Source organism: Pteropus medius, unplaced genomic scaffold, assembly GCF_902729225.1.
Source record: "Pteropus medius unplaced genomic scaffold, Ma_sr-lr_union100, whole genome shotgun sequence".
NCBI classification, from domain to species: Eukaryota; Metazoa; Chordata; class Mammalia; order Chiroptera; family Pteropodidae; genus Pteropus; species Pteropus medius.
The window spans coordinates 4,666,944-4,739,032 of record NW_024349799.1 but is presented as its reverse complement, the minus strand read 5'-3'; the positions used below and the strand labels follow the sequence as shown (position 1 = coordinate 4,739,032).

General features: G+C 35.7%; 2 protein-coding genes, 1 long non-coding RNA gene, 3 other non-coding genes and 2 pseudogenes across 11 annotated transcripts in view; 6 read left to right on the top strand and 2 right to left on the bottom strand.

Annotated features, from left to right (window-relative positions):
• Window positions 1-5,546, bottom strand: part of PPM1E (protein phosphatase, Mg2+/Mn2+ dependent 1E) — a 123,619-nt gene extending 118,073 nt beyond the window's left edge. Inside the window, exon 1 of the mRNA XM_039885766.1 lies at window positions 4,920-5,546. Within this exon, the coding sequence (XP_039741700.1) occupies window positions 4,920-5,374 (455 nt within the window). The 5' untranslated portion in view covers window positions 5,375-5,546. The remainder of the gene's footprint in view (window positions 1-4,919) is intronic.
• Window positions 3,908-14,808, top strand: LOC120620818 (uncharacterized). Its single transcript, XR_005657988.1, has 2 exons — window positions 3,908-4,663; window positions 12,770-14,808. It is a non-coding gene; the product is annotated as an uncharacterized LOC120620818 (long non-coding RNA).
• A 10,887-nt stretch (window positions 14,809-25,695) lies between these two features.
• On the bottom strand, window positions 25,696-53,276 carry RAD51C (RAD51 paralog C). 6 transcript variants are annotated; one of them, XM_039885776.1, is made up of 10 exons: window positions 53,077-53,276; window positions 51,087-51,345; window positions 50,314-50,480; window positions 48,850-48,983; window positions 40,226-40,357; window positions 33,755-33,883; window positions 33,314-33,380; window positions 32,922-32,982; window positions 28,190-28,253; window positions 25,696-27,224 (listed from the first exon to the last, which is right to left on the bottom strand). In XM_039885776.1, the coding sequence occupies exons 1-10, from the start codon at window positions 53,192-53,194 to the stop codon at window positions 27,108-27,110; spliced, it is 1,248 nt and encodes a 415-aa protein (XP_039741710.1). In that variant the 5' UTR covers window positions 53,195-53,276; the 3' UTR covers window positions 25,696-27,107. The 6 variants fall into 6 exon arrangements, with proteins under 6 accessions (XP_039741710.1, XP_039741711.1, XP_039741714.1 ...); XM_039885777.1 differs by having other exon boundaries at window positions 28,190-28,250; XM_039885780.1 differs by lacking the exon at window positions 32,922-32,982 and having other exon boundaries at window positions 28,190-28,250.
• Window positions 53,277-58,897: 5,621 nt separating this feature from the next.
• On the top strand, window positions 58,898-59,061 carry LOC120621346 (U1 spliceosomal RNA). Its single transcript, XR_005658120.1, has one exon. It is a non-coding gene; the product is annotated as a U1 spliceosomal RNA (small nuclear RNA).
• An 832-nt stretch (window positions 59,062-59,893) lies between these two features.
• Window positions 59,894-60,058, top strand: LOC120621352 (U1 spliceosomal RNA). The gene has a single exon (XR_005658125.1). It is a non-coding gene; the product is annotated as a U1 spliceosomal RNA (small nuclear RNA).
• A 248-nt stretch (window positions 60,059-60,306) lies between these two features.
• LOC120621138 (60S ribosomal protein L10-like) lies at window positions 60,307-62,355 on the top strand (annotated as a pseudogene).
• A 3,691-nt stretch (window positions 62,356-66,046) lies between these two features.
• On the top strand, window positions 66,047-66,209 carry LOC120621351 (U1 spliceosomal RNA). The gene has a single exon (XR_005658124.1). It is a non-coding gene; the product is annotated as a U1 spliceosomal RNA (small nuclear RNA).
• Window positions 66,210-69,358: 3,149 nt separating this feature from the next.
• The window catches only part of LOC120621137 (probable ribosome biogenesis protein RLP24), a 3,563-nt pseudogene continuing 832 nt past the window's right edge, over window positions 69,359-72,089 (top strand).

The window sequence follows — 72,089 nt, the reverse complement described above, 5'->3', positions numbered from 1 at the left end:
TAGATATAAGGCAGACAAGATTATAAAGCCTTGTGTGGATTTTATCTGGAGGGCAATGGAGAGATAAGTGATGAAGGTATAATAAAGAATTTGGCCTTGCTTAAAGAGAGATCTGGCCTTTGTCCCTGGCTCCTGAGAGGTAACCTCTAAACCTCTGGAATTTCTGGAGTAATGGGAGTGTCTTTGTTATTGTTGGGGGGGCCCCTTGACCATGTAGTACCTCACCTAGGGAGTTATGGGGAGACTGAAAACTAAGTTCAATCATGTGGGCAACCAATTAGTAAGTTATAATAGAAACTGAAGGTCAAGAGACATGTTTGGGCTGGCAGTACTCCATGTATATTGCTACACATCGATCCTAGGAGCGTAAAACATCTCTTGAGGACAATGGAAGCTTCTTATTTGAAACCCTCATAGATTTCGTCCCACGTATCTTTTCCTTTGGCTGGTTCTAATTTGTATCTTTCTCCCTATAATGAACCATATCCATTAGTATAACTGCTTTCAGGGAGTTCTGTGGGTCTTTCTAGTGAATTATGAAATCTGTGGGTGGTTTTGAGAAAAAATTTATAAATGGTGCCAGAAGAATGGTCTTATATAGACTCTTCCTTCTAACTTTGCAGTTAGACCCTAACTGGTTGCAGCTGAAGTTAGAAGTCTTGGGCAGACTTAATAGTCTGCAGGACTGTACCTTTAACCTTGCAGTCTGGCTAACTCCAGGTAAAGAGTAAAAATGTTTAAGAAGTGGGTGACGATTAGACAATGTACATAATCTAGATTCCAGAAGAATCACTTTGGCTACACTTGGGAGAGTATATTGCAGAAAAGTGAAACTAGCAAGAGATGACAATGACAGTGGGAATGGAGAGGGGCATATTTATAAGATATTTACAATGCAAAATTGACTGAATGTGACCAGTGAGAGGTGAAATCATGGATGGACCCACCAGAAAATCAGGTTTTAGTTTTGTTTGCGGGGAGATAGAGGGAGTTGGAGGATTGAATTCAATTTGGACAGTTTAATTTGTGAAATGTTTTAGACATCTCAGTAGAGCTGTTCCATTAGCAGTCAAAGCATGTACGGAGATAGAATCTGGAGCCTTAGAATAACTACAATTACCAAAGCCCTGGGATAGACTGATGTCACTACAGACGAGTCAACCAGACTTGAAAAGGCCAAGGACCAAAAACCTCAGAGAATAAGGGGAAGCCTGAGAGGTAGGAAAGAATCTGAAAAGTACGGTTAACAATAAATAGCTGGCATTAATTTTCTTCTTTTTGCTAATGTGAATTTTTTCCACTTCTAAAAGTGAACATTTATTACTTTTTAATAAGAAAAAAAGATGTAGTTTTAAATGAGTATTATAGCATCCATGTATTTTTCCATTTATATATATGAGACAAAGTTTAATGGTTTTCTGACCTTTCTCAAAGTCATTAATGATTCACATAATTCACAATTCAATTCAATGAATTATTAGTGTCTATAATCAACGATTTTCTTTTCCAAGCCATTTTTTAAAAGTACCCACCTTCATTACTACCGTAAGCCATCTGAAACTACTTAACTTTGTTAGACTGCTAAGATATCTGTCTTCTCCCTGAGTAATTCAACCCAGGCTAAATGAATAACTAAGGAAGCACTGCTCTAAAAATGTAATGACATGTAGCTCTAGAAATGACTTGAGAGTATTTGTTTCTTCGGGATTAATAGATTTATCCTCATTAAAGTACAGAGAAATAAAATACACAGTATTGACCCATGTGACCTACACAAGTAGCTTCATATTCGCATTTGCTCTAAGATCACTTTTAAATTTTTTTATCTGCAAATTATTTCAAAGCTATAAAATATCTCACGCCATCTCTTTTTCAAAGAGATTCTCTCATTGACCTCAGAAATTCTAATATTATGTAATTAGAATATATTTAATTATTTTTCTTTCAAAATGTTACATATTGTTTTTATCTAGGAGAGGAATATCTGAATACGTATTTCCCATTTTCAAGCCCAAAGGCAAAAACTTTATCCCAAATACTGCTCTGAATAACTTTTGTTGCTAATTATAACTATGTTCTGTCCATTTAAACCTTGATCCTTTACTTATCTAAATAACTGCTTATCTCTAGCTAGTGCTCAGCTTTGAGTTTACCAAAATGAAGAATGATAAATATATCTGCTGTTCCTATTTTAAAACTCTTTTGAAAGAAGAAAAATATTGAAAAATATTTACTATATTTTTTTTAAAAGTAAATTTTCAACCAGTGTATACATAAGGCAGTATTGAGAAGCACCTTTATTTTTTTCTTCAGAGAACTTGTCCGCTTAGCGGCTACATAGTATATATTTCTAAACTACCGACAGAAAAAAACACACTGTAGAGATTTATAAAATTGGCATTAACACAATTTTATTTTCTTTTTACACTAGTCCCAACTATCAAATTGGTGAATATATAGTCGAGGTAACTTCACTTAAGAACTTTGGCACAATTTGATAAGCATGACAGAGTTTTTTAAAAATAGTAAGAATTCTCAGAATAAACAGACTAGATGGGTATTTGAAAAAATATTTTGGAAAAAAAAAATTTTTCCCCAAATAAACGATTCCAACATATTCCTAATCAGAATTATTTTAAAGTATTTCCTAGGAAATTTGAGAACCCAAACATCTCAAATATGTCAGGGAGAGTTTTGAGGTTCATTGATCATGCTGAGAAATGTTGTAATCATTTGTACATAATCTGTCATTTCTGAATCTGGATCCATCGTTTTCTCATCTGTAAAATAAAATGCTTGGAGAGAAAATGATCTATCCCTACAGTGTCTTCCAGTATTGATTCCTCTAAGTGATTTGATTTCCTTTTATAAATAATGAAATAAAAACTAAAAGCATTAAAAATATATTTTTTTAAACTGTGAAGGTTTTTTTTCTTTTTTGGTTTGTTTGTTTAAATCTGTTAAGAATCTTGAAGTTACTTTACATAAACAAGCCAGCCATTTTATATCTGAATAAAAATAGGTTAATAGCCTCTGCACAAAACATAGTATAAATATCTCTGACTTAAAGCGAAATATTTTCCAACTTAAATTTTGCTTCAGATCCAAACTTCTTTTCTCAGATACTCATTTTATCAATTGAATACTTTTTCTAGTTTATATGTTTATTAAAATTAATCTTGCTCCCCTTCCATATGGAAAAACACACATCTACTTGTCATCATCTTTATACAGATTTTATTTTAAAAAAACTTTCTTGAATGGCAAATGTTCATGGTTGTTCTAAACTAACAAGTCTCTTTTTAATGGACACTCTTTAATGTCTAAATGTGTTTAATTCTGCAACTGCATTTGTAAAGATAAGAAATGTCAAAATACAGTTAGTCTGATGCTGAGGTAAATTCTTCCAGTTTGGTAAACATTTCCATTTTCTTTTTAGTAGAAAGTTTTAAGCGTCTTTACGTAGTGTTAAAAAAATGACATTTCGTAAGCCCTTTTCTATGATACTACACAAATACTAGAAAGACTATAAAATGTTAATACTGTTTGTCTCTGGGTGGTGGTATCACACGCCATTTTTTTTTTTTTTCATTTCCCAAAAAGCATTACTACTTTGGTAATCAAATAGTATTTCAAAATTAAATTTTAAATAGCCTATAAAGTGTGGAACATCAACACAGTCCACTTCTACAGCAGATATGTTAAATACTTTTTGCCTATTGATAAGCTTCTGTTTTAACAGAAAAATGATTTGATCAGCTGTCTTTCAGGTCAGATGAAGGCAAAACATTTACTTTCCAGGCCCTTCTCTTAATTTTGGCTTTTGTGAAAATCCAAGAAGTGAGTCTGAATTTAATTGCAGTGAAGCTTGCAGTAGTAAACTTTCGGGGGGCCAGAATAACATCTGTCATTACAACTATCAACAGAATGGCAAAAGATTCCCAAGTTTACCAGTGTTTCCAGAAACTTGTTAATATTCTCCTCCATCATTATTTCAGAACAATTCCATTTAAAAAGAGTCACAATTGTAAAACGTTTCTATTTCAAGCCCATAAAAAACAGAACTGGGATGAAAGGCAAAGCCTTGACCTTTCTATTTTCGACTCTCATCTGTGTAGCGAAGCCATCTGCTTTCTCTCCCCTACCCATCTACTTAATGGACTGAAAATACTGCACCTAATTGCAATTTTATCAAACCAGCCTGACTTTTCCGCTTTAACGAATTAGGGCTTCCTCAGATATCTTTCACCTGAAGCCTCGCTTGTAAAATTTTGCTTACCCTTCTCTCCCAAGTTCTCCCCACTTCCCTCAATCATGAAATATCAACTATCTTTAAACCAGGATACTAGGCTCCTGTGGATTAAGCCATTTAAAGAGCTCTACACTTTCAGCATTGAGCGCCTGACGGAAACATCTACTCTCGTCTCTCCTCATGTGGCTATGGGGCCGGTATTATAATCAATCATTGTTGCGGTTACGCAGGAGGCACCTCGCAGCTCAGCCTAGAACCGAGACGCGTCTCTTAACGCCGCCAAACAACAAGGCACTCAGACTGGGAAAAAGACGGACAGAGGGAAGAACACCTCCGGGAGGAAGGGAGCTGGGAAGAAGAGGGAGCTCTCAAGACTGGAAGAAAGGACCTTCGAGGCACGAAGGAGAAAGGGTGTGTGAAGTGCAGCAAGAAGTGGGCGGTCGAAGTGAAGCGGGAAGAAGGGGCCGGGGCCAGCGGGAGGGCGCGGGGACCCGGGCGGGCGTGGGCAGCTCGCAGCCCACCGCTGGACTCCGAGCAGTGGGGGCGCTTTCAGCGGCGCCCAGCGCGGGTGTGGAAGGGTGGGGGGTGAAGAGCGGAAAAGAGCAGTTTGAGGGGCGGACGAGGCAGGGACAGCGGGCCCACCCCTGGCCGAGCCCCGCTACTTAACTATTTGTAGAGCTGCTGCAGGCACAGGTCCAGGCTCTCGCCCTCCACCTCTTCGCGGGTGATGCGCTCCGACAGCGGCCGCGGGAGCGGGGGCAGCGGCGGCAGCTGGGGCTGCGGCAGCGGCGGCACAGCCGACTGCCCCGGGGCGGCCGCCGCCTCCTCTTCCTCGCCCTCCGCCGCCGCCACCGCCTCCTCCTCGACCGCCTCCTCCTCGGGTTCGGGGTCTTGCTCTTGCTCCCCCTCCTTCGTCGCGGCTATCGTGACCGCCTCCTCCCCAGGCTCTTCGACCGAAGCCTCGGCCCCCTCAGCCGCTACCAGTTCGGGCTCGGGCTCGGGCTCCGACTCGGGTTCGGGTTCTGGCTCCGGCTCGCCGCCGCCGCAGGGTCCGCGAAACTCGCCCAGGAATAGCTCCAGGAAGCGCCGGTAAGTTTTCTCCTCCGGGCTGCAGCCGGCCATCGCTGCTCATGCCCCGGGGCCGACCGGAAAGTGGGTGGGGGGAAGCCCAGGAAGGGGAGGGGGCTGCTCTTGAGCCTCCGGCTCCCGCAAGGGCGGTTAACGGCCGCACCGGCACGAGCGATCAGCACTAGGTTGCTTGGAGAGGGCTCCCGCAGGCGTGCGCGCTGCCGAGCGACGACGTGCGCGGCCCGGGGTCGGGGGCGGAGCGCGCCGCCCCTCCGGTCTGGAGGGAAAGTTGGTAGCGGGCGCGCGCTCAGGGTCCAGCGGAGGCCCACCCTCTAGCCCTCCAGAGAGCTCAACCCACGCTGCCTAGAGACTATCGCCATAGCAACCTGCTCTAATTAAGAATTTCAGGGTCCCTCCCGTCGAGTCCGCGTAGTCGAAAAGACGTTCGACTCGCCCGCTCTCCAACCCTGAATGTCTTTCTTGAATGGATACCCTAGCCTCAAGTGGATGAAGTGAACTATGACATCTCCATGTCTAGCTGTTGGTTCCCACTTTGATTGAATTTACCTCAATTTTCCTTATCCGTTCCTGCCTTGCTTTAGTGTCTTTATCTGTTGAAATGTACCAAAAGTGTGAACACCTTTTTTTGTTCCTTTAAATAAGTAGTTTGGTGAGGGAAAAGGTATCAAACACCTAGCAAGCGGTTGGGTTCCTTTGCACACCTTCTCATTTGATTCCGTAAAGTGGTGTTATCCTCATTTCTCACAAAGAAGAAAATCGAGTAAGATTAAGTACTTTGCTCACTTTGAGGTGTCAAAGCTACTCATGACATTGGAATTAGAACTCAGGTTGTTATCCACCAAAGCTTTCTAGACTTTTTTCCTTTTCTCTGTCTCTGAAGATTCAACAGTACAATGTTTATAAAGCCTTATTTTTATAGGGCTTTATAGTTTACAAGTCGTTTTTCACCCTTTAATCCTTACAATAGTGCCTCAAGGTAGAAGACATTAGCATTATGATTCCATTTTATAGTTGAGGAAACTGAACCTTAAAGACATTGTGACTTTGCTCAAGGTCACGCACAAGTGATGCAACAAGGATTAAATCCAGGTCTTTTCACTGCAAAGCCATTAGTTTTCCAGCACACCAAGACACCCCTTTAGACTGTGCATAATACATATACTTTATTACATAATATGTATTTTTTCACATTCTGTTTGCTCTTCTTCCCAATCCCATAGCCTTTTTTCCCCCTTAGATTGAAACTGAAACGACTTTAAATTATTCTAATTTTCTTACCAAACTACACACAAACCTATTATTTTCAAGCCATACTTGGGGGTTGGGAGAGGGAGAAGCTATGTTGTTATACAGCTGTATAGATGATAGCATCCTTACTGCATACTGCCATGTCCATGGCAGCATATAATTCAGCAAAAACATACTGATTCTTTTTCTACTTTGAAAAACATGTTCACATATTATCCACCCCATTCTCTCCATTTATTATTTCTGGGTTTCAGTTGGATTTAGAGTATGAAATACCATTTCTAGTCAGTTATTAATGGCAGAAGGAGTCTCCCTGCCAACTGTTTTCATATAATACTGTATTCTAAATCCCTGACCTGATACTGTTATTTTAAGATTAAGTGGGTTGAGCTCACTAGTGTACATTATAGCATCATGTAAAATAGACATTCATTCTCTCTCCCTGCTTGAAATTAAATACATGATAGAAAGTTTATAGTGAGTAATGCACATGAGTCCTCTATATTTATTTCTGTCTCAAAAGTAATCGGGAAGACCCAATAAATAAGTCTGTTTTCAGATGAGCTAAATGTATTTATACGTTTATTGTTTAAAATATCACCAGTGTAAAACAACTTCTGAGATTCCAAGAAAGTCTTTAAAACTCTTCATTTGTCTTTGTTTTCAATCTACCTGTTCATTTCCATTTCAGAATGTCTACAGAAGACTAACAAAACTTTTAAGACTGCAAAATTAAATGTCCACAATTTAACATTCCAACGATTTAATATCTCAGAATTTGATATGGTGACATTTAGTTTAAGAATACATAGCTGTCAACTGTAACAATTCATATCAAGCTACACCTTCCTACTTTGTAATGTAGTTGCCTTCCTCATTTAGATGACATATATTTGTGACATTCATTTATGACTCAACCCACATATCAAAGGGAAATGTTATATGTTGGGGAAACATTACTACTAACAGTAAAAGAAAAAGCCCACACCACTATATTACTGAAATGGGAGGCGTGTTTGCTTATATTAATAAAGGTATTCCTTCACAAAAGATCGGTATGGATCCTACTGCATCCATTTGACAGAGTACCTTTGCCAGAAGGTTGCTGACAGCAGTGCTGAGATCTCAGAGCAGCTGTGTAGGATGATTTTGCCATTGTCAAGAAGTCTTTTAAGTCATTATTTTGCATTGCTTTACTTTCCTTTTTCAGTTCGTCTCCTCTTATACTTCCCTAATCCTCTTACTTTCTAAAAATATTGAACTATGAAAGCATATGTTATCAAAGGTATTAATTTATTTTTGAGATTGTTGAGATATTTTTTTCTCATAAAAATTGTTTTCCCTCTAACCCTTAACTCTTTGGCGGAAATGCACAATGTGCTTTCATGGACACTTATGGTAATAATGATATAAGATTAAAAAGAACAGTTGAGTTTGGCAGTTTACTATCATATGACCCATCAATTCCTCTCCCAAATATTTACCCCCAAGAAATGAAAACATGTCCACCAAACACATGTACATACACACCACAAAAAACCCTTGTACATGTTAGCAATAGTTTTATTCATAAACTTGAAAATAACCCTGATGTCCATCAATAGGTGAATGAATAACCTGTGGTATATTTATTCATACAATGGAATACTATTCAGCAATAAAAAGAAACGAACTACTGATAAACATAACAACATGAATGAACCTCAGAAACATGCTGAGTGAAAAAAATCCAGGCACAAAAGAGTATATACTCTGTGATCTCATTTATAGGAAATCCTAAAACAGGCAAAACTATAGTGACAGAAAGCAGATTAATGGTTGTTTGGGTCTTAGGGCAGAGGAGAGGGAACTTTTGTGGACTGATTAAATGTTCTGTATCTTAACTAGGTAGTTATATAGGTGTATTCATTTGTCAAAAATTATTGAAGCATACATTTTCAGTAAGGATATATGTAAATTACACTTTAATAAAGTTGATTTTTAAAGTTAAAAATTGATTATTGTTACTCCTTGTCCTTTTTGCTATCATATCCACTTTTTCTCCTCCCTTGTTCTGCTCTGTATTTGGGGTGGGAGTGGGGCAACTCTTTCAGGCTATATTCAGAATGTTTCGTCTTTTTTTAATTTTTATTTGTTTATTGGGGTAACATTGGTTATCCCAATAATTTTCAGGTGTACATTATCATTTGACATCTGTATATTCTATTGTGTATTTACCACCCAAAGTCCAGTTTCCTTCAGCTACCATATATTTGATCCCCTTTGCCCACTTCACCCTCCCCTTAAACCCTATATTTGACCCCTTTACCCCGTCTACCTCCCCACTCCTCTCCCACCCCACTGGTAACCACTAGTCTATAGTCCTCTGATAACCACTAGCCTATAGTCCATGTCCATGAGTCTTTGTTTGTACTGCTCATTTGTTGGTTTTAGGTTTATATCCCACATATAAGTGATATCATGTGATTTTCAACTTTTTCTGTCTGGCTTATTTTGCTTAGCATGATCATCTCAAGATCCATCCATGTTGTCACAAATGGCAGTATTTCATCTCTTCTTATGGCTGAGTAATATTCCATTGTATATATGTACCACAGCTTCTTTAGCTAATCATCTATTGTAGGACACTTCGGTTGCTTCCATGTCCTGGTCACTGTGAATAATGCTGCTATGAACACTGGTGTGCAAATATCTTTTTGGAGATGAGTTTTCAAGTCTTTGGGGGTAAATACCCAGTAGAGGGATTGCTGGATCATATGGTAGATCAATTCTTAGTTTTTTGAGGAACCTCCATACTGTTTTCCATAGTGGCTGTACCAATTTGCAGTCCCACCAGCAGTGTATAAGGGTTCTTTTTTCTCTGCATCCTAACATTTGTAATTACTTGTCCTGTTAATTATAGCTATTCTAACAGGTGTGAGATGGTATCTCATTATGGTTTTGATTTGCATTTCCCTAATAGCTAGCGATGCTGAGCATCTTTTCATGTATTTGTTGGCCATTTGTATGTCCTCTGCCCATTTTTTGATCATTTGTTTTTTTTGTTGTTGTTGTTGAGTTGTATGAGTTCTTTGTATATTTTGGATATTAGGCCTTTATTGGAGGTGTTGCTTGCAAATATATTTTCTTATTCAGATGGTTCTCTCTTTACCTTGTTGACGATTTTTGTTGAGCAAAAGCTTTTTAGTTTGATGTAGTCCCATTCATTTATTTTAGCTTTCACTTCTCTTGCTTTTGAGATCAAATTTATAAAATTCTCTTTAAGACTAAGGTCCTTGAGTTTAGTTCCTATGTTTTCTTCTATGCATTTTATTGTTTCAGTTCTTATATTCAGGTCCTTAATCCATTTTGAGTTAATTTTGGTGTGTGGGATAGACCACAGTCTAGTTTCATTCTTCTGCAGGTGGCTTTCCAGACCATTTATTGAAGAGGCTTTCCTTTCTCCACTGTATGTTTTTGGCTTCTTTGTTGAAAATTATTTGCCCATATAAATATGGGTTTACCTCTCAGCATGTTTCTTGACAGCTGACTTTCAACTGAGATTTACCCCGTAAGAGGAATTGGCAGGAAATTGGAAGCTAGAAGGAAAGGAGAAAAACCAGAACATTTTTTCCCTATTCCCTCAGTCCATAACCTGCTGCATTTCCTTTGTAGCTTTGCTCCCCTGATCATGTCTACTGGGATTCCAGCTTTTGCTTGTGACACCAGCCCCAGACCTCTAGAAACATTATCATCTTCCATTTGTCCATCAGCCTAGAATTGGAGTGGCTTCTAGCTTCCTAATCTAGCCTGCTATGGACTGAATATTTCTGTACTCCCAAAATTCGTATGTTGAAATCCTAACCTTAAGGTGGGTGATGATATTAGGAAGTAGGGCCTTTGGGAGGTAATTAGGTCATCAGGGTGGAACCCTCATACATGGGATTTGGTGTCCTTAAAAAAAGGGTCCAAAAGAGACCTCTCTCCCCTTCTGCCATGTGAGGACATAGTAAAAAGACGGCTGTCTGTGAACCAGACACTGAATGGGCCGGAGTCTCTAAAACTGTGAGAAATACATTTCTGCTGTTTATAATCCATCCAGTTTATGGTATTTTTGTTAAAGCAGCCCAAATGAACTAAGACACTGACTCACTTTTCCTTTCGGCTTTTTAGCTCTTCTATCGCTTGTGTAACCAATTCCCTGTATTCTATCCTGTTTTCTTTTTATTTTTTTTTTAAAACTCTTAAATAGTTTTATTTAGGGGTTCTTTTCTTCTTTCAGGCTTTCTGCAAAAGGAATTATTTTTTTAAAAAGATTTCCTATTTGTTCTACTAAGTTGAAAATATGGGCCAGACTACTTATACATCTGGTACATGCCGACTATAACTGAATAGATATTCAGTTATCTGAATTTCCTACAGACACTCTGCAAAATAGGGATCACCCAAATAGGGTCAATGGACTGGACCAGTGTTTCAGTGCAAATTCTAACCCCAAAAAACAACATGGTTTTGATTTCACAGTATGAATTCCTTGGAATCTGGGAAAAGATAAATTAGTTAACTGAGGTCATACTTCAGTAGCTCAGTCCCTTCCTCTGTTTTCTTAACTGGATCTCAATTAATACAATAACAAATAATACTTTGAAGCACTATAAAATGGATTACATATATACATAAAAGAACTATAAATGGATCAAGCTGACATTAAAGCAAGTTTTAGGTCTTCAAAGGTGCTACTAGAACGCTGAACTTACTTGAAATTAGCAGTAAATGATTTCCTAGAATTAAAAGTTATGAATAGGTTGCCAAGAGCCCAAGGGGAGGGAGGAAAGGGGATTTTTAGGGCAGCAAAAACTATTCTGTGTAAGGGTGGATATATATTATTAGACATTTGTCAAAATCTATAGGATGTACAACACAAAGAGCGAACTCCAATGCAAAATATGTATTTTAGTTAATAATAATGTATCAGTATTGGCTCATCAATTGTAATAAATGTACCTCACTAAGATGTTAATTCAGGAAACTGTGGTAGGGGTGTGGGAGAGGGAATATATGGAACATCCTTTCTACTCTTTGTAAATCTAAAATTACTTTTAAAAGTCTTAATTTTTTTAAAGTTAATGAAATATTTGATATATGGTAAATAATTGATGCTTGTAACTAAGAAAAATTGATTAACTTCTCAATTTATCTCCAGTTAATACTTGCTTGGTTATAAATATTAAAAAAAAATCTGATAGATATATACATACATATACCTACTTTGTTCTTATACTTCTTATATGATTCAAGAATTGAGAGTGATATTGATCATGTTCTATTTTAGTAGGCAGGTGCCCATTCCCCACTCTGGAGCATTCATCAAAAAATCCAACTACCTTTTAAAATTAAAGTTAAACAGTCAACTAAATATGAAAACTCTACACAAAGATGTCTTCTATGCTCAGATAATACTGAACACTTTATTCTTCATTGAGAGTGGCGCTGATGGAATTGAGCCACAATGACATTTGTGCCTAGAAGGGAAGATGGAAATGATTCCATTAACCTAGTGTGCTGTAACATATGGTAATCATAGGTGGTAGAATAGCTGTGTTGGACAAGGTTAGAAGTAAGCCATGTGGCACAGACATTATCAATTACCACACATGGTAACCATGCTGACACAGTGTATCATCTCCAGAAAGGAAATGATTTGGGCATATGAAGTGGTTTTCTGCTTTATGAAAGAGTGATCTATAAATGACATATCTGGCACCAATATAGCACATGTGGTTTCCAGTAATTCTGCAAGTTGAAGATTATTAAGATTTGATAAACCTCTACTTCCCGTTATATCAGTACAATAAATTGTAGTTATTTGCATAAAGACAGCAAATCAAAGTGTCTATGCAAAATAAACTTGGGTCCTTTGCATAAAAATTATTAACATTTCAAATATATTTGTCATATAAAATTCTGAAATTTTTGTATCTCTATAAAAATATGCCAATAATTTGCCAATATGCCAAAAATATGCCAATACCTTCTTTAAGGTATAAAGCCTATGGGCATGGGCAAAAGTTCAAGATTAGATCTAAGCTATGCTGGGAGATGGAATTACAATAATTTGTTCCAAGTATTAGCAAAAAAATGAGTTTGAAAGATATATTATGAAAACTATGTTTTAAGAAAATTTAATATACATTCTTTCAGATGAGTGCAGGATGGATTAAAGAAGAGAGACTCAAGGCTGAAAGATCATTTGGGCAATGGGAGATAATGAGTACAGAAAAGACCCGTGACAGTGGGAATGAAGATGAACAGAAGGAGCTAAGACACTATAAAGGAAGATCTGAAATTCTAAGGCAACTTGGGAAGAGCCAGCAACCCACTCAGAAAGGCTCCAAACTGGCTGTTCTTGGTATCTACTGCTGCATAACCAACTACCTCAAAACTCAGTGACTGTAACAAAAACCATTTTACTACATTTCACAGCTCTATTGGTTGACTGGGCTCATCTAGGTGGTTCTCACTTGCAGGTCTCATGAGGTTGTAGTCAGATACCAGTTGGTTGGGGATACAGTCATCCAAAGGCTCAAATAGACTAGATGTCTACGATGACTCACTCACATTATTTTTTCATTTATATTGAAAAAATTGAGTGGAAAAATGACTAGTATGTAAATTGTTTTCAAGGTATTAATTTGATTGTGTTGCCAAACTGGCAGTGGAAGCTGGCTGCTGACTGGGAACTCAGCTAGAGCTGTCAATTATAATGCCTACATGTAATGATTCCAATATGATAGCTTAGGCTTCCAAGAGTGAATGTTCCAATGAATAAAGAGAAGGTGTATAGCTTTATATGACCTGGTGTCAAAAGTTAATAGCATTACTTCTGTAGTACTCTATTCATCAAAACAGTAATAAGCCCATTCAGATTCAAGAAAAGGGGACATAATACACCCCACTTCTGATGGGAGGAGTGTCAAAGAATTGGTTAAAAACTACCATAGAGACATTTATCTGCATGAATTCATACAAAATTTAGCAACTTGAACTTGGAGGCTCAGAAGTTTGAGTGTTCTACACTTAATTACATGGGGGATATTAACTAACAAATCTCATAAGAAATTGATACATAAAAATCACAAAGACAACATACGAATTTACAATGAGAACTATAACTTCCATCAAGACAAGACATTTGTACCTGGCTGTAACTAAAGTACTTGAGATTCAATTATCAACATGTTTATATTTGATGTGAATGAAATCAGATAAGAGTTTATGATTCAAAATTTTAATATCAGACTGACAAAGCCTAATGTAACCATTTCCACAATAAGGATCAGATATCAAGACCAATCTAAGAATAACCCTCTACTTGAATGGGGTTTGAGTGGTTACACTGAAGTTTGCTCCATTTTGACCATCCTTTTTCCTCCATACTGCATTTCTTACCAACACTTCATTTTAAGAATATAGCTCTATGCTATATTTTCTCAGGTTAGAGTTTCTAACCTCAATATTATTGTTTTGGGCCAAATAATTCTTTGTTATAGGAGACTGTAATGTACATTTTAGGATGTTTAACAACATATCTGACCTTTACCCACTAGATGCCAGTGGGTAAAGTCCCTACAGTTGTGATGACCAAAATATCTCCAAATTGCTAAATGTCCCCTGGAGGCAAAATTGTCCCAAGTTGGGAACCACTTCATTAATATAATTAAGAGCATGGCTCTGGAGTTAAGACTTATTTTGAATTCCTGATAAGCTGTTTCCTAGTAACACGACTTAGAGCAAATCACAAATTACAATGTGCACACCTTGTTTTTGGTTGCACGGGAGCTATACCCCTTTCCTAGCAGCATCTCAGTCTCTCTGAGGGAATTACTTCTCCTCCATTGTATGTAGTTTCGGCAGGATGTTAAAACCAGATTCCTGGCCTCTTCTTGCACAAGTCAAAGACAACCCCAGTGACTTCGTCTCACAGATTCAAACACAAACTGGGGTCAGACACAGGTCAATAGAATACTTTCTCCCCAGACTTTGAATCCTGAGCAAGAAATAAAGAAGGGTGACAGTTATTTCATCTCTATGGGCTCCCACCATGAGACCATACCTATGGTCCCTGCAGTCTGGCTCTCTGGAACTAAACTAGGTCATACATTTCCTAGCTGGCTTCTTCTGCCTTCCTGTTGTTTCTGTAAGTTGTTGACATCTTTTCAATACATTCTTTTTGGTTTAAATTGCCAGTACGTTTCCATTATTTACAACTGAAGAATAATAAATGTAACTTCTCTGAGAATAAAAATATCTACCCTCAACAAGTTACTAAATGAGCTATTTATAATAATACATGTAAAGGACTTAGCATAGTCCCTAGAATGTAGTATTCATGTAATAAATGTTATAGCTACTATTAGTAAAGGTTTTAAAGATTTCACAGTTTAATTGAGGGCAAATTTATTTCTCTAATTTCTAAGTCCTTACAGTACAACTTGCTGGCACTTGACTACCTCTTACACAATTAATAATTTGGCAACTGATTAGATGTATAGTTGTCATAAGTAAGTCTTTGAGAAAAGTTCTGACATTAAGAGAAATTAAGTAGAAAAAGAAAGCCAGTTTGAGGAAAAAATGGAACTGGTTTTAAATATGTCAAATATTTGATAGAACTATAACATATTAATTAAAAATGGTCTGCAGTGGGCTTAGATCATAGGTGATAGATATGTTGGTGATAATATCACATAGGTGATAATATGTTGATTTGGGAAAAAAAGAATTAACATGGCAACTAAAATAAAGAACTAGGATAATCTTTCTAAGGTTAGAGAGAAAAGTGAACATCAAAGGGAGGCTTTCATTATAAACAGAAGCCAACTCTGGCTGATTTAAACTGCAATAATTTATGAGAAGGCTAATGAAATAATCCATTAGTAGAAAGAGGGTCATTTCAGATACATAGTAGAAACTACTCAACTATCTTATTCAGTCATTGCTGCTAGAATAAATGCATTTCAATAACTCTTTCCCAATCCTAGATCTTCCACTCAAGTTTCAAGGTCCAGGGATAGAAGTTCGACTGATTTGGCTTGAGTCACCTGCCTACCTTCACTAACGGAGGACAAGGCACCAGAACTTACAGTCCCACTAAGAGAGCATACATTAGAGAATGGGAAATACAACTGCACAAAAGGAAAATGGGGAGCTATTAGCAAGGGGACATGTATACTGATTGTCAAAAAGAAAAAAAAAGAAAAAAAAAGACCACATGAATGTACATCAAAGGGGTATCCAAGGTAGGCAGAGGAGCAGGATGGTCTACTATCAGAAATGCCAACGGAGGAGAGTTTCAAAGCATCAAATTTTGCTTAAAGGATGAGAATAATAAGGTAAAAAGACCTGTAATACAATCAGTTGTATTGAACTTTGGATACAATTTTGGCAAAGTAGATGAGTAAATATAAAAGTTAGGTTAGAAAAGAAATGCATTGATGAGGGGTCTGATTTTTAGTAAGTTTATAAAATGTTTCTTCCATGGTATCAGTGTACTTTATCTAGATTAAGCAACTCAAGGCAGCCTTGGAAGCATAGTCAGGTCTTTAAGTTTGGATCATGGGTGATAGTTTCACTTCCATTTTCATTAGATATTTGAGAGCCAGTTCTGTGTTAGGGCTACTCTTCTAGCTCTGAAGATACAACAGTGAACAAGGTCCCTGCTTTCCTTGGGCTTATAGTCCAGTGAGACAGATAACAGGTCAAGAAATAATACCTTCAGATGGTGGTAAATGCAATGAATAAAATTAGGGTATTGTGAAAGTGATGAGAGGTCCACATTACGTGGGAAGGATTCTCCAATGAGGTAAAATCTGAAAGACAAGGAGTAAGCCACATGAAAACCCAGAAAAGCTTGTATAAAAGTCCTAAAGCAAGAGTGAACTTGTGTACATTTAAAGAACAAAGTTCAATGTGACAAGCATAGGAAGCAAAGTCGTAAATGCTATCATATGAGCATGCAAAAGAAAGCAGAGGATAGATCATGTAGAACCTCCAAAAGGAATCTAGTTTTTATTCTAAGTGCAAGAGGAAGCTACTAGAAAGTTGTAACTAATGTGAACTGATATATCTTTTTCAAAGATCCCTCTGACTGCTGTTGTAAGAAACAGATTATAAGGAAGGTGAGTGAAAGCAGGGAGATTAATTGGGAGGTTACTGCTGTAGCCCATGTGAGAAAAGACTTTGACTTACAGTATGGTAGTAGCAAATGGCAAGGGAGAGACTATATTTAAGACACATTTTAGGTATAACTGATAGAACTTGCTGATTAGATGTGGGAGTGAGGACATGAAAGAGACCAAGTGTCTTCAATGTTCGGTTCAAATGAAAATGTATGGATAGTGGTACATACTTAAATAGGTGATATACTTCTTTTGGGGGTGACTTGAGGGGTTAAGCTTGAAATATTTATTACACATTTAAGTGAAGATGCCAAGTTAATGGTTGGTTATACCAATCTGGAGCTGAGAAGAAAGTCCGGATTGAATTACTTACATATCAGCACCCTCCTTTTCATCAACTTGAGATAATTCCTTATCTACTATTTTCTAATCTAACCAACATCTTATCCATAAAAAAATATTTGTTAAAAATAATCAAGAAATGAATTAAGAAACCCCAAAATTCATGAAGAAAAATGCATTAGCCATAATACTACTATATTCCACTAATTGTCTTCTATAGAACTTGCCTTTAGAGTTTGGCTGACATAAGATTGATTGGCATTTTTCATAAAACTGCCTTCTGAAATATCACTGAGTACACTTTAATCAGAGTCCCTCTGTCTGTCAAATTCAAAACTCAAGGCTATAGCTAACATCCAAATCCATTCCAGACTGAGAGATTTAAGCATAAAATAGCACTTAAAAGAAAAAATAGGAAAATTTAAGTCATGGAGTGGCTGGGCAAGGGAAACAAAGGAAAATTAAACAAGTGGGACTACATCAAAATAAAAAGTTTTGCACATCAAAGGAAACCACTGACAAAGTGAAAAAACAACCCACTGAATGGGAGAAGATATTCACTAATGATACATTGGATAGGGATTAATATCCAAAATATTTAAAGAACTCACATAACTCAACAACAAAAAAACAATTGAATTAAAAAATACACAGAAGACCTGAATAGATATTTCTGTAAAGAGGAAATACAGATGGCCAATAGACAAATGAAAAGATTCACTAGGTCACTAATCATCAGAGAAATGCAAATTAAAACCACTTTGTGCCTGTCAGAGTGGCTATCATCAATACATAAAAGAACAAGTGTTGGCGAGGATGTGGAGAAAAGGGAATCCTATACACTGTGGGATTGCAAATTGGTAGAGCCACTATGGAAAATAGTCTGGAGGTTCCTCAAAAAATGAAAAATGGATCTACCTTTTGACCCATCAATTGCACTTCTAGGTATTTATTCAAAGAAAATCAAAACAATAATTCGTAAAGATCTATGCATTCCTATGTTCATGGCAGCACTATTACAATAGCCAAGATATGGAAGCAACCTAAATGCCCATCAATAGATTATATGGTTCACATATACAATGGAATATTAATCAGACATAGAGAAATGAAATTCTACCATTTGCAATGACATGGATGGCCCCAGAGGTTATTATGCTGAGCAAGATAAGTCTGACAGAGAAAGATAAATACCATATGATTTTACTTATATGAAGAATCTAAGGAACAAAAAGAACAAACTAATCAAAAACAGACCCATAAATATGGAAGACAATCTGGGACAGCAAGAGGGGAGGAGGTGGGGGGACTGGAAGAAAGTGGTGAAAGGTTAAAGAAGTACAAATTAGTAGTTGATAGATGGTCACAGGGATGGGGAATGCAGTCAGCAGTAAGGTAACGCTATGTGTAGAGCCAGAAAGAAGACAGAGTAATCGATGATCGTTTCATAAACTACATAAATATCTAACCAATATACTGCATACCTGAAACTAATAAAAAATATCATGGAGTAGAAAATCTAAATAGGACACAAAACTCAGGAACAAAATAAAAGCAAAAAATTGACTACATAAAAATCAAATAAGAAAAACTGTGAAAAATATTTGCCATATCACAAAGGCCTAATACATTCCTTAACATATAAAGAACTCTTACAAATTAGTAAGAAAAGACTAACCACCCAATAGAAAAACAGAAAAAATGTAAATAGCCAGTTTATAGAAAAGGAAACAGAGTAACTTAAAAGCAAATGAAAAGATTTCCGACATCATTTATTAAAAAAGAACTAGAAAATGTAATATCGCACTATAAGATATCATTTTTATAAACTTATCAAATTGGCAAAAAAAAGATAAACTACTGTGTTATCAAGGATGTGCAAACAAACACTCTCAAACATCACTGGTGGAAGTATAAATTGGTAGTCTCTCTGGAGGATAATCTGGGCAATATCTATCAAAATTTTAAATGCATATACACTCTGACCAATTCTTTATATCCTCATAAAAATTTAATTAACTTAAATATCCATCAATAAAAGAATGATTAAATAATAGTATATTTGTACACTGGAATATAACAGCAATTTTTTAACAGAAAATTCTATATGTGCTGATGTAAAAATAAGGTACAGATGTAGGTTTTGAAGAAAAGATGTATTTGTATTTTAGATAAATGGAATAGTTCTGGTAGGTCACACAAGAAACTGGTAATGAATTGAGTGACTAAGGGACAAGGAAGAAAAGAAGATTTACTTTTTATTGAATTTAAAATCTTGTGCAAATATTACTTATTAAAAAACAAACAAAAAACAAAGACAAAAAAACATTTTTTCTTTAAGCACTGGTATATTTCCTATCATTAGACAAAGAGAGTTAGATAACCAATTATGTTTTTTCTTTGCCTTGGCATATATAACTTTTAATACAAAAATTCTCTTTACTTTGCTACTTTGCTTTTATCTTTCATCTTTTTTTTTTTGAAAGTAAGTAAGACATAATTTCCATGAGTCTCAAGCCCTTCATAAAGAACTCAACTTTCATATTCTCATAAAATAAGCTACACATAATAGCTATGTAATAGTGCCAAATGGGTACTAGAGTAATCGGGGACTCACTTCATAAATTATATAAATATGTAACCATTGTACTGTATACCTGAAAGTAATATAAAATAAAAAAATAAATTACGCATAAAATCACTATCAGAGTAATGGTATGTTTAAAATCTCACATGTAACTACACATGACAGTCAAATGGATAGTTAAGCACAAAAAGGCCTATGTCAATGGTGAACTAAATCTGAAAACAGACAAAGGAATACACTGCACGGTCAAAAATACATGAAATCTTGTCAACATGTTTTATGCCAAAATCAGTTCTGAGGGAGCAAAATGTTCTGTAAATTTTAACAGTAACTGTAAATTTAGGCACTGACGTTAACTAAAAATACATATTATGAACAGCCAGCCTCTCTTCTGCAACTCAATATTTTTTTTAAAGCAACAGAACATTTCAACATTATGTCTCAAAATTGAAATGAAATGTATTGGAATAGAAACCCTAGTATTATTGATTTGGAAAATAAAAAACGTCTAAATGTCCCTCTTTTCTGTATTTCTATTCTCACTCATTTAAAGTGAATAATAATGCCTCTACAAAAGCAGAAATGACAAAATTTCAACCAATGAATTTAGCAATCATTTAGCCCTATCTTGTTTCATAAATAAGGGAAAGGCATGAGAAAAAAAGGTGCCAAAATTGACATAGCTCATTAATGTCTCAGCTGGAATTAGAATGCAGGTCTTCTAATTCTAGTGCTATGTCATTTCTATCCCATTATGTTATAATTTTGTCACAGACAAATAGTTGCAAACATTTTAGTAAGAATATTATTAACAAGAAAAAATACAGTAATTAGGGAGAAAATAAAAATAGCCAATCTAAGAAATGAAAATAAGTATATTAGGGTTAAAATTTAAGCTATTAGGAACAGCATAAAAATAATCTAAAGACAAATCAACTGTCCCAAACTTGATAAATAATAAAAGTCAATAAAAGTTTCTGAAAATAAAGTGTTATTCATATAAATTTATAAACCATTAAAACACTAATAGAAACAACCCATGTCCATCAACAGATAAATAGATAAAAATGTGGCATATATATACAATGGAATATTAGTCAGCCATAAAAAGGACTGAAGTTTTTTTTTTTTTTACACCTACAGCACCTTGTCTTTCTAGGAGGTCTCCCATCCAAGACTAACCAGGCCTGACCCTGCTTAGCTTCCGAGATCAGACAGAATTGGGCTTGTTCAGGGTGGCATAGCTGTAGACAGGACTGAAGTTCTTATACATGCTACAACATGGATGAACCTTGAAAACATTATTTTAAATGAAATAAGTCAGACACAACAGAAAAAATATTGCATGACTCCACTTGTATGAAATATATACAATAGGCAAATTCATACAGAGTAGATTAGACATGACCAGGAGCCAGAGGGAGGAGAGAGTAGGGAGTTATTGTTTATGGGTTTCTGTTTGGGGTAATGACAAGTTTTACAAATAGAGGTGATGATTGTAAAACATTATGTATATAATTAATGCCACCGAATTTACATTTAAAAATGATTAAAATGGCAAATTTTGTTATGTGTATTTTATCATAATTTTAAAAGGTAAAAAATAAAAAAGACCACCATTAAATTGTTGTATATTTATTTTATAATAAAAAATGGTCAGAAAAACTATGCATGACCGAATAGTATTCTTATCTTACTGGAAAAACACAATTTATTCTAAATCTTATTTGAAATATTCATTAATTCAACAAATAGTTGTTAAGTGTGTCTATGTCAGGCATTAGATTTATGGATGGATACACAGAACAAACAAAAGCAGACAGACCAATCTATTGTGTCTACCTGATAAGAGTTGCTAGAAGGATCAAATTAAATAACATAAATGTGTTTCAAAATCATAACGTACTATATAAATATAAGTATGTTTTAAGTTACATGCTACAAAATTCAAGCTAAAAGTCCTAATACTCTGGGAAAAATACAACTTCAAAAAGGATAAAAGGTCTGTAAAACTAAGAAAGAATTATTTTTAAAAAATTTGTCTGCATGTTTGAAAAATTAGATTTATGCCTTAGTCAAAAATATTGGTGGGATGATCTCTAAGGTTTCCTCTAAAAATAAAAATCTATAATTGTTGCATTTGAAATGTTAAGTCTCTGTCCTAAAAATAAACAAAAACAAAACGAAAATTCTACATTAGGTTGTCTGACCTTTTAATTCTATATCTTATTATATTTTATACCTTCAATAACCTATTTGGAATATATTCTTATATTCTAAAAGCATCAGTGTGGTAAAGGTTTCTCAAAGCAGAGCAAATTTTAAATTGCTAGTATTGGTTTACTCTATCCTTCTCCGGATGAGTAATTTTTAAAGTAACCTGTATCAGTGGCCTGTGTTGTACTAACTGTAAAACATAGAATTGACATTTAAAAAAAACACTGTGGAAATAAGTGTTTTGTGTGCAAATATATTTATGTGTATAAACGAATAGCAATGGCATAGCAATGGCATGAAAAAGAGTAAAAGCCAAAATACACTTTTTGGATTTACTACACTGTTTAACCACAAGATGAAAGATGAATGCAATCACTGTTTGCCTAAGAGGTGAGACTTTAACTAATTTACTGATAGCTTTTGGTGGCAAGCTCATGCAAATCATGAGATGATAGACATTCTATCATGAGTTAAAACCAAGCAGCAGAAAAGACGGGAAAAAAAAGTTTATACTTACATTTATTTTATAATTTAAAAAAGAACAATACTCCTTGAAAAATAAAGCTTCTAAAAGCTAGGGAACTATTCTTTCTTTTCCATTTCATAAATGGGAATGACCATCTATGAATACAGTTAAAAAATGTTATCAAGTCTGTCCCAGTGCTTTTCAAATGTTAACGTGCGTTTGAATCACCCAGGGACCATTACTGCTTGAATCGTTACCACATGATTTGAGGGGCTGAATAATGGCTCCCTAAAGATGTTTACAACCTAATCTTGGAATCTGTGAATGCTAATTTACATACCAAAGAGGACTTTGCAGGCATGATTAAATTAAGGAGCTTGAGATGGGGAGATTATCCAAGATCATCTGACAGGGCCCAAAATGTTATCACAAACTTCATTATAAGAGGGAGGCAGGAGACAGAGTGTGAAAAAGGCAATGGAAACAGAGTGATGAAGATACTACACTGCTTTGAAGATGGCCTATCAGCCAAGGAATGCAGGCAGCCTCTAGAAGCTAGAAAAGGTAAGGAGATGGGGTTTCCCCTAGACCAGGGGTCCCCAGTCCCTTGGCCATGGACAGGTACCGGTCTGTGGCCTGTTAGAAACCAGGCTGCACAGCAAGAGGTGAGCAGCGGGCTCACAAACGAAACTTCATCTGTATCTACAGCTGCTCCCCAGAGCTAGCATCACCACCTCAGCTCCACCTCAGATCATCAGGCGTTAGATTCTCATAGGAGCATCGGTCCCTGGTGCCAAAAGGTTGGGGACAGCTACCCTAGACCCTTCAAAAGGAATGCAAGTCTACTGACACATTGTTTTTAGACTTGTGGAACTGATTTCAGATTCCATAACTATAAAAATAAATTTGAGTTCTTTTAAGCCACTAAATTTGTTACAGTATTATAGCAGCATTAGGAAATTAGTATAAATTATAATTTCAATTTCTTTAAAGAGGAACTTATATGCTTATTAGGAGTATTGTTTATAACACTAAAAATACAACTAAAACTCCAAAAAGAAATTTAAAAATTATGCACAGCCATTAAATTTAATCATGTGGAACACATGAGAATATAGGGTTTTTTTAAAAAGGTTACGATATAGTTTTAAAATAATTCGTGTACATATTTTAAGCTTCCTATAGTGCTACACACTGAATTGTCTCCCCAAAATTCATATGTTGAAGCCCTAACTTCCAATGTGACTATTTGGAGATAGGGCTTTTTGGAGGTACTTAAGGTTAAATGAGGTCACAAGAGTAGTACCCACATGATAGGATCAATGCCCTTATAAGAGACACGTGAGAGCTTGCTCACTCTCAATCTCTTTCTCTGTCATCTGAGGCAGCAGTCCCCAATCTTATTGGCACCAGGGACCGATGCTCCTATGAGAATCGAATGCCTGATAATCTGAGGTGGAGCTGAAGCAGTGATGCTAGTGCTGGGGAGAGGCTGCAGACATAGATGAAGCTTTGCTTGCTTGCCTGCCACTCACCTCCTGCTGTGTGGCTGGGCTCCTAACAGGCCACCAACTGGTACCAGTCCAAGGCCTGGGGGTTGAAGACCCCTGATATGAGGACAAAGCAAGAAGGTAGCCATCTATAAGCCAGTTAGATACCTCCCCAGAAACTGACCATACTAGCACCTTGATGTTGGACTTCTAGCTTCCACAACCGTGAGAAAATAAACTTATTTTAAGCTACCCAAACTACAGTATTTTGTTACGGCAGCCCAAGCTAAAACAGATTTATTTTAGTATTGAGAAGTGGGGTACTGCTATGACAAATACCTCAAATGTGGGAGAAGCATTACGACTATGTAACAGGTGGAGGCTTGAAGAGTTTAGAGATGCATGCTAGAAATACAGATATTAAGGGCAATTTTGGTAAGGTCTCAGATGGAAATGAGGAACACGTTACTGGAAACTAGCAGAAAGGTGATCTTTGTTACAAAAAAGTACTTGGCTGAACTGTTTTCTAGTGTTTTGTGGAAGATAGAACTTGCAAGTGATGAAACTGGGTATTTAGCTGAGGAGGTTTCTAAACAAAGTACTGAAGGAGTGGCATTTTACTTACAGTAAAATGCAAAAGGAGAGATATGAATTAAGAAAGGAATTGAAAAAGGGAACCAGAACCTAAAGATCTGGAAAATTTTCAGCTTCTCCATATTGCAAAAAATTAGACAGCATGTTCTGAAGAGAACATCATGGGTATGACTGGACCATCACCCCATAGCAACCTTACGGGATTATGTGAGCAGAAACAATGAAAGTTGGAGCTGAAGGGGACAGAGATGGGACATACTGAAGGAAGGCTGTTGGACTTCCTGGATTTGACAGGACTGAATCGAGCTACTTGGCTTCAAATAAGCACTATTCTTCAAGAAGAAGGGAAAATGACCCAAGGGCTATTCAAAGGTCATCAGAGCTACTTCCTCAGTTTCAACAGGCCAGACTGCTTTGGGGACAGGAACCCCACCTAGAACTATGAGGGTGATGCTGCCACCAGAGTGGGCCTGGAAGGCACAGTATTGAACCAGAGGAATGCTGCAAAAGCTTACGATCCAATAAACCTTGCCTTGTTAGATTTTGGACTTGTTTGGGACCCATCACCCTTTTCTTCCTTCTGATTTCTCCCTTATAGAATGGGACTGTCTGTGCTTCTTCCATCACTGTATTTTGGAAACACTTGTCTCGTTTCACCGGTTCACAGCTGTCGAAGAATTTCACCTCGGGGAGAATTGTATCTTGAATCTCATCCATGTCTGATTTAGGGGATATTTAAATGAGACTTTGGACTTTAGGGTTGATGCTGGAATGAGTTAAGACTTTTGAGGTCTTGGGATGGAAGGAGTATTTTGCATGTGAGGACATGGATGCTGTGGACTGAACTGTGTACTCCCAAAACATATATTGAAGCCCTAATCTCCAATGTGACTATTTGGATAGAACAGAGATTTTGTGAGATAATTAATGTTAAATAAGGTCATATGGGTAGAGTCCTAAACTGATAGAACTGGTGGCCTTATAAGATGATTAAAAAAAAAGTCTCTCTCTCTGCACATTCACCAAGGAAAGGCTTTGTGAGCACACAATGAAAAGGCAGCTGTCTACAAGCAAGGAAGAGAATACTCACCAGAACCAGACCATGCTGGCACACATTAGAGGACTTCTAGCCTCTAATACTGTGAAGAAATCATATTGTTTTAATTCTGTGTTATCTTATTATTGAAGCTTAAGCAGACTAAGGTTTAAGTGTATATTTGTAACTAGAAAAATAAATATCACTTCAGCAATAGCAATGACTTTGAAAAGCTATCATATGCAAATTTTATTTTAGAAGACTTGAAAACAGAAATACAATAGGCTTTGTCTATATTCAGAGTCCTATAGTTCTTTGAAGTAGTGTTATAATGCTTTATGAGATCCTACTGTATCTGATACCTGATCACACTGATATTTATCATTTATAAACCCCTCACTGTCAATTTTATGATTTGAGCAGATAGACTATAAAATGATGTGTAATTTTTTATGACTGCATTATTCTAAAAACATATGCCTTAAAGCCCTCAAAAATAAGATAGTTACAATCAGTTGTTCTATAGTAGTCATTTAAAATTAGCATAATGTAATTAGGATGACCGTATGCCTAATTTGCTTGGGAGAATCCTGGTTTATGCCCACTGTTCTGGTGTAACTGTTAGTAGTACCCACTTTCACTCTCAAAAAGTCCTAGCAAACTATGGTTATTCTATGTATAATCAATTACAAACTTATTATTTTTTTAAGTTTTATAAATTTAGTGTTCAGTCTGGAACAGGAAATCCAAATAAAATCTTTAAAATATGGTTGTCATACTATATAATAATCAATCATTTAAATAATTTTCTTCCACTGGGAACCAAAGTAAATTTTGTGAATGAATTGAGAAGTACTAAGAAGAATCAGGTACCAAAACATTATTAGATGATTTTGAAATCACTCAATCCAAATTTTAATTTGTTCAAATAGTGTTAATTTGTTCATATTCAAAGGAAAACGTCAATACATCTAGAATTCTAGAATGGATCATACCATGTTTCAAAAATGTAGAAATAAATAACTGTGAGCTTATCGACTTGACTATTCTGGAAGATATGTTTCACACAATTTCTAAATGGGATAACAGTTCCAAATTCCTTCCTCTAACATTAAAAAATAAAGAAATGTATAGGATTGAGGTTATTAAAATCAGATTAGTCATCTAAAATTCATATCCCACCCATGAAACTATGCTGACTCAGGGTGCTGGCTTTGCTTTATATTAATAAAATGGGTCATTTTAAGAATTATCAAAGCTACACTTAAGGAGGATAACACAAAAGGAATGTGGGGGGAAAAATACTTCTCAAGATTTTATAAGCAATGAACAAAGAAAGAAAGAAAAAAGTCTGACTGGTAAATTCAGATTGACCACATGAGATCAACTTTCCACATTTACAAATACAATACTTATATCATCTCTACTAAATGTTACTAAAAATAAAAACAGGGCAAATTAAAATTGTAGAACACTGCGTTAAAAAAAACTTTCAGAGAATGGTATTAAGTATGTATATGTTTCACTTTATATATTCCTGATTCATAATGTGTGTTTTTATTTTAAAGTAATGAGTCTACTACTCGTATACATTGCATCTGACAGCATAAATACATAATGTATACTTTGAGACTAGTCTTTGGATTCCTGTTCTTCCTCTGATTCTCGTGACCGTTTCCGGGAGTTCAATGAACCTTCTGTTTTCAATGAACATGGAGTAGCAACAACAGCATCTCTAAATCCCTGACGCTGCAAGATGAAAAAATATACAAGTATGCTTTAAGAACATCTAAAATAATGAATGGTCTTGCAAATATTTTGAGGTAATTGATAAGAGAGCTATTTTATTCTTGGCATAGAAGTTATCAACCACTGTGGATGAAAAAGATAAACCTCATGGATAGATGTGCAAAGCCAGGGCTGTACTAAAGTATTTTATATCTAGACTATTTTATATATATTTATTTATACGTATACATACACACAGAAGTAACATTGCACTATAAAAATGTTCTCTAAAAGACAATCCTAACAAACTTTGTGGTGAATCTATTGGAAGAGGTGAAAGGAAGTAACATGAACTAATTACTCAGGTGTTTTACAAACTTACTTCCACAAATACTCTATATAATAAAGCTTTCCAATTAGAATACTTTAAATGCACCTAAGCATTGCAAAGACTAAATGGATAATTCAGTTTCAGAATCTCTATTTCTGTTTTTGTCCTAAAAATATGAGATGCCAAGAAAATATTTGGCTCAACACTATTGATAAATATGCATATTTCAGTAAAAAAAAAGTGAGTTCTATGATGTACAATTACAGGAAAATTAACATTTTAAAGTGGGATATATTTAGTGGCTAATATATAGACAGATCTATAATATCTACAGACCAAAATGAGTAAGGTTAGTATTTTTTCTTTTCTGAAAATCTTTAACAACTTTCACTTTCAAAATCTTTACTATCCTAACATTACATGTGGAACACACTACCCTAGAAATGTTTCCTTCGTTTGTAAGAATAAATGTCAGTACAATTGTGACTAGAAAATTGTGTATATATACTAATATTTGGGGGATAATTCGAAGTATCAAAAGCTATCCTCAAATAGGCTTGCTGCACACACAAGTTAAAAGCAATTTGTAAATGCTCTCTTTAGATAATTACTGCCCACCGACACCAAAATCCCATTCTAATCAAATAATACTAACTGTGATTTGAAACAGTACTGTAGATTCCTTCTGGCTTGGTGATTTGTACAATGTTGCCAACCTGCTTTGAAAAAAAGAATATACACAAATATATACACAAATATAAATATACAAACACATAATCTTAATTAGTTCAGATGACTAATTTGATCATTGAAATTTAGTTTAACCATAATTCTATTATTTTGTTCTCTAAGAACACAGAAAGCAAAAATCAGATATTCTTTTGTCACAGAATAGCTATATGTATACATGTAATTATTACATATAATAATAGATTTGTTTATATAAGTGAAGTTTTAAAGCAACCTAAAACTTCAATGACTGATTCGAATAAGTTATCTTTTATATGTTGAGAGACTGTTTATACCAGGAAAATAAAGTGGAAGACAATATTTAATGAGATAGGAAAATATTAAGTAAAAGTTATACTGCATGATCTTGCATTTCTGAATATGTATACATACATATACAGAAAAATTACTAGAAGGCTAAGGTAGTAAAATTGTTAAGATAGTAAAAATGTTAAGTAAAGGTAGTTTTTTTGTTTATCTATATTTTTCAAATTTTCTGCAGTAATTGTGTTTTTTGGGTGTTAGAAGTATTAAGACATTTTCTTGGGATATACATGAAGAACATAACTCATATTATACTAATACAAATAAGCTAGGAAGACACATTCTTTCAAAATGATTATGTCCAGAAAAATCACTGTCATGATAGAACAAAGTCTCTTTAGGCAGTATTTTATTATGTACTCTAAAAGTAAATAATATAAAACTGAAAGCTGAAAGAAGTTGAGAAATAAAATTCTAAGCTCGTATTAACTATGGTCAAATATTATAACAGCAACAAAAATATGCAAAAAATTTTAAAGTGCCTTTTAAAATTACTCTAAAACTGATATAACTTCTCCACAATAGCCAAAAGGTTGCAACCCAAGCAACTCAAGTGTCTAACAGATAAATAGATAAACAAAATGTGGTATATACATATAAAGGAATATTATCCAGTCTTAAAAAGAAATTCTGACACCTGATACAATAAACCTTAAAGACATTATGCTAAGTGAAATAAAGCCACTCACAATAGGACAAATGTTTTATGATTCTACTTATATGAGGTTCCTAGAGTAGTCAAATTCACAGAGACAGAAGTAGAATGGTGGTTGCCAGAGGCTGGTGGGAGGGAAGAATGGAGAATTAGTGTTTAATGGGTATAAAGTTTCAAGAGTGGAAGATGAAAAAGTTCTGGAGATGAATAGATGGTGGTGATTACACAATAATGTAAACGTACTTCATGCCACTGAACTGTACACTTAAATTGTTAAAATGGTAAATTTATGTTATGTATACTTTACCACAATTTAAAAAACTGATATAACTGCATTAACTTAGAGAAAAATCATAGACTCTCAGAGTTAAAAGGGTCATTTATTTATATACAATGTTGACTTCTTTTCAAAGACAATTCAAAAAGGACATCTTGGTTTATGATCTGTAACTCTCTTAATTTTGAAATTTCCTCTCTGCTCAGGCACAATTCAAAAGGAAGCATTCAGAGACCATGGTCTATTAGCTTAATGTTTTAGGTTTGTACTTTCAGGATGAAAACAGCAGAATCCAAAATGTCATGTACTCTATAATTGCAACTGTATGCATAAATAATTGCTAAGAAATACATAATATAAGAATAGTTGGATTAGAGGGTGAGATTATAAATTTTTACAATGCTTTTAGGGTTGGTATCCCATCTTTAACATAAAATATGACAGAAAAATAGAGGCATGGTGTATTTTAACCCACCTTATTAAAAAATCACTCTTTTTCATCCAATAAAACAAAATCAACTAACCTTCTGAAAAATTAGTATCTAAATCACCTCATATTACTATATCCAAAAAGGTATCCAGTTTATCTGACTTTTCTGAGAAAATTAAAAGTAAATAAGCTTTTAAGAAGATTTACATGTTTATTAATCCTAAAGTCAAATGGGCATTCGGTATTCAGGTTGAAAATCTTCCTCAGATTTCTAGGTAAAAATAAAACTTTATATTTCATGTCTGCATCTCAAGAGTTCTTTTTAAACAAGAAATTAAACCAAAGAATCACTTGGCTCACGGCCCCAGCTGAGATGAAGCTTAACATATGGCTGAACTACATAGTTTGGGTCAGGAAGAAACAAGACAGAAGCACAATTTGTGCTCTAAAGCTGAGTACACATATGAAATACTGTGTGGGGGTGTTGATATATTACTCCACTTACCACCAGATCTTCTTGGCAAAGAGTGGTATAATTCTGAACAATCTCAGCCTCATATTACCATGAATATGCAAACTGAAGGAAAACCCACACAATATACAGGAGACAAAAGTATTTCTTTTAATAACTGTTGGAATGTTATTCCATTATTAGTCAAAGGGTAAAAATTAGGTGTTTCCAGTAAAGGATGGGGACTGGGTCATGAGATGGGATACTTAAGTTCAATTCTCAATAGAAATTTGGTTAGTCAAGGTTTTCAGTTTTATGCTCGAATGGAAAGTGTTCGTTTTCATACCTATTTTCCCCCAATGTGAATTTCTATTTCTATCCTTCCATGATAAACTAAGTTTTAAAACACATATAAGATTTCGTGCAACTTTAATGCCTTAAAGATAGTTCGTTTCAATGAAGAACCAAACTATTTTAATTATATTAAATGAGGTTCATCAATTCTGATTATAATAAGATATGCGCATTACTTTTCAATATATCCACAGAAGAAGTCTGGAGACAAAGGATTTTACCGAAAAAAGAGGCTAAGAGCTATACCTTCAGATTTTCTGATAATCAACATAATACTATAATTCCATTCTAGAAACAGCAATTAGAGGAGAAAAAGAATAGACTCTATTATAGAGTCAGGTATAAAATGTGGATACTACCTATTTCACAGTTATTCAGAAAATAAAATGAAATTTTATATACACACAGTGCTTAGCCTAATAAAAGACAGTTAATATTCAATAAATGGTAGCTATTATTTACTACTTAGTTAATATTCTGGGCCTTGGTATTCTCACTGTTAATGATAACACATATAGATTCTTCAAAGAGTTATTGAAGGGACTATATGAAATGTAAAGTGCCCAGTTAAGTACCTAGCACAAACAAGCACTCAATAAAATGAAAATTATATAGAACAGTAGATTTCCCCTAAATCTATCATTCGATGTCAGTGTTCTATATCATTCTCTAATTTCCTGGAAAGCTTCAGTAAGAAGCTGAAGTCATACAATGGTTTAACTCTTAAAAAGTAAGCATGATTTTCTGATCTCATGGGTACCTAACCAAACCTAACTTACAGAATTAGATGAAGGCAAACTTCTCCTGATGAGTGCATAAAAAGATGAAACATCTTGCTCTGCTCCTAATATTTTTCTCATTTCTTAAATGTATTCTACTAGTGAGTATTTAATAGAATAGTGGAAGACTACTATTGTATACTACTAGGCTCAAGAGTAATTCTTAAGAACATTAGTGGGATGTTCTTTGCAGAAAACCTAAATGTGGGAAAGTATAAGCAGTATGTTCAAAAGACAACTGGAGAACTGCTGCCAAATCTACAATAGGGTTTGTTGCTGAGAAAAGAATTCTTTTTGTGAATCTAGGGTACAATGACTTCCAGAATTGGAGGAATGGGAATCCACTGTAAAGCACTATGTATTATAAAAATAAAAAAAGTTACCTGAGCTCTGGAAATGCCATCTTTAAGAGACACAAGCTGCATGAATTAGTTGTAAAAGATGTATGTAAATGTGATCAGTTCTAGTATGAGCTGAGAGTAAGTAAAACCTAACCTGGTGAGGCATAATTTTTTTCATGTAGAAGAACAAAGAAATGCAGATAAAAAACAAATAGACAGTATCACTGACCAGACCCAATATATATTTAAGCAACGCTTTTTTCTATCTTTACCCACATACTATCTCAATTTCTTCCTTTCAATAGAGCATTTCCAAACCAAGTTCTCTAGATTATACCAATTAATCTCAAAGCAGAGAGGTTGGCATAAATCTGCCATTTCTAGAAGTGTAGAATAAAAGATTCCACAGCTTTCAATTGCCTATTTTAAAGAAAATAAAAGCTGGTTTGTTCACTTGCTCAAGCAGCTTTAAAAACAAACACAAAGGTTTCATGCCGTCATAGTTTTATTTTAAAGAACAATACCAGTGAAAGTCAGGCAAGTAACTGAATAACAAAAGCAAGATAGAAAAATACAAAAGACAACAAAAGTAGAGACAATTTCATGTAAGAAATATATGAAGCAGCTAAAAAAAACCATCCTATTTTCCACATAAATTAGTCCTAAAGCTAACCTCAAAAGTATTCCTTTTGTCCTGATTTTATTCTTCTTTCAATCCTTTCCAGGAACACAGAGTACCCACCTCCTTCTGCATGGCTAATAAATGGTACTTAATTTCAAAGAGCTTTAGAAGGTAGCATTCCTTGGCCACCTACTCATTTCAGGTGCACCCCATTATTTAAATATTCCAAAGAATTTCCTATGTAGCTAAATGTGCAGATTAAAACATTTTTCTATGTTTGCTCTAGGTGATTAAGGACAAGGTTACAAAAGCTTTAGTTCATGGGGCATTGCGGAACTCATTCACTGGACTAGCTTTAAGAAATTGGTAAGTTTTTAGTGTAATTAACCCAATATTCAGAATTATTAACTTGTTTCTATACTGACCTTTGCTTTTGGTCCCAGTGAAAGATTAATCGTATTGTAGCAGCATGTCCCCAACTTTCCCCTGAGGGAAAAAGAACATAATAACTGTATTGCCTTACTGACTAGGTTATCAATCTCTCAGAATGCCTCTGACCAAATACAGTTTTATTTTACTTAATTTAAAATAACGAGAGTAACTGGTTTCAAAAAACCTGGTACATAGATAACATTTTGAGATTTATAGATTTTTACATATCTATGGAAATACTGGAGATCATTATCTTCTATTTATCAGTGAAAAAGACAGATACAGTCTCTGCTTTCATGAAGTTTACAGTACTCAAGAAGTACCAAATGAAAGAGGTAGGAAAAAATGTGTTTAACCAAAAATGTTTATCTGATTAATTACCCACCCAATGCGGGTACCAGCAAGGCCTGATTTCTATCAATCTTTGTTGTCATCTGATTGGTTAAAATTACCTACAAAAAACAAAATGTGAGGAAATTAGGTGAGTTGCCCCTAAAAATTAAGTAAGTAGTCCTGTGATTTTAGTATTCTGAATATAATCTAACTTAAAGAAAGACATATTTAGGTAATAAAAACTTTTCTGATAATTTTTTAAATTTACTCATAAAAATGAGTAGTTACCTGAAAACATGATTCTATTGAATATAAAACATTTTTTAACAGACAAGAACGAAGAAGTTCTTATTGTGAAAATGGAAAAATAAAAATATAATAGATAATACATATAGCCAATAGAAACAACCAGATCAATAGCAGCAACATCAGTAGTGGTAAAAACATTTACTGAGTACTTAATACATGCAAGAAGTTATGCTAAGTGTATTACCTTCATTATCTTATCTCCTCTCCATAAGTACTCCATGAATGAGGCATTATTATTATTATTCCAGATTAACACAGGAGAAATCAGAACTTTAGAAAGATTGAGTTTGTGTTCTTTACCACTGTGGCCTCTCTAGAACATATTTATTCAAAGGAATATGAAATCGTTAATAAATAACTCAGTGCTTACATTTTTAGGGAAGAAATCAATACAGTACTATGATTTATGACTTTACAGAAATAAAAAAGAAATTGAGGCAAAGAATTATGAGAAGAGACCTAAAATCATAAAAAATGTACAGTATAAGTAGAAGAACTGGGGAAAATAAAACCCAACAGGTCAAATAACCCCCAAATTATGATTGTGCTAGTCTACTGGTAATACATATAGGTCTTGCTTTACTCACAGATGGCCCTCAGTCTAAAAATATTGCTCATTCTTTTGGATTAAATAGTGATCTGTAGGAAAAATTCTATGTTTTAAAAAGTAATTTTAAAGTAGAGAAAAACGGGTGTTTAAGGCTGACTAAATACAGTAAAAGTCAGATTATCTGCCACCTTCTTATCCAAAATTCTCTAGAAAGTTATTTTAAATAGTCTTCCAATACAGATCATCCTTCCAAAGATAAGACAGATATTACTGCAAGCTGAAACTGATAACTATTAAAAGCAATGAGAAAAGGTACCTACTCTGAAAAAGTCATCAGTTCCATAAAAAAAAGCTGAGAAAGGAAAAGCTGGCTATTTCCAATGCACTGGTGACACTCTAAAATTTTCGTTTATCTACAAAGGAGAAATCTGTGATCCATCTAGATCTCAATTAGGCACCAACTGTATTACATCACTTTGTTCTAGCGCACCCCTCCTTAAGTGCCATTGTGGCTTCTCCAGGAATTTTAGAACAAGCCAAGCAGGAATTTAAATTGGTAATTAACTGAAATATATGACTAATCAGCATCTCCAACATGCTGAATAATACCCTTTACTGTACATACTACTAAGTGTTTAAGCTCTAGCAACAGAGATATTTACTTATATCAACATGTTTTGGTTAAAGGTGCACTATCCAATTCTTCAGCCATTAGCCATATAGAGCTTTTAAAATTAAATTATAAAACTAGAACTTCAGTCTATGGCCATGCCACCCGGAACGTGACGATCTCATCTGATCTCGGAAGCTAAGCAGGGTCGGGCCTGGTTAGTAGGATGGGAGACGACCTAGGAATACCGGTTGCTGTGGCATAAAAAAAAAAACACCTAGAAATTCAGGTCCTCAGTAGGACTAGTCATATTTCAAATGCCCAAAAGATATATGACTACTGTATTAAACTGAACTTTTTCATCTTTGCAGAAAGTTTTATCAGATAGCTCCTGTTTAGGGAGTAGTTAAACCATTTCATATCTTTAGGAAAATGTAAATAAATATACTTCCCAGCTGTTCTACATCCCAAAATTAGAATTTTGCTATAAAATAATTATACCACTTCTGCAAAAATGTTGGGTTTCTCAGAATACAAATGAAAATTGTGTGATTACTCCAAACTCATAAAAAATGAGTCTTTAAAATAGTGAAGTAACAGTTGAAAGTTATTAACTTCATTGCTGTAAAAGTACTTCTGCTGTCCAAATGTCCTTCAATTGACGAACAGATAAAATGTGGTATATCAAGAAAATGCAAAATTAGTCATAAAAAGGATACTTACTGATACATGCCACATGGATGAATCTTGAAAACATTACACTAAGTGAAAGAAGTCAGCTATAAAAGACCACGTATTATACGATTCTATTCATATAAAATATCCAGAAAAAACAAATCCATAGAAACAAAAAGCAGACTAGTGGTTGTTAGGGGTTAAAGGAGAGTGCAATAGGGAATGATGGCTAATGGGTAAGGGATTTCTTTTGAGAGTGATGGATATGTTCTAAAATTAAATAGTAGTGATGCTTGCACAACTTTAACTATACTAAATATACTAAAAACTCTGAATTGTACACTTTAAAAGGGTGAATTTTATGGTATTTTAATTATATTTCAATAAAATTGTTTAATAAAGCATTTCTGCTAATAATCTGTCTCTGCTACAAAGTCACTTTCTTTTTAAATTTCCAAGGATAAAAAAATGATTCACTCAATTTGTATTTTTGAGCATCATTATGCTCAGTATTACAGAAGGCATTGTAAAGGTAACAAAGGTGAATTAAAAGTGAAAAAACAAAGTAGGGGTCTCCCCTTGGGATGTCTTTTTCTGGGTTGCATCTCTAAAAGGAGTCTCTCCACATCGGCTTGACAAAGGTTTTTTTTGTTCATTTTTTTAATTTAATTTTGTATTTAGTTTCAAGTATACAGTACATTGGTTAGACATCTATATAGTTCATAAAACAATCCCAATTGCTCCCTCCCTCCCAACCCTCCACCTAGCCAACATATTAATGCTAACTACATTCCCTATGCCATGCTTCCCATCCCCGTGACTATCCATCAGCTACTAATTTGTACTTCTTTAACCCTTCATCCCATTCTCCCAGCCCTCAAAACCCCCTTTCCCTCTGTCCGACACCAAACTGTCCACTATATTTGTGAGTCTGTTTTTGATTAGTTTCTTTTTATTCCTTAGATTCCACACATAAGTGAAATCATATAATGTTTATCTTTCTGTCTGACTTTTAAATATCTTCTAGGTCTATCAAAGCAATATCTTTTTCCATCCCTTTCCTTTTTATATGTAGGGGTCTTGTTTTCTTATCATTTCAGCCACTCTATCTTTTGGTTGCAGCACTTAATTCTTTTCCATTTAAAGTACTTATTGATAGGAATGTAGTTGTTATCATTCTTTATTCCTGTCTTTAATACATGTTTTTCTTCTTAAAGACGTCCCTCCAACATTTCCTGTAATTCTAGCTTGGTGGTGATAAATTCTTTTAGCTTATTTTTGTCTGGGAAGCTCTTTATCTGTCCTTCGACTCTAAATGACAGCTTTGCTGGATAAAGTATTCTTGGTTGTAGATCCTGGGTCTTCTTCCTGTCGAATATTTTTTGCCAAGCCCTTCTGTCTTGCATAGTTTCTTCTGAGAAATCGGCTGCCAGTCTTATGGGTGTTCCCTTATAAGTAATTATCTGTTTTTCTCTTGCTGCCGTTAATATTGTTTCTTTGTATTTAACCTTTGGCATTTTAATTATGATGTGTCTTGGTGTGGGTCTCTTTGGATCCCTGAGTTTTGGAATTCTCTGAGCTTCCTGGGGTTTTATGTATATTTCCTTCACCAGGTTAGGGAAGTTTTCCATCATTTCTTCAAATAGCTGTTCGACATCTTGATTTTCTTGTTGCACCGATCAGATGGATATTTGGATCCTTAATAATGTCCCATATGCTCTTTAAATTGTTTATAGTCTTGGCATCTTTTATCTTGCCCTTCTGACTGAGTGTCCTTGGCTTCCCTGTCCTCTAGATAGGGCATTTGATCCACTTCTTTATTCACTTTGCTTATTCTTTCGTTTATTCCATTTAATATACTTCTCATTTCAGATAATGTGTTCTTCATTTCAGACTGGTTCCCTTTTATAATTTCCATTTTTATGTTTTTAATTTCTTTGTTGAAGTTCTCACTGAATTTATCTACACTTCCTAAAAGATCACTGAGCATCTTTATAACCAGTGTTTTGAACTCTGCATCTGTTAGATTACTTGACTCTATTAAATCTGGATCTCTGTTCTGTTCTCTCATATGGTTTCTGCTTCTTTGTCTTCCCATTTTGGCTGCCTTTCTGTGTCTCTTTCTATGTACTAAGCAAAGCTCCTAAGTCTCGTGGCCTTATTAGTGTGGATTTGTGAAGCAGGTGTTCAGTGGCACAGACCTGAGAGGCGTTCAGCAGGCTAAACTTAGCCCAAGTCTCTACCTCGCCAAGGTCACCTGCTAAGATTCAGCAAGCAATCCACAGATGCTGTGCTTATAGTTGCCTCAAAAGGCACCAGAAACCGAGGCCAGCTGCCTCCAGTGTGAGTCTAGGCACTGCTAAGCAAGGAGCACCTTACTCACTGAAGCTATACCAGGATGTGGTTTGGGTGGAGCCACCAGTTGCGGGAGGTAGAGTTTCAGGGAATCCTCTGGGTGGAGCGATCTCTGTTATCCAGTTTGATGACGTCACGGTTATGGCAGCGCTGTGTCTGCGCATTGGGTAGTGGGGAGGGCTCAACAAAGAACAATGGACACTGCTGGCCCTTCTGTACAGAGTGAGTCTCCCCTTGGCCCTCACTCCAACAACATCTCCATGTAAGTCCCTGGTGCTCCCTGTGCGCAGCCAAATCGGTACTGGTGTTCAGAGTGAGCAGGTCTGTCACTGTGAAAATCTGCTTGAGGATGCGGCCCCTTTAAGAGGTGTCTGCTGCTGCCGCTGTGACAGCCTCCATCTCACTCAGCTGCTTGAGACCAGGCAGCCCCACATCCTCGCCCCGTCCTACCTTCTGCCATTGCAGGGTGATTTCCTGGACTTCTCCCTAGTTGAATGGCTTGTTCATCTAGATCCTAGGCGATTTTTCCTTGCTGCTGCTCCTTATAACCGTCACAACTTTGCTTTGGTTGCCAAAGAGATGGATAGAGCCTCTATCATCTACGTCATTTTTCCTCTGTCCCAGCTTGGCGAAGTTTTGAAAGGCTCAAAGTTGGTAAAGATGTGGGAAAATAAGAATTCCTATTCACTGTTGTAGCAAATGTACTTTGGCACATGTTTTCTGAGTGTAATTTGATAATATATAATAAAATGTTTAAAAATAGCTATCCCTTTGGCTTAATACCTTCAGAAATAACTGGACAAATGGACAAAGCAACATATATAAAGTTGTTGATTGCAGTGTTTTAAATGGTGAAAAACTGGAGCCAACTTTAAAGATAATAGGGAGGTGGTTAAAAAACTATGCTATAATTATATAATGGAATATTATGTAGCTATTAAGGCAAAGTAGACTTATCAAGTAGTGTATACCAAGAGATGTTCATAATATATTAAGTGAACAATAAAACATTGCTTTGTATATGATCTCACTTTAGAAACATGTTTATGTATGCATAGAATAAGCTTGGAAAAATATGTACACCAAACTCAATAATAATCATCTCTGAGTAATAGATAATATAATTGCTTACTTTCTATATTTTGATTGTTTAGATCTTTTTTTAGAGCAAGTACATATAACTTAACGTGGTAAAATGTATTATCAAAGGTCATACATGCTTCTGTACTTTCTAACTGGGAAATTAAAAACCAAGCAAAGAAGAATTTATAAAATAAAAGGGAAAATTATGCCCTCAACTCCACAAAATCCTATCTCTAGAAATAGCCTCTGTGAATGTTTTGGTCCTTTCAGATCTTATTCTTTATATGTATAAACAGAAATACACATATATAATTTTTATTTTTCTCAAAAGTGAGATCATACTAAATATGCAACTTGAATTTTTTCACTTAATCATTTATCCGGACATATCTTGTTCCATTGTAGTACTTGTATATTTGCATTACTCATCTTAAACACTGCATAGTATTCCATGTTATTGTTTGGATTACTTTTTTTAATCAGAAAAGATAAAGCCAATTCTGTTAAAGACAAAAACCTAAGGAAATATGCAACCCTATTAGTCTTGAGTGCCCCCTACTGGGGGCTCGTCATTGATATTAACAGAACACAAATTACAAATTAATGGCAAGAAATAATTCAAAGGACACCAGGCTCTTCAGTATATGACAAAAAAAAAATCTAAAAACTCAAAAAAGATGTATGTTTTCAAATTATTTTATCAAAGAGTTCTTTATTTACTCATGATGTGTTACAGGTATGTGCTAAGGACTCTCTACTCAGGGTAATGACAAGAAAATCAAGTTAAGAAGTTTGACCTTCTCCCATCTCCCTCCCAGACAAGTGTGTATAGTTGTGTCAGTGGTGGGATGGGGTTACAGAGTGGGAAATGATGGAATGATCCAAACAAACAGTAAAAGAGTTTTTACCTCACTCCTTTTTATCTCTTCACTTCTGAACTTATCTTTACTTCTCCATATTTTTAATCTAGAAGAGTTAGCTCCACCTTCAAACATCTTGGTTGTTTACACTATGTAATTTTCCTATCCATGTGAGTCTGTGATTATATACTATGTAATAATCAAAGACTCAGAGTAAAAGAAAAATGAGAATGTTGGAAGAGCTTACCTGAAAAACATGAAGTATATTTAGACAAAGAAAACACTGCAATTACCAAAAGTGGCATTTCTTCATTAAAGTCCATTTTTAAAATATAGCATCTTGATTATGTTTATCTTCCAGGAAAACTGATACACAACACTTATAGCTGAAATTTTTTATAAAAACCAAACCAAAACTACATTCAAAACCATCTATATTATTTGCTTTTAGTAAGGCAAATTATTTTCTATTTCTAGACATAAAATCTTTACTATAAAATTCTCTTAACTAAGAATACTTACAGCTAATCTGTGATTATTTGCAAGACTGATCATTTGCTGGGCTAGGCCATTTAGTAATCGAGTACGAAGTGATAGGTCATCTAGGTCATGACGAAAAGGAGAAGCAATACCATCCACTATCACTAATCGAACCTAAATATAGAACACATGATATTAGATTTAGTATTAAAAATAAAATAAAAATGACATTAGAAAAGCATGATGCATTGCATTAAAAAAACTCTTAAAATCCAGGGTTCTATTTCCAACTCTACAAAGGCTTTATTTTGGGTGATTACATATCTAGTCATCCAATACTTTTTGTACTAATCAACAAAAGTTAAAATGTACTCTGCTTTGATAACTTATCAACTTAAAAAAGTAATTCGACAAAAAGAAAATGGAGCAATTACAATTTTATCATATGCCACTATACACAGTCTTTATAAGAGTATTTGATATTGATAAAAAGCACTTTTGACATCTTAATAAAACAAGTGTCTGAATTAAATACATCAATTTTACCTTCAGGATTCTTTTTAAGTTAAAAAAATCTTCAAATATTAATTTATAATACCTTCTTCATACAATTAATTAATGGTATACTTTTCCCCCTTAATTTAAAATATATTATAGGGCAACTAACCATTACAGAATCTGTTATAATACAAATTTCAGCATGAGGTAGGTTTGTCTTGAATTACAATCAAGATGGTACACTTACAGATGATAAATATTTTTATGGCAGTTCATTTCTAATATAATCCAAACAATGCTACTACAGTGAAGTTAGAGTAATATATAAACCTTAGATCCAAGAACAAATGGAATCTGGAAATTAATCCAAATGTAAACAGACAAAAAACTACAAAAGTATATTTTTTTCTATACAATAAGGATTAGGTTAAAGAGGCTTTTGTGAAGCAATATACAAGCCATTTTTATCTTTTATTTAGAGTATTCATTCTTTCATCCAACAAATATTTATTGACACCTACTATATGACAGTCACTGTCACAGGCACTGGGGAACAAGAGACAAGGTCCTGCTCTCTTGGAGCTTATGTTCTAGTGGAGTAAGGAACAATTAACATGCAAACAAATATATAAGATAATTTCTGATACTGTAAGAGCTACTATGAAGACACTAAAACCAAAGAATAATTAGGAGCTAGAGAAGAGGGAGGCTGAGACTAGATGTAAGGGAAGGCATCAATAGAAGGCAGGCAACAGAACAGAGTCCTGTTCTGCTTCGCTGGACGAATGCAGCGCTGAGCTATAAAATCTGACCATCACCTCTTGATGAGAAAAATAAATTCAGACTAGACCCTGCTACAGGAAACAAACAAACAAACAAAGACAGCCCAAAGATAAGGAATAGTAAAGGCAAAGGTTCTAAGAGAAAAGTCTGGCATGTTTAACAGTCAGAAAAATAGTAGTAAGGGGAAGTGGTAGGAAATTATATCAGAAAGGTACAGTGGTGAATTGAAGCCAAACCCTACCAGCTATTGACCCAAGTGCTAAATTTTCAGAAAATTTTCAAATCAATCATTAAATATAGCTATTAAATATTAAACTATATAAATTTGAGTAAATAAGTTATATTAAAATAAGGATAAATAAAATATGGACAATAAAGACTGAAAAGTCATTCCTTCCTAATTATTCTACATTTTTCTATTATCTACACTTAAGATTATTTACATTTATTTTATCCTTATAGTAGAAACGCTACAAAATGATATGCTTATGTATATTGTTTCTTCTCTATTCCATGTTCAATACATCACATTGGTAGCTTGAAATCAGCGATGATGGGAGGGTTTTCTACATGGAAATCAGCAAACAAGCTACAGATCAGGGCTTGATCTGATTGTCCGGACTTTTAATAAAGTGATGGGGAAAATGTTATAATCCTATTGACCTTAAAAATGTGTTGTGTCTGTATCCTTTACATTACAAACAACATAAAAAATAAGGAAATATTTAACATCCCCACAAAAAAAAAAGAACATTCTTCTACTATTAGAAAAACTAATCAAATAACTAAGTATTATCATTAAGTCAAATAACAGAAAAGTATCCCACCAGAGAACTCCATATAATTACAGGTCTTGACTCTAGGGTATTTGCAGGGAGCCCCAAATACCCAAGGCATCCAAGGACCTCTTGGCTCATGCCAGAGGAGTTATATGGCCTAACCTCCAATGGACAAAGAATGGAAATTAGCCTATTTTTCCTCTCCACAGTCCAAATCTTAAGTGGCTAAATTACAAAGATCTGGATCTTCTGCTAAGTGGTAACTGTCAACATTGACAGCTTTTCCCCAAGTTTTGGAAAAAGTTCCTGGACATGCTCTGGTGAGTTTCCTTGGTCTTTGGTCTCTCAAAAGGAAGAATATACTGAATAACAGAAATAGAATTACAGAGTTTGAGTGGGTAGGATAAAACGGGCATTGTCATTTAACTCATAAAAGCCAAAATTAAAAAGTTACCAACTGTGGATTTTTTAAAATTAAAAATTAGGAATCCAGGAGAGTCCTTTATGTTCTAGAAACATTCTGTGTAGTATACTAATTCCCTTCCCCCCAGCAATTCCTTCCTTTGTGCAACTTTCAAAGAAGAAATTTGGGGTAAATGGACCATGGGATGATAATATTTGATATTTCTTGTAGTCTTATCGTTCACTGACCCTGTCTTGTAAGAGATATGAAATATCATATTAAAGAGCATAGATAAATTGTTCAAACAATGCAGAAAAGTAAAAAACTGGTGGATGTACTAAAATATGATAATGTCAGCAAAATAATCATATTATCCATTTTCGCAAAATAAGAATCAATAAAAACCCCATAAAGACTATGAGAAGCATTTTAGAACATACTTCCTGTCACAACCAACTATCCAGATTTTTGGTCTCTTTTATGTCTTTGGAAGAAATCCTAATGTAAATGAAATACAAGAAAATACTGTAATAGTTGAACTCATGGTTCATATTGAGAAAAAGACAAAAAAAAATTGTAACCAGAAATAAATGGTAAAAAAAAAAAAATCATTAACTCCTCAAAAAATAAGCTAATCAATTCAGCAAAAAAAAAAAATGCTTTTGTTGTCTCACTTTCATCATGCATGTTAACATAAGCAAAAATATCAACCAGCATTCATGTTAAAATAGTACTTGTTCATCAGTGATGTAACTTCTTACTGAATTGGACAGCAATAAAATGTCTATTGGGAGCTTGGTTTTGCCAAATAACGTCATAGGTTGGATGTGGATACATAAGTTTAGCAAAATTCAAATCAACGAAAAGACACTGGTAGTGAGAATGTAAAATGGTTCAGTGACTGTGAAAAATAGTTTGGTGGTTCCTAATAAAGTTAAACAGAGAATTAACATATGACTCAGCATTTTCACTCCAAAGTATATATACCCAAAGGAACTGAAAATTGGTACTAAAACAAATATATGTACACAAATGTTATAGCAGCATAATTCACAACAGTCAAAAGATGGAAACAGCCCAAATATTCACCAATAGATGAAAGGATAAACAAATTGTGGTATATATATATGACAGAATATTGTTTGCCATAAAAAGAAATGAAGTCCTGACACATACTACCAAGCAGATGAACTTTGAACACATAATGCTAAATGAAAAAGCCAGACAAAAAGGTCATGTATCATATGATTCCATTTATATGCAATATCCATAGAGACAGAACACAGATTGGTTGCCAGGGGCTTTAGGGGAACGGAGGAAGAGGGAGCAACTTCTTAACATGCTTAGGAACGACAGACAACACCTCAAAAAACAACAACAACAACAAAAAGCACAAAAATGGAAAAAGCATGGCATTAAATAAACTATGAAGACACTTGTTTACAGTATGAGCTGAAACATGAAGACAGAGAATCACTTTGTTCAACCTCAGCTGGGAACATGTGTGCGGAGTGATACAATTTCTTTGCCACTCTACACCTGTCCACTATGCACTGAATTGTGTCCCCATAAAATTCGTGTTGAAACCCTAACCCTCAATGCAACTGTATTTGAAGATATGAACTCTAAGGAAGTAATTAAGGTTAAATGAGGTCATATGGGTGGGGCCTTGATCTAACAGGATTAGTGTCCTTAAAAGAAGAAACACCAGGGAACTTGCTCTCTTTCTCTGCCATTTGAGGACACTGTAAGAAAGCAGCCTTCTATAAACCAAGAAGAGAGCTCTTCCCAGAAACAGAATTAGCTGGAACCTTAATCTTGGACTTCTAGCCTCCAGAATGTTGAGAATATAAATTTTTGTTAAAGCCAGTCAGCCTATGGTATTTTTATCATGATAGCCTAAGCTGCCTATGTCCATAAATGACTGTGAAAAAAACTATGAGTATTGATTTTGGGATTACAAATAAATTTTAATGAGTAGGTGACTTTACAATTACAGAATATGCAAGTAATGAGGATCAACTATACTAAATGGTGATAGACTGAAAGCTTTCCCCCTAAGATCAGAAGCAAGACAAGAATGCCTACTTTCATCATTATTATTCAAATCTGTGCTAGAAGTTCTAGCCAGATCGATTAGGCAAGAAAAATAAATAAGAGACATCCAAATTGGGAAGATGAAAAATCTCTATTGTAGATGACATAATCCTGTATACAAAAAATCCTAATGAATCCACAAAAAACTATTAAAACTAATAAACAATTTAGCAAAGTTAAGGTATACAAAGTCAACTTAAAAGAATCAGTTGTATTTCAGCTGAAACTTATTGGATTTCGTTAACCAACATCACCATAAATAAATAAATTAATTAATTAATTAAAATCAGTTGTATTTATATATGCTGGCAACAAACAATCCAAAATGAAATTTAAAAAAAATTCCATTTACAATGGCATCAAAAAGAATAAAATACTTAAGGATAATTGTACACTAAAAGCTATAAAACATTGCTGAAAGAAGTTAAAGGCCTAAATAAATAGAAAGATATCCTATGTTCATGTAATATTAAGATACTACTATCTTAATATTGTTAAGATAATAATATACTCAATCTACAGATTCAACATAATTTCTATCAAAAGTCCAACTGCATTTCTGCAGAAATGGACAAGCCTCCATTTAGATCAAGTTCACGTGGAATTGCAAGGGGCTCTGAATAGCCAAAAATAATGTTCAAAAGAATAAAGTTGGAGGATGCACATATCCCAATTTCAAAACATACAGTAATCAAAACAGTAATATACTGGCATTAAGAATAGACATATACGTCAATATAATAGAGTCTAGAAATTAACCCACATATCTATAGTCAACTGATTTTCAACAAGGATGCCAAGCTCATTCAATAGAGAAAAGTCTTTTCAAGAAATGGTGTTATGACAAATGAATATGTCCAAACAATGAATTTTTAAACTATGTATAAAAATTAACTCAAAATGAATCAAAGTTCCAAACAAAAGAGCTAAAACCATTAAACTTGATGGCGTTTGGGACATGCTACTACAAAACACGGCTCTTTGGCATACTTGATATCTTAAGTTAAAGGAGTTTGAGAAAATGGCAGAAACAGGAAGGTCAGTTTGACCTTATCCCTCAATCTTCTTCCCTGAAAAGCAGAAGATAAATCTCCTGTGTGAAAGATTGTGATACCTTCCTTGTACCATGAGGGAGACATCCTTTTCATCAGAGACAGTAAATTCAGGGCTGAGAAGGCTATATAAATAAATCTTGTAAAACTATTTTCCAAGTTACTTCTTCACGATTTATCACCTCTAACCCCAAATCCCTTTCTTATCAATTCTTCAAAAATTTATTGTTTTTGTCTAAAGGTATAAAAGTTTCCTGCTCTGGTCATTTCTTTGGGCTTTTTTTTCTTGTAAAGGCTCTGACATACATGTAAAAATTCAATAAAATATGTGTGCTTTTCTCCTGTTACGCTTTTGTCAGTTTAATTACCAGACCCAGCCAGAGACCCTAAGAGGGCCGAGGAAAACTTCTTCCTCTACAAACTCTTAGTCATAAAATATTCATGATCTTGGATCTTGATCTTGGATTTGGCAATGAATTCTTACATGACACCAAAAACACAAGCAACAACAGTGAACAGATAAACTGGACTTCATCAAAATTTAAACTTTTGTGTATCAAAGGACACTATTGAGAAAGTAAAAAAGGAAATCCAGAGTGAATAAAGAGTACTTACAGGAAAATAAATGACTTTTTAAAAAGATAAATGGGTCTCCAAATATAATAGTGATCATCTACTTCTTGCAGTTCTATTAGTTTTTGCCTCATGTAGTTTAATGCTTTATCAGGAATACATACATGTTAAAATTGTTATACCTCTTGGGCAGACTAACCTCTACGTCATTATGTAATGTTTCCTTGGTGTAAAGTCTACTTTCTGAAATAAATATAGCTACTTCTACCTTCTTTTGATCAGCTTTAGCCTAATCATTAGTGTTAGCTTAATTGTTAGTGTTCTCTAATACAGCGGTCCCCAACCTTTTTGGCATCATAATGCCTGATGATCTGAAATGGAGTTGAGGCAGTGATGCTAGTGCTGGGGAGTGGCTGCAAATACAACGAAGCATCTCTCGCTCGCCCGCCCGCCACTGACCTCTGGCTGTGCAGCCCAGTTCCTAACAGGCCACAGACTGGTCTGTGGCCGAGGGGTTGGGGACCTCTGCTCTAATACATTTACTTTTAATCTACATGTATGTTTATATTTAAAGTGGGTTTCTTATAGACAATGTATAGTTGGGTCTTGTTTTTTGATCCACTAGTGCAACATTTTTGAAGTGCAATTTGTGTTAAAGAATTATATTGACACTTGTTAAAACAGTAAGGGAGACTTTATTTAAGAATATTCCAATAGCGGTATTACAATAGAGAAAAGAGATTGGGCTCATCCTCAAATATAAGAAGGACAAGTGGAAATTTATAGCCAAGGAGCAGGGTGTCAGTGAATGGAAAATTATTAATAGAAGACATCAAGGGTAGGAGGATTCTTGCTAAACTGACCTAACAGGATTCTTGCTAAAGGCAGGCCAAAGACATATACATCAAAGGTAGTAAATGAGAAACCTGGAATATCAAGGGTGATCAGATATTAAGGGATGGTGATTCTCTCTAAACTAACTTAGCGGGATTCTTTACTATTATACACACCCATGTTCATTATTCAAATAATGAACTGGGCTGATAAAGCCAAAGACAGAATGGAGTCAAGGTCAAGGCCTATTTCAAAAGAGAGCTCAGAGAAGGCTGACTAAAGTTTGGTCAAGGAGAGTTTTTGTCATGTGTAATGTTTATCAAAATTAAAGATACATATAATCATTAATATTATAATTCTAATACTCAGCGTTTATCTCATAAACACACTCACAAATGTATCCCAAGAGATATGTGTAAGGGTTATCTCCAAACCATTAATAATAGCATCTAAAAACCCACCTATAGAGGACCAGTGAAATATAATTAAGGGAAATACTTTTGCCCCCGTTTTCATTGAATATACAAAATTTACCATCTTAATCATTTTTAAGTGTACAGTTTAATGGTATTAAAAACATTTATAATATTGTGCTATCTCCAGAACACTTCTCATCTAGTAAAACTAAAACTCTATATCAATTAAATAATAACTCCCCATTCTCCTCTTCCTCCCAGACCACCATTCTACTTTCGTCTCTGAGTATAACTATTCTTGGTATTTCATAAAAGTAAAATCATGCAGTATGTTTTTTTCATAACTGTCCTATTTCACTTAGCATAATGTCTTCAAGATTCATCCATATTATAGCATGTCAGATTTTCTTTCCTTTTTAAGGCTGAATAATATTCCAGTGTATATATATACCACATAGTTTATCTATTCATCCATCAATAAACACTGTGTTGTTTCCATGTTTTAGCTACTATGAATAAAACTGCTATGAACACAGGTGTACAAATATCTCTTCAAGGCCCTGCTTTCAATTCCTTTGGTTATATATCCAGAAGTTGAATTGCTGAATCATATGGTAGCTCTATTTTCAATTTTTTGAGGAATCACCATACTGTTTTCTATAGCAACCGTACCATTTTGCATTCCCACCAACAGCGAAAAGTATCTTCTTAAAATGAAATATGCAGCTGAAAGAAGAATAAAGTTTATCCAATATGTGCTGATACAGAAAGACATGTGAAGCACTGTGCGAAAATAGAAGGTGCAGAACGATATTACAGTATAATCCCATTAACAAATGTTAAAAATGGGGAACTATTATAATATGCACAATTTTTTTTTTGAGCAGACAGACAATAAATTTTAATAGTGGTCAACTCTGTGGAGAGGTACTAGGAAGCAGGGGAAGTTTTATTTTTCATTTTATATCTCTCTATATGGTTTGTTTGATAGAAGCTATTCCACCATTACTAGAGGCGGAACCTCTTTCTATATTTCGATTTCTTCCTTTGGGCATAATATTTACATACATACTAAATAAATACAAATATAAATAAATTGTAGAATGAAGAAGAAAGAGGTTTTCTGAGCTGGCTTATATCACTGTACTATTTACTTATTTTTCATGCTAATCAAACACCTCTAAAGATACTTGGTTATATTTCAGTTATATTTCAGTAGTTTGAACCATACCTTTGAGTGTTCTGAAAGGAAGTCTGGAAGAAGATAAACTTGTGCCAGTAGCTCTGTGTAGTCACGACAACGAAAATAATAAATACGGGAAAGAATATTTTCAAGAGTGAAATCCTCCAAAGCTTTTGGGTGCTCTGAAATAAATAAACCAATCTTAAAATAGTTTTACTTGTTTTGATATATTGGTGATTATAACAATACCTTTGAATAACAAAATGCTTCACTGTGAATAACAAAACTCTTAACTTTAAAGATGATAAAACTATAGCAAAATTACTATGAACTATCACTTCATAATGCCTATCCTCTTTATTTTCACCTTTTCTACTGTTTTCTTACATACTAGGCTATCAAGAAATTGTTTGTACACAACTAGTTTCAATGCCTGCCTTTTCATATTTCTAGTTATTGGTTTCTATTGAACGGAAGTAACATAATGGAATTTCTCTTGTTTTTTTTTCATAGAACTAGAAATTAAGAGTTAAAAGAAAATTGTTCAAAAGAAGCATTTAATTTGGTATTTTAGTAGAAACAATAATATAAAATGAAATTCCCTACTTCAAGTGATTTTAAAAAATAACCAGTTTGGCTTTGTACATATTTCTGAGGGAAACCAGTTGAAAATTATTGCATTTTTACTAAATATACTAAAGTTTTAACACTGTGAAAAAACCCACAAAATTAAATTTCAGAAAACACTGCCTATTGTAAATTTAAAAAGTACTCAGCTGATTACATACATTTTAATATAAGGATGTATGAAAAGTATTATTTTTTAAAACTTCTAAAGAACAAGGACTGCAATCCAAATAAATAAAAAACGAAGGAAAAAAATACCCAGCTAAACCAAAACTACTTAATTTTACAACTAAAAAAACAAGAACTTGAATATAAATTAACTTCACAGTTTTTTTTTAAATAGCTTTATTTCCACAAAGTGCAAAAAAACTTCCCAAACACTTTGGCAATACAATTAACAGTCACAAAGTCAATTACATATTACTAATAGCCCCATAAGGTCAATCAGGTTAATGTTCCAGAAATTTCCAGATATGGTTTTTCTAACTAACTTTGGTTTTTGGAAAAACCAGTATGGAATTCAATATACACTGAATGCGCTGAATACAGTGAATGCACTGAGACAACACTTACTTAAAGTATCTAAGAAAATAAGTTTACACCTGGCAGGTCAGAGTATGATTTGAAGTTATACAATGAAATACTCTCATAAGTTTTGCCCCAGAGCTCCTGCAGTAAGACGTGAGGGTCATACAAGAAGACGGAAAGGCCAATCCAAGTTGCGGCATTTCTCATTTTGGAGGAGAGATGTGAGAATTTAACACTAATACTGTCAAGTCATTAAGCTTCATGTTCCAAACAGTCTCTAGCTGAGGCTTGAGATGAGTACAAATTCAAATTACTTTTATTACACAGGAAAAAAAAGAGAAGTGCTTGCTGACTTACCCTCTCCCATATGTGTTCCTGCTATAAGATGAAGGTGCTGAATGCAGGCAGTAGCAAGGTCTACCACTCTATCAACCATAAAACTTCCCTCTGTATCAATAAACACTGCTTCACCTTCCACTCCTCCAAAACATTCTGGTATCTGCACATCTATTGCCAACTGCATACTACAAAGAGAAAGAAGTCAAATGATCAAATCATTATCATGATCTTCTAAGGCAGTGTTTTTCAAAGTTCAGATCACTGCCCATTAGGTACCACTAAATGTTGCATAAATGCAAATACACTCCCCCAGACAACAGAGATGGCTAACTCTTCATGGTTCCAAATATATGTGAATCGATTGATGCTAGGGGAAGGGTATGCCTATAAAAATCATGATTAAGGAATTTTAGTGATTTTTTTTTTAGACCTCTTGGAATGGAACCCTTTCTTATTATACATAAGTCTACTTTCAAACGTTTGACTTTCAAGTGTACTCTCAGGAATTAATTATACAATAAAGAGAAGTCTTCTTATTTACCCTAATAACATTACAATGTTGAGAAATATTTCTTGATATCAAAATAATTGTATCAACTTCTCAAGATGGGGTGACGAAGTAACACAAACAGTAAATTGGTTTTTGTTTCATGTGTGCACACACATATAAAAAATTATGAATACACACAAACTTTTTTTGGTCTCTTGACTGTAGACCCATAGCACAATACTCTATTAGTTACATAAAATGTTATTAAACCCATTTTTAAGAAAGGAACATTTTCTTTTACCATAATTGTGTTTTTCCAACACCTGGTGCTCCACAAATTTCTGTTGTTTTGGTTAAGGGTATTCCACCCCCAAGAATATTATCTAGTGCTGAACAGAAGGTAATTATGAAGCTCTGGTTATGCTCCTGCTCAAGAAGTTCCAGTGCTGTACACTTCTTGCCTGACTCAGCTGTACCAGCATGTCTTGGTTTATTTGTGAGACATTCTCTTCTTATAATTTGCAGAGTTTCTAAGGCTTCCTCTTTAGATATACCAACTTCTGAAAGGATAAGAAAAAAAAAAAATTCTTTGAGTTTAGAGATTTAAAACAGTCTAACATGCTATTAGGTTGTCTTCATTTTAATTTTTATATAATTAGAGCGATGCCAAGAGCAGAGAAATACAAAAATGTAACATTACCTTAACTAGCCAATCTCCCAATTTAATAAAGGCATTTACATGTTTTCTTCACATACTTAAAAGATTACCTCAGAAACAGAATTCAAAAATCTAAACCTATAAAGCATTTCTGAGGACCTATAAAAGTGTCTCAGGATATAGAAATAAAAATGTACTAGCAGTCAGTCCTTTTACTATCCCTTTTGGTCTTATGAAGGTATGTACCTTTCTTATAAGGTATGTAAATTATTTTTCAGAAGAGAATGGCCTCTGTAATTACCTAAAACAAGATGCAACTTTAAGAAGTGCATATGCATGTATTATTCATAATAAAAACTTTCCATAGCAACATAGGCATGAAAAATTCATGTATAACTCCAAACTATTTAATGAGAACAATTATTTGATGCACAAATATTTTTAACACACTTATGCTTTCCTCAACCACACAATTTCATTCCTATTTGAAAATATGGACTGAGAAAATGCTAATTACAAAACAAGCTGCTAATGAAAGAAATAATGGTGGGGATGATATCAATTATGAGTTTGATATATCAGTGTTTGATTTGATAAGGATATAAACTATAAATGTGGTGCTAACAGACAATAATGGTGATACAACAATAAAAATCCTATCCAATTTAAGAGCCTGAACTCTGGAGTCAGGTAAAAAGTCTGGTAGAATACCAAGGCCATCCAAAATGCTCAATAATTGTTAGCTATTATTATCATTCAGATTCTCTCATTTCTTTTTTATAACACCAACATGTTGAAAGAAAAAGAGCTCATCAAACTTTGGGGGACATAGTGTGCCTTGTAAGATTGAAAACGAATAATTAACATTGGGTCTACAGCATTAATTCTTGAGTGGTGAATTGAAACCTCCTCGTTTTACATTAAGGGCAAAGACTTAAAATTCTATCTTAAAAGCACAGTTTTAGCCATACCCGTAGTGTAATGTGCACAGTGAAACTGATCCCAGATGGCAATTTCCTATATACCTCAAGAGGCAGAAGTTCTCACGAACGTATTATATCTACAGTGTTCTGGAATGGGAGGTTTGGGATTTTTTTTTTCAGTGAATTACATAAAAAAGTGATTTTTTCTTTCTACTGTTTTCTTCAGATTCTGGAGATCACTCCCTATCTCATTGTCAGTGTCTGTAGTACTATCACAAATCATTTCTCAAATGTAATCTCTGTCTCTTGGATTTGGGAAAAAAGCGAAAATTAAATAGTCTGGGTCCTAATTGTGGCTCCACGACTTCCTAGCCCCGTCCTCATGATATTACTTAACCTCTTGAAGCATCAATTCCTTCATCTAAGTATTGGACATAATCCACGCAAGTGAGTTCTTTTGATTGTAAATGAGATAACGCTCAGAGTATTCAGTAGGCACTGGCAGAGAAAGCAATTAGTAAACGTTTTCAAGGCCACAGTTCTAACCACTCAAATCATGTTTAAGTGGAGTCAATGAGCTTTTTCACACTGTAAACGCAGCCGTGGGCGGAAGCAGAATCTGCGGGAACTGGGCTGCAGGAGGAAGAAAGGAGATGAAGGCGGTAAAGACGGCGGCCAGTTTGCCTCAGCTTGCCGTCCGGAGTCGTTACCTTTGCTGAGCTCAGAGGGTTTCACCTCTAGGAGTTCCTCAGCAGTCTGGAAACCTGCAGACACCAGCTTCACCCGCACCGCTGGAGAAAGGGGGAAACTCACTAAATCCCGCTGCATTTCAAAGCCGAACGCCTACGCGCGAAGTCACACCCACAGCGGCTAAAGTCCGGGCAGCGGAACCCCGCACGCTTGCGCCGGGCCTCGCCGTGTGACGTCAGACGTAAAGCGGAAGGGGCGGGTTTTGCGGGCTGGTTGCACGCGGCCTTAGGCTTTTCCGCCTTGTGGAGGCACGCTAAATTTCCACATGACCACACCATTTGTCTTGTTTCTTTGAAATCTCATTTAGGGTTTTCTCGTTAAACGTACATCCTTACAGTAAAAAGAGATAGATGAAGACTGCAGGTTTGAAAGCTAAGCCCAGTGAGCCCTACACAATTTCCTCACCTCCGCCCTGGCCTGTTGGATGGAAACCTCAGGGTTGTTAATAAGACTGAGCCCCTCGAGTGAGAGTATCGCACCCGCGCGCGCGCACACACACACACACACACACACGAGCAAGTCACCGATTTGGGGTATGGGACTATTAAGTAAAAGGATTAACACCCATTTTCTCCATTATAAGTTCTAGTCTCTAGGCTCCCTCCTCTTCCTGCTGCTGTCCAATTTTCATCCCCACCCCCACCCTCACCTGTGCTCCCCCTCAGCCTTTTCCCGCCGGGGCCCACGCGAGGGATTGTGGGCCAGCCAGCCGCGGGGGGCGCTCGGCGCCCAATCCCCGCACCCACCCACGCCTTTCCGCGAGTCCAGTCCGGAGCAAGATGGTTTCTGAGACCGTTAGTTCTTCACGACCTGCCTAGCTTAAGAAGTAGCTGGAGAAGTAAGCAAGTAATATCCCCATAGTGGGCTGGGCATGGGCTCTCTCTGACAGAGGGAGTAGTCGGGGCTACGCAAGATCTCCTTTTCTGGTACAGAGTTGGGAAGGGACCGCTCCTAAAATAGAGGACTTTAAGGGATGGTATGGAAGGTGGTTTACGAAGTCTTCCCTTGCCTAGGTGAGTTATGATTTATTTCGTGGAGTAACTCATTTCCTACCTTTTGGCGACGATCCACAAATCGTATCAATTTTCTCTAAAATATCTTGATTATGTTCATGTCTTCTCTAGGCCAAGCTCCCACCATTTCTCTTGTAGGTACTGCAAGAGCCTTTTGGCTGGTCTCTGTGCATCTTGTCTTCTCCCCTCTAGTCTATTCTCCCATGCTGTAGTCAGAGTGTACTTTCTATAGTACATTTCAGTTCACTATTTTGCTCTTAGGATAAAGACCATATTTCTTATTAAGATTTACAAAAAGCATTGCAGGTACTGGTTCCTGTTTACCTCCTTAGCTGCATTCTTTTCCTCTCTTTTTACTCTCTACACTCCAACCACTCTGGCCTTAATTCCTTGTATGTGCCAGACTGCATCCCACAACAGCATTTGCACATGCCTATAATATTATCGATCCTTGCTTCACGCAAATAACTATCATTTACTTTTCAAATCCTCGCCTCCATTGACTCCTCCTCTGCCCCTGAAACTCTGCCTCCAACAAACCCCTCAAAATTAGGTCAGATCTCCCCCTTAAGACTCTCATAGCACCGAGTGCCTGTGTGTGATTATTTCTTGACCATGTCTCCCCAGCTAGACTGAAAGCTTCAGTTGGGTGGGGACCATGTGGATTTTACTGTTGTTTACCTAGAGTCCCTAGCCCAGAGTGTGGCTTATAGTAGGTGCTCAGTAGATGTTTGTTAAAAGAATGGATGATTAGATGATTGATCTCCTCGCCCTATATTTTTGTTTTGTACTCTTAAATATAGTGGAAAATATATACTTATAGGAAGTATCTACTTGTAGAAAATAAATAAAATACAGAAAATATAAAGAAAATAAAACTGACTCAATCCTTTTCTTCAACTCAGATAATGTTTATTTTAATCTTTCTACAAGTTCATATTTATTTTACATGCTTCTGATTAAATTGTGAAGAATTTTGCATATCTTTTGTTTTTCACTTAACGTTTTGTCAAAAGCCTTTTTCCTTGTGATTAAAACTTATTTGAGAATTAAGTTTAATGATTCCTTACAATTCTGTCCTGAGGCCCATCAGTTGAATTATTTCCAGTTTTTTGCTGCGATGAAGTAGTGTGTTCGTTCCCTCCCTCCCCACTCTCTCTTTCTCTTGATACATTTCTGGAAGTAGAACTTCTGGGTCAGAGTATGCACATTTTCATTTTAAATCATATTGCCAAATGTTAGCACCACTTACACTCCTACTAACAGCATATGAGGGCTGATTTTTCCACCTCCACCCCAGCACTGCCCTTAGCAGTCTGTAAATGGTATTTTTTTCCTTTTTTATTGACATATAATGGACTTTAAATGGTTATTATCTTTTATTACTGAGAGAGGTTAAAAATATTTTTATATAACTTTATTGGCCAAATATATTTTGTAATTGTAACCATCTCATTTATATCGTTTGTCCATTTCTAATTTCTAATAATGGTAAAATACATAACAAAATTTACCATTTTAACCATTTTTAAGTGTACAGTTCAGTTATGTTAATTATATTCACAATGTCGGGCAGCCAATATCCAGAACTTTTTAATCTTGCAAACCTGAAACTGTACCCACTAAACAACTCCCTGTTTCCCCTTCCCCAGCCACTGGCAACCACCATTCCACTTTCTGTTTCTATGAATTTGACTACTTTTGATACCTTATATAACTGGAACCATATAGTGTTTGTTGTTTTGTAACTGGGTTATTTCACTTAGCATAATGTCCCGAAGGTTCATCATGTTGTAGTATATGCCAGAATTCCTTTTTAAGGCTAAATAATATTCTATTATATATATATTACATTTTGTATATCCATTTCTCTGTGGACATATGGGTTGCTTCCACCTCTTGGCTATTGTGAATAATGGTGCTATGAACATATTTATACTTCCCACTTTTTAATTGTACTTCTTTAATTTAAAATATATATTTATAATAGGTCTATGGTTTTTTATTATCAGAAACAATAACTACTTATTGTGCTTACTGTAAGCCAAATATTCTGCTTAGCTTTATCTGACATCAAAACCCATGCTCTTCCTCCATATGCTACCTATTCTTATATGCATACTCTATCATACAGGCTATTTGTCTAATTTTTATATTGAAAATATCTTCCCATTTTGTCATGTGTATTTAAACTTTATGAGGTTTTCTACTTTACTGAGGTTTTGTGTATACAAGTCTAGTAAAAGTTTGTATTTATTTCTGACTTTAGTAACATACTTAGAAAGTCTTTTTGTCGAATTTATAAGCATAATCTATTTTTTCTACATTTAGTTTATGATTTAACTTGGATATTTTAATGTATCTGAATTTTTTAATGTAAAGCAGGAGGAAAGAAGCAATTTTTCCCCTTACCAGTGGTGAGCCAATTTTCTAAGCACTCTATATAAGTTAATCTTTTCCTTCATCTATATAAAATGCTATTTTTATCATATACTTTATGCTCTAGATCCTATATTCCTGGTATAAAACCTATTTAGGTATTGTGTATGTTCTTTTAATATCCTACTAGATTCAGTGTGTAAAGATTTTATAGATTTAGTTAAGAGTTTTGCATTTTTGTTCATAGATTATTACATTTACTTTTATTTTGTCAGCAGAGTTTTGCAACTTTTATAAAATGAACTAAGAAACTTCCTCACTTTTTCTATGCTAACTTATGTTAGTATTTAACAAACACATATATTTTCTTACATTTTTCTAATCAAAGAAATGTGGCTTTCCTCAAAGGATAATAAGGTCTGCTTCTGTGAGGATTATAGCAGTAATTTTTTTCTTAACCTGCTTGAGCTGCAAAAGAGTGGAGGGACATTCACCTTTTGGCCCTAAGGCAGACTGGCTTGGATAAATATTTTGATAATTAGGCCAATGACAATGAAGTTCTTGTGAAATATTGAAACTAGCCTTGTGAAGATCTGTGGGCCTTTTTAAGGCTCTGTGTTGTTTAAGAAAGCACTGTTGGTCACATATGTTCTGAAAATGGCATTTTGAATTTAAGAGTTGTTTGGTGGTAGCAGTTATCTAATTCATAGACATCGTCGTTTTCTCTTACATGAATGGTTCCCAACAAGATTTCAAAGTACCTTAACTTTCATTTCACAAAACCAAATGTAGATGTTTTGTTTATAGATTATATGTTTGTGTATATGGATACATGTGTGTATATGTTGCATAATACTTTCTTTGGAGGAGAAAGGCTATAAAAATCAAACTGGTAGGCTGTCAAAAGGTCATACTTCAGGTATAGCTGCAGCTCGTATCATATAGTATCCCCCATTCCCCACAATATCTTTTTCTCTCCATCTCAGACACCTCTATATTCTCAGTTATTGCATGTTAATATTTAATAAGATTTTTTTTTAAACAGCATTATTTCTTCCTGTTCTAAAGATATAAAACTAAAGACATAGAACTCTGTCTGATTTATTTTGGCAGAAGAGAGAACACCAGAAGAGTTCTGAAAGATAAAAAGACTTGGAAAATAGAGTGGTTCTAGTAAAATCTTGAGGAGACAACCGAAGAACAGTTAAACCAGGGAACTCCAATTCTAATTTACAGCGAAGTAGGAAGGAGATTGAGAAGACTGATTTTATACATGTATATGTGTGTGTGTGTATATATATATATATATATATTTTTTTTTTTTAAACATGGAAGCTTCACAAATTTGCATATCATTCTTGCACAGGGGCTGTATTGTTCCAATTTTAGTATATGTGTCGCCTGAACAATCACCCGACGATGTGGACGTGGGAATATGTGAATTATTAACCATTGCTGGAGATGGGATATATTGTTTTTGAAGAGTGTAATATGAGTCAAGGATGGCTCAGGAGTTTCTTGTAGGATAGATTCTCCCTTAGTCTTGTTCTGGATTTCAGAGGCACCAGTGAAAAACCACAGACGACCCTGTGCTTATAGTACTGAGCACAGAAGGATTTAAGGATATGTGGAAACACAATCTTGCTTGGGAGGCAAGGCACTCTCATCATAGAGGTGGTTTCCAATGGTGAGGGCGGTCATTACACCCTGGCTGTGTGGATCCCTGCAACTTCCCCCAGTGTGTGTAGGAGGGGGTGCTGCATGAGCTTTTCCCTACCTTGCACGGTTCAAAATTAGAATTTGTTGGTGCAACTGATCTTTCAAGTAAGGGTGACCATTTGCCACATATCCGAAAGAGGGCAAATTTTGTACTTGTGCTTAAAACTTTGAACTGACAATCTATTTTTAGCAATACATGGTCTGCGTTTTCAAATGGAGTTTTGCCAAATTTCACCTTTTCAGACTTGTTCTTTCAGTTATGTGAATAGCGGCTTTCTGAGCTGTGCCAGACATCACAGAGATGTCATTAGTGCCAAGCCCTCGAAGGAATTTATGTTGTTTATCTTTAAATCTGTAGAGTGTCTTTACCTTTGTTTTTTATGAACAGCACCACTAACTATACTAGGAAAAGGACGCACTAAATGAGATCAGCAAAAGGGGTGTGGAATATGCAGATGAGCACAGTGACTACTGGTCATGCTTACATTAGACATACATTTCCAAAGATTTTGCCAACGTCTAGATATACAAAATATTGCTGCATGGTAATTATAGTTTGGAGACTCTTTATTCTGGAACTTAAGGGGTCAATAGGATGTGTGAGGAAAGTGATCCTATCTTTAGAGTGATTTAAATCTAATGGTGAGGTGCCAGGTAACAGAATGAACTCATACTTACCTGGCAGGGGAGATACCATGATCACGAAGGTGGTTTTCCCAGGGCGAGGCTTACCCATTGCACTCCGGGTGTGCTGACCCCTGCGATTTCCCCAAATGTGGGAAACTCGACTGCATAATTTGTGGTAGTGGGGGACTGCGTTCGCGCTCTCCCCTGATTTAACCTGTTAAAGAAAGAATCTGAGTTGCTGTTGGTCCTAGTTAGTCTTGTTATAGTTCTGTTTTTTACATGGGTGTGGGTTACTGGAATGTAGTAAGTTCGTCAGAGTTTGTTAATTTAAATAGGTGGATACCTTTTTCTGCTTCTGGTGGCCAGTTATAAAAGTATCAGGGTTTCTTTTCCTCTACAGAGAAATTTGTTTTACTTTTTTTACAAAAGCAGGCTCAAGGTTAGTGTGTGTATTCCTTGCTTTGTTGTCCCTTCCTCCATTTTCACAGCCAACAATGTATCATCTTCTCTGGGTTACCTTCTGTTTACCTTTCTTCCCTTTTATCAGGCCCACCTAGATAATTCAGGATACTCTCCCTATCTCAAATCACACCTTAATCACACCTGCAAAATTCGGTTTGCCACGAAGTAAGGCAATATTACAGAGATTAGGATTTGGATATTTTTGATGGGCCATTATTCAACCTACTCCATCAACAAAACCCACAGATAGAGTTGTCAGGAGATATAGAATGACATAACTAAAAAGATGCTTGGAGTATGTAAAAGAGCATACTGTCTTGTTCACAGTGTACATACATTTATGATTTTTGCAAACATTACAGTATTCAAAATGTTATGGTCTGGCTTTTTACAGTTTGGAGAAGTCTTTATTGATGTGCTGAATTATATGGATTTTCTAAGATTAAACCAACTTTGCATTTCTGAGATAAATCCCACTTGATTATGATGTGTTATCTAAAGAGTGCATGAAAAGAGTGACCGTATGTATTGAGTGTTTAGAATCTGAGGGTGGGATGCCAGGCAGCACCAGTAATTCATACTTAACCTGGCAGGGGAGAAACCATAATTACAAAGGTGGTTTTTCCCAGGGCAAGGCTCACTCATTCTACGCCAGGTGTGTTGACCCCTGAGATTTCTCCAAATGTGTGAAACTCGACTGCATAATTTGTGGTAGTGGGGAGCTGCGTTCATGCTCTCCCCTATTTTATTCTAGCTACAAGGTTATTGTGTCAACGTGGGCAGGGGTTTCTGCATGTGTGGTTCACATAAGTACTGAGGTGTCTAGTAGAGTGGGGTGCAGTTATCCTTTTGGCCAGTAGAGGGCTGATTTTGCACCACTCTGCCTCTGTTTTTGTACCACTCTGCCTCTGTTTTTGTACCTGATTGTTGCCAAGATGTAGATGGAAGAAGAGAGTTCTAGCGAAGATTGAGTAGAGGATAAAAGGGGGTATGGAATTTAAGGGGGACTTTCTTCAGTTTGCTGAGTAAGAGCGTTAAGTGATAGATTATTTTGCAGAATTCTCAGAGTTTATAATTTACAGCTTATACTTTCCTGAGCTGAGTAGTTATAAGAGGGGTGATAGTCTTTTTTGTGTTTTCTCCTAGACCTTGATTTATGTTTTTGTTTTTTCCCCAAAATAATTTTTATGAAAGTAGCATTATGCATGTGAGTTTAGAAACACCACATAAAGAGGCCCAGCCTGAAAAATAAAACTCCCCTGACCCACCCTTTCTCATCTTGTCCCATAACTCTTAATTATTTCTTCAAATTTACCTCAATAAATAATATATCTATGCTGGTATTTATACTAGAGATTCAGCTGACATTCCCCAGGATCTTTTCTCTTCTGTCCTTTATTACATATAGAACAATTTTTAGTTCTTCAACCATTTACCTTAGTAACTTTAAATCATATACCTTTATTGCTTATTGACATCTCACTTGGAAAGATGAGAATATTAGCAAGGCTTTGGGGTTTAAAAGAAAATGTTATGATTTTGCCCCTTCCATCCATTAAAAGAATTAATTAATGATATTATAAACTATGTAGGGTGATAGAAGAAAGGGTGGGGAGAAATTTGAGTGGTAGGGACATGTGGAGTATTTATTACTTATACATGGTATTTTTTAATTTTGTTTTCTAAGTGTTCATATATTAATCTTGTGATTTTGTTAAATTTAGTTATGAGTTTTAGTAGGATTAGGGGGTAAATGCTTTAGGATTTTCTGCATAAATTATCATGTCATGTGAATAAAGACAGTGTTACTTCTTTTCTAAACTATTGGCTTTTACTTTATTTTCTTTGCTTTATGCTCTAGCTAGGATCTTCAGTTCAGTATTGAATAAAAGTGGTTAAAGTAGTCATGCTTATTTTGTTTCTAATCTGGAGGAGAAGCATTCAGTCTTTCACCATTTAGTATATTAGCTATAGGACTTTCATAGATACCATTTATCAAGCTACTCATATTTTGTTTTTTTAATCATAAATGGTTGTTGAATTTTGTTAACTGTTTTCTATATCTACTTAATCTATTGATATGCTGAATTATATGGATTGATGTTATAATGTTAAACCAACTTTGCATTTCTGAGATAAACCCCACTTGATTATGATGTATTACCCTTTTGATATTGCTAGATTTGGTTTGTAATTTTAAAGGAATTTTGTGTCTATGTCCATGAAGGATAATAGTCTATAGTTTTCTTATATGGTCTTTATCTGGCTCAAGTATCAGAGTAATGTTGGTTTCATAAAATAAATTGACCCTTCTAGGCTTCACTGAAAATTCTGTTGTTGCCATGGTCCCCCTCATCGCCTTGGGGTTAAAGGTATTGTAAGAACAAGTGGTTCCCAAAGTCTCCCTTCTGCCAAGGTGTCCTTAATGCCAAAATCTGCATCTTTGACCTGTAGCAGAAAAAGGCAAAAGTGGGTGAGTTCCCACTCTGTGGCTACATGGTGTCAGATGCTTGTGAGCAGCTCTCCTTTGAAGCCCTGGAGGCTTCCCATATTGGTGCAAACAAATACATGGTGAAAAGCTGTGGCCAAGATGGCTTTTGTATAGGAGTGCAGCTCCGCCCCTTCCATGCTATTCTCATCAACAAGATGTTGTCCTGTGCCGGGGCTGAAGGCTCCAGACAGGTATGTGGGGTGCCTCTGGAAAGCCCTAGGGCATAGTGTCCAGGGGCTACATAGGCCATATCACTGCACCAAGCTGCAGAACTAGGAGCATGTGATTGAGGTCCTACCCAGGACCAAGTTCAAGTTACCTGGCTTACAGAAAATCCACATCTCCAAGAAGTGATGCTTTAATGCAGACAAGTTTGAGGATGTGGTGGCTAAAAAGCGGCTTGTCCCAGATGGCTGTGGGGTCAGATACATCCCTAATCATGGCCCCCTGGACAAATGGTGGATCCTGCACTGCTGAGGGCTTCAGTGGCCGCTCCTTACTCACACCCGCCAATAAATCCTACTTCCAGTCCAAAAAAAAAAAAAAAAAAAAAAAGGAAATGTTCCCTCCTCTTCTATTTCTTCAGAATTGTGTTAGATTAGTTTTGAGCAGAAATGTGACATGATTGGACTTCAGGTTTAGCAGTATCCCTGGCTATTATGTTAGTAGACTGAAGGGGTAAGGAGGGAAGAAGGAAGATCAGTTAGGAGATTACTGCAAACTTCTAGGCAGATGAGAGTGGCTTGTATCAAAGAGATAGCCCTGGAGGTGATGAGAAGCGGTCAGATTCTGAACATAATTTTAGGGAAAAACCAAGAAGACTTAAAACAACATTATTAATTAATTCAGTCCCTCAGGATTGAATGCGGGATATGAGAGGAAAGAAAGGAAAAAAAGATGATGCCCACATACGATCTGTACTTTTAATACCTTTCTTAACCTGTGAGATATAGAATCAAGGGGGCTGTCCCTCCTGCTTCTCTTCTCCACCCACTCCCATTCACAGATGGGAAGAGTAGGGTGTCAACATATCAAAGTACTTAAAATCATAAGGGAAAGGGTGGTCTCCTTGGAACTCTCCTTTATTTTTTTAAGCCATTATTATATTACGAAAAACTTCTAATGTAAACTAAAATAGAATAATACAGTATACTCCCATTTAACCACACCCAGCTTCAGCAGTGATCAACTAAGGCCAATCTTGTTTCATCTGTAACTGCATATGCTAAACCCCTAACAGTGACTATTTTGAAATAAACCTCACATGTCATAGTGTTTCAGCCATTATTATTTCAGTATGTATCTCTAAAGATAACGGCTTTATTTTTTCTTGACATATTTAACAGCTTTATTGAGGTATAATATACACATAACATCCATTATATATAGTTTAATGATTAGTACATGTATACAATTGCCCAACCATCATCACGGTCCAGTTTTAGAACGTTTTATGCCCCAAATATTCCCCTGGCCCCATTTGCCATTGCTTCTCGTTCCAATGTTCCAACCCTAGCCATAGGAAACAACTGATCTGCTCTCCACATAAAGTTGTCTTGTCTAGACATTTCATGTAAAATGGAATCATATAGTATATAGTGTTTTGTGTCTGATTTCTTTCACATAGCATAATGTTTTTGAGCTTTATACCGCTACCTTTATCATTATTTATTTTTATTGCTAAAATAGTATTCTGTTATATATGGATATACCACATTTTCTCTATCCATCCTTCTCTTGATACCTGGGTTATTTGTAGTTTTGAGCTATTATGCATATTGCTGTTTGGGGGATTTGCATATATGTCATTATGTAGATATATGTTTTCATTTTTCTTGGGTAAACACATAATGAGTTGAATGACTCAGTCATGTGGTATGTTTAACTTTTTTAAAAAACTACTGGGGTGAAGGAATGGGTAAAAAGAGTGAAGGAATAAGGAACAAACCTTCAGTTATTAAAAAAAATAATAAGCCATGGGGATGTAATATTCAGTATAGGGAAATTAGTCAATATTATTATAATAACTTTGTATGGTGACAGATGGTTACTAGACTTATTGCAGTGATCACATTATAAGGAATATAAATGTCAAGTTACTATGTTGTACAACTGAACCTAATATAATATTGTTTGTCAACTTTACTTTTAATTTAAAAAAGAAGTAACTAACAACTTTTTCAAAGTGATTTTACCATTTTACATTCCCACCAGCAATGCACAACAGTCTCAGTTTTTCCATATTCTTGCCAGCATTTGGTATTGCCAGCTTCTTTGAATTGTAGCCATTTTTCTGTGTGTGGGTGTGTAGTGGGTACGTTGTGGTTTTAATTTGCATTTTTCTAAGTATTGATGATATTAGTATCTTTTCATGTCTTTATTGGCCATCCGTATATCATCTTTGGTGAAATGTCTATTCAGATTATTTTTGTCTTAAGTTTTAGTTGGGTTGTCTATTATTGAGTAGGACTCTTTTGCTCCATATGTCCAAATGCACTACATCATCTCTCCTCTCATGGCTAAGCAATTTATGGACCTGGTGTAAAATGAAAATGAGAGCTGCTTGTTATAAAATGATTAAGAATTTTGAGATGTCGATAGCAGAGTATTAAACCAAATGTGGAGCCCTTCTAAGTACAGGGCCCTTATCTTGACCCTGACCTTGACCCATCCTTTCAACCACATTTACAGGGCTCTCTATCCCCTTTCTTTTCTCTCCCAATTTATAACTCTTTCTTTCATCTCTTTCTCAAACTGTCCTAGTACTATGGGTAGATTAATTTTTCTAGAACCTCTAATTCCCCTGCTCAGAAACCTTCAAAAGACTCCATTTGCCTAGCAACCAAAGCCTAAACTGAGAAGTCTTAGCATTTAGAGTCCCTTATCACACCCTATTTTTCCTTTTTGAGCCTGTTCTCCATGAACAGGCATCCCTCACCCCCTAACCCCCATCTCTAAGAGCAACATCACTGTATCTAGGTAGGACACATTCCTCATGGCCTATAGTACCCATCTTTATGTGACCAAGTCCTACCTCTCCCTTTTATTTCATTTCTTAATGTTTATTTTAATTTTACATAAATTGGCTTCTTGATAAATAGCACCCATAAATACCCTCCTTCGCATTCTTCCAAAATCTGTTTATTCTGTATTTCTTTCCAGATCTTTTATTCTTCCTTCATAAATACGATCATACTATGTCTGCCCACTTGAGACCTGCCTCCAATGTTATCCCTTCCAGGGAGCCTGCTCTAATAATCTCTTATTTCTCTAGAGCAGCCAGGATTGGGAAGGAGCCATCCCTTGGCTGAGGCTTCTGCTTCAAGAAACCATCACAGGCTAGTAGCTAGGAATTCTCATTTGAGATGAGGGGTAAGGAGAAAAATCAGAGAAAGTTTCACAGATTTTTCACTTTAATCTGCCTTCTCTTTTTCATAGCCTCTGAGTTCTTTGAAGGCAGGGATCGAATCTTATACACTTTACCACTCTTACAGCTCCAACAATAGGAATGCAGCAAATGTATGAAATGGACCAGTCCGAGCATTCTGAGGATTCATTCATCAAGTGGATTTTGGCTGGAGTCCATAATTACAGTGTGACATTGAAATTTACTTAACCTTTTTCTGCCTCAGTTTCCATATCTGTAAAGATGGAGATAACAATAGTAGGTACCTCATAGGGTAGTTATGAAGATTAAATTGGTTATTTTATGTAAAAGGTTCAGAACAGTGTCTGGCATATAGTATCATATATGTGGTACTATTAACATTGTTGTTGTTATTACTATTAGAATGATTCACACTTGGAAATTATGTGTATATTTCAACACTTATGAAAGAAAAGTCTATAGTTTCTAGCCGGCTGCAAAACCAAAAGAAACTGCAGGAGTTATCATATGCTAATAGGCTCTTTGTAGGCAGTGGTTTCTTTTTCAAAGCAAGAGAAAAGGCAGATTCAGAGCCTAGATAGTCTCTGAGTCAGACGTCATCGTGGAGGCGTGTGATACGTAGATGAAAAATTTCGGTTCAGACTGGGAAAGACAGCTTCTCCCACCCTTGTGTATTTAGGGATGTGGTTTGAGGAACTTTCAAAAGACTGCCAATCTTTGCAAGAGTTTCAGAGTGCTTGATTTAATTTTCTGTCAGATATGGAGCTTTTTTAGGGAAAAGTTTACGTTAGAACCATACCTAAAAAGTACTATGCACACGGGACTATGAAGACCGCAGTTTCGAAAAATTCATACTTACCCAGCAGGGAAATACCATGATCACAAAGGTGGTTTTCCCCGGGTGAGGCTCACCCATTGCACTCCGGGTGTGCTGGCCCCTGCGATTTCCTCAAATGTGGGAAACTCGACTGCATAATTTGTGGTAGTGGGGGACTGCGTTCGCGCTCTCCTTTTGTTTTCTGAAAGAAGGTTCAATTGTGTTTAGCAGCAGTGCTGATTAAGTTTAAGTTACTGCAAAGTTTTGGGTACCAGGGTTTTCACTTAGAGAAAATTTTATTTGGGAACATCTTTGTGTTATAGGGGGGAATGGTTTCCTGGCTTACCCTGGAGAGTTGCTGAGTTGTAATTTGACCCATTTTTCGGACTGGTAGAGTTAAGCAGGAAAATTGGGCCACCTAATTTGTGGCAATGGAGTACTAACTTATCTACTTTCTCCTGATTTTGTCTATGGTGAAAAAAGAAACATTAAGGTTTATTTCTGACTGTTCTTTTGTTATTCTCTGGGTCAATTTAAAATCTGGATTCTTGAGGGCGTTGAAATAACCAGGGTATATTACCCTTTTAAACAGCTGTTTTTCTCTGCAGTGCATCCAATTTAGAGTTTTTGAACCCTGTTTTAGGAAGCCACCATCTTCTGTTCCTTATATTTCAGAGAGTTAACTAATTGAACAAATTCAGCTCTCCTTTACTAAATGATGTTACACCTGAATTGGATCTGGGTATTTCTAAAGGCCCCTAGCAGTGTCTTTGTCAAACAGTTACTGGCAACTGGAATGTGTCTGCAGATGACATCCTTTTTATGCTGCTGATTATGTTTCCATTTTAGGGTATTGTGTGTTCTGGTCCTTCCTAGTTCCCAAATCCAGCTATTCTGAGGATTTCCAGTGATCTCCATACTCATGCTCACCAGTCTTGTAGAAGCGGTTCCTGCTGCTTCTTCCTAGAATGAATCCTTGTCCATCTGTACTTCCAGTCCCTTCCAGACCCTTAGCAATTTGAACAGGTTTACAATATCTCCAGGGGCCTGGTTTTAAAAATATGATCTCAATTGGCTTTTAGGTTTAAATACCTGATAATTAAAAATAGTCACTATCTCAATTGGCTTTTAGGTTTAAATACCTGATAATTAAAAATAGTCACTATTTCTGGGACTCCGTTTAAAACTAAATTATGAGAGAGAGAAAATACAGATATTTTGTAACATACTCTGAAATTGTATCAGAGTAACACACTTCATTTAAAAAGTCAGATAGTCCCTTTAGGTTTATAAATGGAGTTCTTTGCCACCTCTTCCCATCCTCCAGGTCTCCCTTAGAGGGAGACTTTAAAGCAACTAAAATTTGATTCTGACATTTCCAAACCTCCATGTTTTTAAACAGATATGTATAATAGTATCCTTTGAGACACCTATTTTTAACATTGTCTGTTTTCAGTAATGCTAATTGAGAATATAGCTCTCTTGTTAAACCACCATCTCTTCTCTGTTTTTCTTAATATAGTTTAAAAACCATTTGGTTAAATATTGTGTTTATTCCTATGTAAACATTCACAACAGAGCATTGTCATTGAATGTCATTTAATTTCCTTTAATTTTGTTTTTCTTTTGGGTAGTTTTTTTTCTCCTCCGTTTAGCTTTTTTCACTTGGTTACTTTTCTTTTACCCATTCCTATTTCTTCCCATATCTTTTAATAGTCTCTTATTTTCTACAAGATTAATTATATCAGGTAATCTTACTAGTTTAAGTTTGTTTGTTTGTTTGTTTTCTTGGAGATAATCTTTTTGAAGATATATCAGCTTCTATTTTTCTTGTACTTAAACTCATTTCTCTTTCAGCCTACTGTATAGTTGTAATCATTAAAATGGGTATCAAATTTACCTTCACGATTTTGAAGGTATCGCTTTGACTTTGAGCTGCCAGAAGCTATTGAGATGGCTTTCTGATTTCTGATCTTACATGTTACTGACATTTTTCTTCTGTCTCAGAAAAGTTGAAGAATCGTTTCTTTGTTTTTTAATTTCCTGATGATGTGCCTTGGTGTTACAGCCATTCATTGTATGATGAAGGCCCTTTCAACCAGGAAACCTTAATGTTGGAAAATTCTCTTGTATTATTTCATTGGTGATTTCCTCTTCGTAGATTAAAATTTTTCTAGAATTCCCCATATTTGGATATTAGAACTGCTACAGTGGTGCTCTCATTTTTAAAAAATCTATTTCCATTTGTTTATCTTTTTGCATAACCTATGTATTCAATTTTTTATTTCTATATTCATCATTAAGACCTCTCTTTTTCGTACTTAGTTTCTATTTTTTATAGCTTCTTGTACTTGTTTTTAAAATGCAAGAGTTTCTTATCTCTTTGAGGATTTTAATAATAGTTTTTATTTTCTTTTTTAGTTTTCTTCCCTTTGCATAGTCTGTTTTTTCCAAATTGTCTTCTTTGGTTGGTTGAGTCTGGCACTTTCATGTTATAAACTTTTGTTAGATGTCTGGTCATCCTTGATGGTTCAGAGGACCTTGATTGTTTCCTCATATTAACAAGTAGGGTGCTAATTGGAAGCTCTGAGGGGCAAGGAGAGATGTGTGGCCTTTCTATTTCACTGCAAGGTGATCTGCTTAGGCCTTTGTAGAGAAAGCCCATATCAACATTTTTGGGACTTTTTTCTAGGGTCGTCACATTCCTCAGAGGAAACTTCCAGTATTCTGGAAGGTAAAGGCTTGGTTGCAAGTATGGGGTCTTAAAAAAACTAGTTTTCCTTTGGGCTAATAATCAAATTAACAGAGACATAATGTACAAAGTTTACTGTATAAGTGCATATTCGGAGTACCATAATGAGATCCTAAGAGGCATCAGCAGTTGAGGTTTATATGCCATCATGGACGAAGGAGAAAGAGGGCAGTGATGGGATTTTGGAAGGGGGAAATAGCAACCTTTCTCTCATATTGAATTCAAATTAGGCTAACTTGAAAAATCCTAAGGTGAATATGCTAAGATTCCCTTCCTGACATCAGAATCTCTTAGAAAATGGGGAGGGTCAAAGGTTCTTTCCGAGTCATTTGTTTCTTAATAAACAGCTTAAAAAGGCACGTTTTGGGGGTGGCAAAACTTTGGTCCCTTCACCAGTGTTCTGAACACCAAATGGAGAATAAGAGGAAGGAGGTCTCAGCCTTCAGCCTTTGGATGCTGTGTACACTCTCTTCTCAGTAAATGTTTAAGCTTTCTTCTGAGCTTAGGGTCTTCTCCAGAGAGCTGTAGTTGCACCCTCCTCCGGTGTTTCTCACCACTCTAAATAGTGCCAGGGTGAAGCGGTTCTTGAGCAGCATGAGGGGAGAGAGAGATGTTTGGATATTTCTGAAACAGCTTTTCATCAACCTGGTTTCTAGTATTCCCATCTTTCACCTGGTTCTAGAGGTTCTGATACTGTTAAATCTGAGGTTTTTGGAGGAATCTGCAGTGTCAGTTAGGTTAGTTTTCAGCTTTCCCCAGAACTGGCTTAAGGTTTGGGTGTCCCTGGTCTAGTTCAGTCATATATCTTTTATGACTGTCAAAATTATATTACTGCTGTCCCCTTTGTTCTTACCATCCTCGAGAGTTGTTGCCTTTTAAAAAATTTATTTATTGCAGTTTTCATAGGGTTTTGGGAGGGAGTTAAATTTATAGGTGATCAGTTACCATCTCTCCCCAGAACCTAGAATTATTTACAGTACTGAAAAATCAAACCAACCTAAATGTCCAGCAGTAGGAAATGATAATGAATTATAGTCCATTCATAATATGATGGACTGTCATACAGAAATATAAAACTATACTTTCTGTTGGTTTTAATGAGAATGAAGTCAATTGATAAAATAATATATACAGTAATTATATGTTGTGTTATATAGACTATTTAAAAAGAAACAAACAAGAAAAACTCTACTCTGGCCGGTGGGTCCCCATGCAGGTTCAATATTCATACTGAGAAGTGTTATTTCTGTTTGGGGCCCATCTGCCCCAGCCGCAGCATAATGTTTGTCTGCAACAATTGCAGGGTGTTCAGATTCTGTAAATCCAAGTGTCATTAAAACTTTAAAAAGGAGGGCAGTCGGAGGAAAAAAAAATGACATAGATGATAAAGGCTCTCTTCATCCCCCTGCTGACCAAATCAAAGTTGTGATGGAAATAAGGAGCAGCAGCAGCAAGGAAAAATCACCTGTGATCTAGATGAACAAGCCATACAACTAGGGAGAAATACAAGAAATCACCCTGCAATGGCAGAAGGTAGGAGAGAGCAAGAACACGGGGCTGCCTGGTCTCAAGCGGCTGAGTGAGACAGAGGCTGTGGCAGCGGTAGACGCCTCTTAAAGGGGCCACGTCCGCGAGTGGATTTTTGCGGTGACGGACCTGCTTGCTCTGAGCACCAGGGCTGATTCGGCTGTGCAGCGGGCACCAGAGACTTACAGGAAGACAATGTCAGAGTGAAGGCTGACGTGAGACTTGCTCTGTACAGAAGTGCCGGCAGTGTTCATTGTTCCCTGTTGAGCCCTCCCCTCACCCAGTGTGTGGACACAGTGCCACCATAGTCATGACGTCATCAACCTGGATAACAGAGGTCGCTCCACCCAGAGGATTCCCTGAAACTCCGCCTCCCCCAGCTGGCAGCCCCACCCAAGCCACATGTAGGTATATCCTCAGCGAGTCAGGTGCTCCTTGCCCAGCAGCGCCTAGACTCACACTGGTGGCAGCTGGCCTCGGTTTCTGGTGTGGCCTTTTGAGGCAGCTATAAGCACAGCATCTGTAGATTGTTTGCTGAATCTTAACAGGTGGCCCCGGAGAGGTAGAGGCTTGGGCTAAGTTTGGCCTGCCGAACGCTTCTTAGGATGTGCCACTGGACACCTACTTCACAAATCCACACGAATAAGACCGGGAGACTTAGGAGCTTTGCTTAGTACATAGAAACAGACACGGAAAGGCAGCCAAAATGAGAAGACAAAAAAGCAGAAACCATATGAGAGAACAGAACAGAGATCCAGATATAATGGAGTCAAGTAATCTAACAGATGCAGAGTTCAAAACACTGATTATAAAGATGCTCAGTGAACTTTTACGTAGTGTAGATAAATTCAGTGAGAACTTCAACAATGAGATGAAAAACATAAAAATGGAAAGTAAAGAACCAGTCTGAAATGAAGAACACATTATCTGAGATGAGATAATTAAATGGAATAAACAAAGTGAATAAAGAAGCGGATCAAATGCCCTATCTAGAGGATGGGAAAGCCAAGGACACTCAATCAGAATTGCAAGAGATAAGATGCCAAGACTAAAAGTAATTTAAGGAGCATATGGGACACTCTTAAGGCTCCAAATATCCATCCGATCGGTGTACCTGAATAAAATCAAGTTGTTGAACAGCTGTTTGAAGAAATAATGATGGAAAACTTCTCTAACCTGGTGAAGGAAATGGACATAAAACCCAGGAAGCTCAGAGAATTCCAAAACTCAGGGATCCAAAGAGACCCACACCAAGACACATCATAATTAAAATGCCAAAGGTTAAATACAAATAAAGAATATTAACGGCAAGAGAAAAACAAATAATTACTTATGAGGGAACACCCATAAGACTGGCAGCCGATTTCTCAGAAGAAACTATGCAAGACAGAAGGGCTTGGCAAAAAATATTCAACAGGAAGAAGACCCAGGATCTACAACCAAGAATATTTTATCCAGCAAAGCTGTCATTTAGAGTCGAAGGACAGATAAAGAGCTTCCTAGACAAAAATAAGCTAAAAGAATTTATCATCACCAAGCCAGTATTACAGGAAATGTTGGAGGGACTTCTTTAAGAAGAAAAAATACAAAAGACTCACTTCAGATTAAAAAAAACACACAGACTAAAAGAAAGGAGATAGAAAAAGATATTGCTTTGAAGGACCTAGAAAGTATTTTAAGTCAGACAGAGAAAGATAAACACTATATGATTTCACTTACATGTGGAATCTAAAGAATAAAAAGAACAAACTGATCAAAAACAGACTCACAAATATAGTGGACAATTTGATGATGGACA

Bases quoted from the DNA above. Each gene is read 5' to 3' on its own strand.
- RAD51C (XM_039885776.1), bottom strand. From the start codon at position 53,194: ATGCAGCGGGATTTAGTGAGTTTCCCCCTTTCTCCAGCGGTGCGGGTG. The intron at 50,481-51,086 runs GTAAAAGAAAAT...TTCTCTTTGTAG, and splicing joins GTTGGAAAAACACAATTATG to TATGCAGTTGGCAATAGATG. The intron at 48,984-50,313 runs GTAAGTCAGCAA...TATTTATTTCAG, and splicing joins AGGAACACATATGGGAGAGG to AGCACCCAAAAGCTTTGGAG.